Source organism: Magnolia sinica, chromosome 4 (assembly GCF_029962835.1).
Source record: "Magnolia sinica isolate HGM2019 chromosome 4, MsV1, whole genome shotgun sequence".
NCBI classification, from domain to species: domain Eukaryota; kingdom Viridiplantae; phylum Streptophyta; class Magnoliopsida; order Magnoliales; family Magnoliaceae; genus Magnolia; species Magnolia sinica.
Genome location: NC_080576.1, coordinates 64886952 through 64959040, shown reverse-complemented (window position 1 = coordinate 64959040; position 72089 = coordinate 64886952). Strand labels below are relative to the sequence as shown.

General features: G+C 43.5%; 3 protein-coding genes and 2 non-coding genes across 5 annotated transcripts; 4 read left to right on the top strand and 1 right to left on the bottom strand.

Moving 5' to 3' along the window:
- The first annotated feature begins 8270 nt into the window (after positions 1–8270).
- LOC131244680 (small nucleolar RNA R71) lies at positions 8271–8377 on the top strand. Its single transcript, XR_009170459.1, has one exon. It is a non-coding gene; the product is annotated as a small nucleolar RNA R71 (small nucleolar RNA).
- Positions 8378–16931: 8554 nt separating this feature from the next.
- Positions 16932–17038, bottom strand: LOC131244682 (small nucleolar RNA R71). Its single transcript, XR_009170461.1, has one exon. It is a non-coding gene; the product is annotated as a small nucleolar RNA R71 (small nucleolar RNA).
- A 39050-nt stretch (positions 17039–56088) lies between these two features.
- LOC131244160 (uncharacterized) lies at positions 56089–56817 on the top strand. Its single transcript, XM_058243809.1, has one exon. The coding sequence runs from the start codon at positions 56089–56091 to the stop codon at positions 56815–56817; it is 729 nt and encodes a 242-aa protein (XP_058099792.1).
- A 496-nt stretch (positions 56818–57313) lies between these two features.
- On the top strand, positions 57314–58015 carry LOC131244159 (uncharacterized). The gene is made up of 2 exons (XM_058243808.1): positions 57314–57706; positions 57806–58015. Exons 1-2 carry the CDS (start codon positions 57314–57316, stop codon positions 58013–58015), a joined length of 603 nt encoding a protein of 200 aa, XP_058099791.1.
- A 189-nt stretch (positions 58016–58204) lies between these two features.
- On the top strand, positions 58205–59735 carry LOC131244158 (uncharacterized). Its single transcript, XM_058243807.1, has 2 exons — positions 58205–58615; positions 58803–59735. The coding sequence occupies exons 1-2, from the start codon at positions 58205–58207 to the stop codon at positions 59733–59735; spliced, it is 1344 nt and encodes a 447-aa protein (XP_058099790.1).
- The last annotated feature ends 12354 nt before the right edge of the window (positions 59736–72089 follow it).

Below are 72089 nucleotides of genomic sequence, written 5' to 3'. Positions count from 1 at the left end.
GTAAGGACTTCTTAACCAGTGGAGTATTGTATTCCGTTTGATTCTCGATGATGTTTTCGAAAAAAATTTGAGATGTAGGTTATTTTCTAACATAATCATCTAACAACCCTTCACAATTTCTCGCATTCTCTAAAATTAGCTCAGCATATTGACGTTCCCACTCTTACATATACATGGTGAAACCCTAATTTTGAATATAATCCTAAAATAGAATAAAAGAAATATCCTAAAACAATATGGAAAGTAAGCAGAGGAGAAGTTAGAAGGATTTTACCGGTTTAGAGAGTTCTATGTTAGGATCCTATAAAACAAAAAACAATGTTAGTTTTTAAAAATAAATTAGAAAAAACCCTAACCTAAAAACAAAACAAAAAGTAAGTCCTAAAAACAAATTAGTTTCTAAAAAAAAAAAATTAGTTTCTAAAAACAAATTAGGAAAGTTTCCAAATCTAGAAATAGAAAAACAAGAATTAGTTTCTAAAAACAAATTAGGAAAGTTTCTAAATCTAGAAATAGAAAGAAAAGTTAGTTTCTAAAAATAAATTTGGAAAGTTTTTAAATCTAGAAATACAAAGAAAAGTTAGTTTCTAAAAACAAATTAGGAAAGTTTCTAAATCTAGAAATAAAAAGAAAAGTTAGTTTCTAAAAAAATTAAGAAAGTTTCTAAATCTAGAAATAGAAAGAAAAGTTAGTTTCTAAAAACAAAGTAGGAAAGTTTCTAAATTTGGAAATAGAAAGAAAGAGAATTAGAAAAAAGTTACCAAATTAGAAGTTTATATTTTGGGATCCTACAGAAGAAAAAGGAAAGTGAATTAGTTTTTAAAAAAGAACTAAGAACGCAACCTAGTTTCTAAAAAAAAAAAAAAGGAAAGTTTCTAAAATTAGATAGTAAATTAGTTTTTAAAAACCAAAAAGGAAAGTTTATAAACCTAGAAATAGAAAGCTAAGTTAGTTTCTAAAATAATTCTGAAAAAAAATAACCCTAACCTAAAAATAGAAAGTAGAAAAATCCTAATCTTAACCTAATTCCAAAACTAATCAAATCCAGAAAATGCAACCGTCAATCCTCAGCAACGGCGCCAAAAACTTATTCACAACCCCATGTGTAGGATCGTGATGTAGTAACAATCTCGGTAAGACCGAGGTCGAATCCACAGGGGCTGATTTTATGTGTTTTTTAAATTAACTAGAAGTAAAACTAGAAGAAGATGTAAAACTAATTCTAAAGTGATTGACAGAGTAATTATGAATAGAGTAATTAAAACTAAGAATTTAAAGGTGGGAACTAAGGTGCCAAGGATCCACTTGTAGTGATCAGGGAGCCCTCTTGCTTGATTCAAGTAACACAATTAGAATTGGAGTCCTATCCTATCCAATTGGAAAATACATCAATAAAACCAAATCTAAACTTTCATTAACTTAATTCTCAATAAAGGAAAATTATGATAATTGGTAGGGATTCCATCACCAAACCATGCCTAGGAGACAATGGCGAACAACAGGATTTACCAATCCCATAATCTCAAAGCAGGATTCCATCACCCTACCATGCCCAAGGGACAATGGTAAACAATAGGACTTACTAATTTCACAATCTCAAATCAGGAAAAGAAGATATTCAAAGCTATTGCAGATCTACTGTAATTTAAGTCACAATAAACCATTAAAAACTGAAAGTATTCCTTAAATATCAAATTAGAATCCATGGAGTTCAACATAAACATGAATCAAAGAAATAGAAACATCCCATCATGCTACAAGCTTCACCTCGCTAAGAGGTTTAGCCAACCATAGACATGATTGGATCTAAAACCCTAGAAGAAAGCATGAAAACAACTAAGGAAGAAGAAGAAAAACTCTTTGCGATGGCTTCTCCACCCTTTTGCTCTACTCCTTAAACCCTAAAAGATACCTAAGAACATCCTAGGGAGTCTTATTTGTAGTTATGAAACTCCAACTTTCACACTTAGTTGAAAAACTCTAAAAATCGCCTCAAATTTATGTAGTTTGCTAAAATAGACTTTACTCTATGTAGTTTCTGAAAATAGATTTCACTCTACGCAATTTCACAAAATGACCCAGAGTTTCAGAATATGCTTTTTCAGGACGATTTCGGGATTCCTTTTCTTCACTTCAAATCTTTGATTTTCTTCATTCTTTACTTGATTTTCTTAGATCCTTAGCATGTGAATTCTTCAATCTTAGTCTCCTAAGATCCATCCCTTGCCTCGGTGATTCTTAAGCATCAAATTCATACTTTCAGCATCCTTTTCAATCCAAGCTCTCAAATTCACCTTGCAACACAAACATGAGTAAAATAGAACATTAAGCATTATCATGTTCATAAAACCAAGATATAAATGGGGGATAATATGCAATATTTGACCCTCAACAGTTACGCATGTTGTTTACATGCAGGTTATTTTAAGCAGCAGTAACATTAAGGCAAGAGCATGTGCCTAATCTTTTAGACTTTTGTTATATCATGTATTTCCCTTTCAGCATTGTATTCAAACAGATATTATAGTAGAAATATGATTATATTTTTGGTTTTGGTACACTTAAGGTTATGCTCTATTATAAAAAAAACCACCCAGAAAATCTTCCTTGTGGGATCCTAGGATCGGAACCTGGCATATAAGAGATAAGAACCAAGAATGGGGTACTATGGAGGCTGTCACCACCAAATTTAGAGCTTGGGAATTCTGTGAGCCTGTTCACCAAGTTTAGGATATGACATAAGTTAGTATTAGATCATAACTTAGGAATACTGCAAATAACATCACATATATAATTAATGACCTTAGATCATCAATCCTTCACTGTGTGATTGTTGTGAACTTAAAATGATTAAGATCCTAATCTCGGTAAAACTAGAAACTCACCCTAGGTTTCCACTATAAACCTAGTTTAAAATAAGATTCCCTATTGTAATCCTTGAAACTCCCGAATAAACACCAAACGGGTGCACATTCAAGAGTGATCCAGTGCTAAGGGGTTCCTGTCCTTTTCTATAGGACATGGTGCTTAAAAGAGCTTCTTATAGACCATAAATGAGGACTAGCACGTCTCAGTCAAAGCCAGCTCCAACTATGACTGCAGCACAATTTTCAATAGATTATGCATATGATGACCTTCATGGCGGACCATTAAGAGAGGTGATCAACTGATACACCTATCTTTTTCAAGTAGGATCGTGCTTGTTCTCTACTTAGGGATTTCAGATAGAAGGATCCCCTGATTTTTCAGGGCAAACCAGACTCAACAACAATAGAGAGATAGAGATCTGATGTAGGGAAGATCTTAACTACGATGTGATGCATGTATGAGTCTATAAATGAGGCCAAACAGACCCTTAAGTAGGCCAAACTAAAGGAAATAATGGGAATTGAGTGCCTACTATTGAAAACTTCTACAAGTTGATTACAATGTCTGTTGCCACCCAACTTATTCGTGGAGCCTACTGTGGACCCCACCACAGTGCATGTGCTTGTTTAAGCCATCCCAAGTAGGTTCCACCTTGATGTATATATTATATCCTCACCGATCATTCATTTTACTAGATCATGTTATATGTAAAGCCCAAGTGTGTGGTCAATTCTAGTCTCAAGTGGGCCATGCCACGTTGATCCTTACATTTTTAAAGGGGCCCACTGATCGGGTCCCACTGTCTACATATTTTGAGCCATTTAAGGCCGATTAACATATGTATGTTTGATAACATGCTAGTGTACTGTTGACAGCCCCAAGTGCAGGGTTGCGCTATAATAATAACTCATTGAGACCGAGGTCGAATCCACAGGGACTTACATTGTATGTATTTTGAAATAAACTAGAACTAGAACTACAATCGGAATTTAAACTAAAATTTAGAATAAGATAGGTCAATTGTAAATAAAATATCAATAAGAAAAGGGACAATAGAGTGCCAAATATCCACTTGTAGCTATTAAGATGCTACCTCACTTGATTCAATAAATATAACTGGAATCGGAGTTTATCCTATCCAGTTGGAAGATAGAGCAATTAAACCATAATCTGAACTTGCCAATGAATTAGTTCCCACATGAAGCACCAATGTGATGATCACAGGGAATCCAACTATCCACCATTCCACCATGCCCAGGAGATAATGGTGAATCACGAATTTTATAGATACATAATTATAGAACAAGATAAGAAGATATTAAAAGCCTTCTAAGCATCTATTGTAATTGGAGTCATAATAAACCACGAAATAAGTGGAAATATTCCTTAATTCAAACTAAGAATCAATAGAAGTTTAACATAAACATGATTCAAAGTAAGATAAACATCTAAACAAACTACAAGATTCACTTATTAGCTCTAGCTAAGAGATTAGCCAACCAAAGATATGATTGAAACTAAAACACCCAAAGAAAACATAAAAATTAACTAGAGGAAGAAGATTAGAAAAGAAGGAAGGACTTCTTGAACTTCTCCAACACCTTGCACCATTTTTCCAACCCTAATTCCTTCTTAGAAACTCTTAAAAGACCCATATTTATAAGCTTAGCTTGGACCGACTTTAAAACTGCCTTAATCTTATGCAAAAAGTTACACTTCGGTCAGACCGAAGTTGGCTTCAGTCGGAAAAAATTAAGGCTGAAAATCCCACTTTCTTGATGGACTATTCTGCGTGATTTCAGTCAGACAGAAGTTGAACTTTGGTGGGAGCGAAGTCTATTTTTGGAATTATTTCAGGACTTCAGACTTGGAATTTTATAATATGATTTTTCTCGCCAATTTTCAGGATTCCTTTTCTTCATTTCAAATCTTCGATTCTCTTCATTTCTCACTTAATTTCCTTAGATATTTGGCATTTGAATTCTTATTAATGACTTTCAAATCTCCAAATCTTCATTTAGTAATCTTTTGAGCATAAATCTTCTCTTTAAGCATTCTTTTCTTCTTAGCTCTCAAAATCACCTCGCAAGAGAAAAAATGTGAAAATAGATCAATTAAACGTATTTATATTCCTAAACCAATGAATAACAAGGGGAAAATGTGCAATATTTGACACTCAACACACACCCCAACTAGCATTTTGCTAGTCCCGAGGAAAATATGCATGAAGTAAACCTCAATCCTTGAGTTTCAAAACCTCTCTTGGAAAACAACCTTTTATGCAATCAAGTATGAATGAGTAGGACTTCAAAGACGAGAGAGTGAAAATTAAAAATTTAAAGCCAATTCTCATGAGTAAACAATTGGATCAAGTCTTACTTCATCAATTAACTAATAGTAGTAGTTCATATATCAATTTCTTAATGTGCTCAGTGATTTTCAACTTACTTTCCATATAAAACAACTATTGTTTCATAATGTTAGCAATGCACATCATTTCAAAGAAATTAGATTAACACAAGCTCTGATTCCGAACTTATCCCATTTTCCTTCTTTTTTCATTTTTTGATTTTATATCAACGGCTCCTTTTTATATTATTTTAGTCTTTTTATTCTTTTTCAGAGAATTTCTCATTTGAACACATGGCCTTTTTGTTGATCTTACTGTTTTTTAACTGGTTTTTCTCTTCTTTTAAGGTGGATGAAGATCTCTAAACTTGGTTCTCAATGCTTATCAGTGATATACATACTAAGAATAAGAAATTCTAATATTATCCACAGAAAATAAATCAAGTGCGAATGTATGAATTAGATCAAAGTGATCTTCAAACTTTTCTTTTAGTCAATCAATTGGAAGGTCTTATCAATGGTCTACTCGGTTGATAAAACTCCAACAATTCAAGGTTTAACTCTTCATCATATCATCATACTCAAAACATTTTTAATTACGCAAACTATCACTTTCCAAACAAGTTTTTAACTTTGAAAAATTAAAATTTTTTAAAATTTTTGCTCGAAAAATAAGAAAACATGTATTAGTCTACCTAATCCACACCTCCAACCTAAAATCTACATTGTCCTCAATGTAACAGATGTGAACATGTAATGCATATGAGACAATGAAAATAAAGGGAAGTGATAGAAAGATAGTACCTGAAGAAGAAGAAGTTGAAGTTTTTCCAAAGTTCAACATGTAATGAGTTAGCACAAAGACTAAACACAAATTAAAACAACTATCCTAATCCTAGGAAAGCAAGAAATCTAATCCTAATCTAACAATTATCTAAAGGCGACGGTTCTTCCTTTGGTAAATATCTCAATAAATTTCTCAACAAGATCATCTAAAAACCTACTTTAGAGCAAGTTTGTTGTCCTGGACCATTATCGTCCAAAGAAATTTGATCACCTCATTAATGAATTTCTTCTTTATATCCTGAGGTGTCCAACAAATGTATGATTCACCTACAGCAGACAATTTCTCAACATTAGTAGGCTGAGGTGAATGATATACCGTAAACAATTGAATAATGGAAATTTCATTTGTCTTGGTCTTTTTAAAATTTGAAGTCGTAGGCTTCGGTTCAGAATGCATCTCCCCTACCTGTAATGGAGAAAATTTAGTGTTAGTAGAGGAAGTGTTATCAACTTCCCAGCCAATATCATGCACTAGGACACAATCTCACAAGGCATCCACTTTGTCTTGTATCATGGGATAATTTGAATTCGCAAAGTGTGCCAAGCAAACTTCTAAAAATTCAGGAGTTTTGACTGAAAGAGGCTCTTTATCTTTATCTATTTCAATTAAATTCCCCTCATGAATTATGTCATCATCCTCTTATGGTTTGGGCAAATGAAACACGTTCAATTTTACAATCATATTTCCAAAAGAATTTTCATGATTCCATTCTGATAATTGATTATGGCATTATCAGTTGCCAGGAATGGTCATCCTAATATGACAGGGATTTGAGTGTCCTCTTTTATGACTAGGTGTGTATCCAAGATGATGAAATCTATCAGGTAGAAGAATCTATCAACTTGGACCAACACATCTTCTACCACACCCCTCGGTATCCTAGTCGAGTGGTTGGCCAACTGTAACATTGTCTTGGTAGATTTCAACTCACCAGGGCCCAATTGCTCATATATTGAGTATGGTATTGGATTAACGCTTGCCCTAAGGTCTAAAAGTGCTTTATTGACCCCCGGAAGTTTCCAATTACACATGAGATCATAGGACTTTCAGGATCCTTGTATCTTGGGAGAGTGTTTTGATTTATGTTGGCACTCACCTGTTAAGTCAAAAATGCTTTCTTATGTACGTTCATCTTTCGCTTTACAACATAGATCTTTTAGAAATTTTGCATAAGATGGGAACTATTTAGTTGCATCCAACAAGGGGATGTTGATCTTGACTTGTTAAAAAATCTCTATAATATCCTGATTCTCACATCACCTTTTTGATGTGATGAGACATTGGGGAAATGGAGGCCACAAGTTTGTATCCCTGCTATGGCTCTTTGTCATATGGAGCATTGATAGATTTACCACCATTCCTTGAATTTTTGTACTCCATAGGTTTATTAACCTTCCTCAGAATATCTTTGTTTATTTCTTTTCAACTTCTCAAGGGTGGTGATGGCTTTAACATGTTCCACATGTTGATTTGAAGAGTTGAGATCACTTAGCTCAAATTGTCCTTTCGGGTTAGGTTGAGTCTGGGCTGAAAAGGTCCCGGTCTCCCTAACATTTAGTTGTATCTCAAGTCTTGCAACCGAAGTTCTTAGATCATTCATAGCCTGTAGTTGCCCCTGCATGAATGCATCTAATGTATCCTCAAGGGTTCTGCTAGGTGGGGGTCCACTAGATGGCCCCTAGGATAATTAGTTACATTTGCAGTAGGTCCATTTCTCTAATTAAAATTCCGTCAATCATGAATGTACATATTAGAATTAGGTGCACCGAAGAGTCATTGATAGGCATTTGTAGAGTTTGCTTGAACGTGTAACAACTCTTGAAATGCAAGGATTGTAGGACAATATTTGGTTAGGTGTACATCGCTCTCATAAATACCACATACGACTTCAACGATTGTTTTAGGTCGAGTCGATTCCTTCCTAGATTCCAAGTCCTCAATTTTTCGTATGAGGTTCGCCAACCATATATTAATATCATTCTCCTCTTCAAGTACATGTATTCCCTTCTCTCTTAACACTGCCTTGGGATTGCTAGCTTGGTTGGATGTGTCCCATGATTGGGCGTTTTCAACTAGCATGTCAAGGTAATCCCAGGCATCTTCCGGTTCCTTGTTAATGAACTCACTATTGCACATCATTTCCACGAATTGACTCATGTTCAGATTTAGTCAGTCATAGAAGAAGTCAATAGTTCGCCAAATTTCATAACCATGATGTGGGCAAGAGAGAACTAATTCCTTGAACCATTCCCAACACTCAAATAAGTTCTCATTATTTTTCTGGGAGAAGTTCATTATTTCTCATCTAAGAGTGTTGGTTTTATGAGCTGGAAAGAACTTTGTAAGGAACTCCTGGCTCATCTCTACCCATGTGCCAATGGATCTACGCCTTAACAAATGAAACCATAATTTGGCCTTTTTCTTTTAGAGAGAATGGAAAGGAAGACTGAAAAACTCCACAGGATGGTATATTATTACCTCTTCTTAGTCTTCAATTTGATCTGACAATTGTTGAATATCGCTCGTGGTCCTTTCTGAGTCAGAAACTTAAGGTGTAAGGCTTGTATCACTTCATATATGTTTTGATGTATGGAAGGGAGGGCCCATAGTGTCGGGGTCCCTCCATCACTCGGTCTTTCTCACTCTCTCTCTCTCTTTCATATCCTTGGTGTGATGATGTGGCCATGTGGCCCACCCGGATGGACCCCACCTTGATGTGTTTATCTACACCATCTAGCCATTTGGTAGCCCACCCGTAGCACGTCTGTAGGTGGGGCCCACCTTATATATATGTGTTACCCAAACCATCCAGTGTCCCTGGACGCTGGACGTGGCTGGATAGTGAAGTGTGAACTAACAGTGAGGTGTACCGTCCAACAACCAAAAATAGATATCAGCTTGATTCCAAACTTAGGGTGGGCTACTCATGTAGGCCCCACCTTGATGTATAAATTAAATCCATGCAGTTCATCTAATTTCCCAGATCATTTTAGGTGTTGAGCTAAAAAATGAAACTAATCTGAATCCCAGGTGGGCCATACCACAAATGTTAAGGGGCTAGGTTACCCACGTCATTTCTACTTTTTGCATGTGAGGTTTGGAGTGAGTTTTCACTCATGGGACCCATATTGATGTATTTCTTAGATCCACACCATACGTCAATTTTCTGGCACATTTTAGCCGTGAAGCCCAAAAATCTACTCGATCCAACCATAAGGTGGACTACACCATAACCGATGGTGGTAGTGGGAGCACCCCTCACGTCAACCATGCAGACGTGGGGTGGGGGCGTCCCAACCATGGACCCCACCTTGATATATTTGTTTAATCCATGATGTCCACCACCTTCCCCATGTAGTTTTAGGCTATGAGTCGAAAAATGAGACAAATCTTAGTTCTTAGTGGGCCGCACCAAGGGAAACAAAGTCCTGCTGTTGGAATTTTCTAATACCTACTGTTCTCTGTATAAGTGGTGGACCTATTCATTATTAGACTCCTTTGATCCATAAAGAGCTGGTCGATATAATAGACAGAATGGATTATCCACTAGTGGGCCCCACATAGTAGAATAAAATAAAAATAAAGGAAGAAAGAGAAGACGAAAAAAAGTAAGTCCCTGGACTCTACTGTCCGTGATGGTGAGGGTGGAAACCTTAATGGGTTGCCACCACACGTGGACTCCACCATGATGAATTTGTTTAATCCACACCGTCCACCATCTCCTCATAATTTTAGGCCATGTGCCAAATTTTGAGGCAAATATGAGTCTCGAGTGGGCCGTACTAAGGGTATTGATGCCCATCTATTGAAACACTCTAGGGCCCTCTTTGGAGTCCCTTGTCATCCAAACCAGTCCTAGTCAGAGTCTATTTGACCTCATTCGAGGTGGCCAAGACAGTGAACGAATTAGATTATCACTTGGGGTGGCCCACATGGCAGGAAACAGTGGTGTTGAACGTCTACCATTGAAACCCTTTTCTGGGTCTAGAAGTTTTGTATCATTATGAAATTTGTTTTTCCTCTTCATTTAGGTCTGTGTTACCTTATCAATAGATTGGATGGAAAATCAACGTTATTGTGGGCCCCACGTGGGACCCACCTGTTATTTGGAAATGGATTAGTTGGCATACCACACACCAGCAGGCGGCTGGTGTGATTGACGTCAGCAAGTTCTGGTGGACCACACCTTGATGTACGTGGTGTATTTGCACCGGCCAGCAAATTTGGACGGTGGGCCACACCTTAATGTATTTGTTATATCCACATCGTCCATCCCTAGATGTGGGTTCCACCTTGACGGATGTACTCTAATCCAACCATCTGTCCAGCATCCAGGTATGGACGCTAGACTCTGTTTATATAATAATTATATATTCTTATATTATATATATGTATTGTGTATATATATATATATGAACGTGGTGGGCCCCATATGGGACCCGCGTTGATGTATTTATATAATATATTGTATATAATATTATATTATATACATGGTGGGTTCACGTTGATATATATTATACGTGGTGGGCCCCACGTGGGACCCACCTTGATGCAAGTATCTTATACCCAAACTGTCTGTATTTGGACAGTGGTGGGTGCAGCACACTATGATGTAAGTGTAATCCACTCTGTCGGTCTAATAAGGGAACGTGGACCCCACCTTTGATATGTTTATGGCCCATCTGTGAGGCCCACCTTTAATATGTTTATGGCCCATCTGTGAGGCCCACCTTTGATATGTTTATAGCCCATCTGTGAGGCCCACCTTGATGTGTGTGAGGCCCATTGTTGAGGCCCACCTTGATGTGTATGAGGTCCATTATTAAGGCCCACCTTGATGTGCATGAGGCCCATTGTTGAGGCCTACCTTGATGTGTATGAGGCCCGTTGTTAAGGCCCACCTTGAGGTGTATGAGGCCCATTGTTGAGGCCCACCTTGATGTGTATGAGGCCCGTTGTTGAGGCCCACCTTGATGTGCATGAGGCCCATTATTGAGGCCCACCTTAATATATATATATAAGGCCCATGTTATGAGGCCCATTGTGAGGTATACGAGGCCCATGGGTTATGGCCCATTGCAATGTATGTAAGGCCCAATTGGTGCGGCCTATTCGATGTATATATGAGGCTCATGTGATTAGGCCCACTAAAGTTTGGCCCCACGAGGGCCACTCCTTGGGAGCAGTGTTGGTTGAATGTCTACATTAATGGGCAATGATGGTTAAATGTCTTCATTGTGACCTTCCCTTCGGCCCTTTGTTAGGCTGATTACCGATTCTGCTTGTCGAGGTCAATTTTCAGTGTCGGTTATCAATACCGATTATTGATACCAATTATGAGTATGTGATAGCTTAGCATCATGATACATGCCCATACGCATCATCTGCATGTTTGTTATGATGTGTGGTTGACCATTGCATTTGTCATTGGGCAAATTGTTATGAGATTCCCTGATAGGCAGAGTTTATCTCACGTGAGCGCATGGTATGCACAGAACTGATGCGTGACTGGATTGTATGACTCATGCATCTTGCATTGTGACTTATGGTTATTGTACACCCTAGCAACATCAGGGTCGTAGCCTCCACAGGCATATCATGGATGGCGCGATGGGATACCAAAAATCTGTTTGAGCATCGGGCTGCCATAAATGGCCCTGGGTAAAAATCTCTAAAACCCTCTTGGTACTAGAGGACGCCCCAACGTTAAGACCGAGTGCCGAATACTAGGAGGTCGCGTCTCCCACTGTGCCGTGGTCGGTTGGGAGGGGGTGTGGCCTTACCGGCCCGAGGGAGTGGGCATAGCTAGGTTGAGTTTGACCAACTCGAGGAATGGGTCCACTATCGATGAGCCAGATAGGTATTGGCAGACTACTGGCCAGGCGGATAGTGAGGTCTCTTCCACTTACCCAGTTGTGTGCTTGATGGGGCGACAGGTGGCGTGGAGTGTACTAGACCCCGGTGATTTTTTAGAGAATAACTATACTGATATGTGGACTTGTTGAGAAGGAATTATATATTCATTCATTCATTCACTATTCACTCAAGCTGGTGGTGCGTAAATATTTGTTACATGTACCTTCGCATGGCCAGGATTTCGGTTGGGCGCGCGACTAACCTGAGACCAAGAGTTTACCACATTGAGTCTGACTTTCCAAATTTAGGTATGAGACTAGTTTGGATAGAAGTCCCATGTGATGGACCCCGTAGCCTGCGATACTACGTATTATCATCCTGACCTCATACTCCAGCTTGGTCATTTCATTCGCATCGCATATTGCATCCGCATTCATATGGCATTTTTGGTCGTTATGTTTTCTATACTTATATGGCCTAGACGGACTTAGCAGGATTTACATATTGTATTATACCCTCTGCATTTGATATTTGGCCCTCTATGACTCCTCATTTGCATTGCTGATCTGTATTGCGTATTCTGATATTATATGACTCATGGACTTACCAGTATATTTCCGTTTACTTTGATTACTCTAATATTGTATGATTCATGATCTTATCAGTATTTTTGCTTATTCCGATGATGTATGATTTATGGGCTTTATGGTATACTTGGCACTTACCTTATGCACACACTTTCACCACCCTCTAAGCTTTCTATAAGCTTATGCACGTTAAATGCGTGTAGGTGGCATTACGTTGCAGCAGCGTTGAGCTTGGAGTGTGCAGCTATCTTTTGGAGCTTTGATTTCGATATATGTATTTCCCTTTCAGCATTGTATTCAAATGATTATATTAGTGGATATGTGATGATGATGTTGCCTTTATGATTTGGGTATACTTGTGGTTATGCTTCTTATGAGACAAATGTACGTTGAAAAATTCTCCTTGTAGGATCCTAGGATCGGAACCTAATGTATGAACGCTAGGAGCCGAGAATGGGGTACTACGAAGGCTGTCGGCACCGGGTTCGCCGATCGGATTCCTGTGAATCCGATTTCTGGGTTTGGGGTATGACAGAAGTTAGTATCAGAGCATAACTTGGGAATACTCGAAGATAACATCATATATCTACTGATAGCTTCCCTTCACTTGATGATTGTCGCAAACTTAGAATGATTAAATCCCTAAATTCGAATAACTTAGAAACTTCCTGATATAGCTCCTTATCGTGTGTGCATTCGAGAGTGCCCAAGGATGATAGGCCCTTGTTCCTTCCTGTAGGACATGATACCTAAACGAGTGACCCAAACGACTTCTGCTTCCCCGCCTGAGATTCTTGTTCCCTCACCAGAGACTTCTGCACCCTCATGTTAAGGGTCAAAATTGCATATCAGACCCAGTTATTGCCTGGATTTATGAACATGGTAGTGTTTAACGGCCCAATTTAATCGTGTTTGTGATGCAAGGTACATTTGCAAGCTTAGACCGAAAAAGGAGGCAAAAAGCATGGACTTAACGCTCAAGCATCACCAAGGTAGTGGACCGGACTCCAGAGACCGAGATTGAAGAGTTTACATGCCAGGAATCCAAGAAAGTCAAGTTGTTCACGTTAAAGAGGCCTGAAAAGTGTCCTGAATGTAAGATCATAGGGTTCTCACTATCCGTTCGGCTCAAGACTTCATATATGGCCTAAGGACCATAAATTAACTGTAAACGTCAAATTTCAGCCATTGAATCCTTGCATAAATGGCCCAACGGACAGATCAGCCCATAAAATCCTCAATTGAGGCCCACCTGATATCCGGATATGCCACAAAGTTGGTCTCAACCCCTTATATTCAATGGGAAAGCGGATGGATGGAGCAGATGTCTCATAAACATCTCCGTGGGACCCACATGTATAGTGCGTGTGCAAGGTGTACACGTGCACCAGCCGTGCACCATTACAGCCATAGTCGGTCAGCGCATGCTGACCGACTCCTTCTTCCAAATCAAAAAACGCAACAGCGTTTTCGCTGTCCTTCCATTTTTTACAGTTGTAAGGCCCGTTCATCATCCAAATAAATGATCTGGACCGTCCATTCGTCTCGTGGGGTAGCCACAACCCACACCTAGGCGTTGGAATTCTAGATAAAAACACAGATCGGTTTTCAACCATTCAAACACAGGATGGACGGTAAAATGGAAAAGAAAGTGGGCCATGTCAGCAGCACTCCAAAACCAACCATATTAAAACGGTTTTTCGGATGAATCTACTGGATGGTGTGGATTTTCAAAATAAAAGCGAAGTGGGCCCCACCGAACACGTCAGCGGAGGTTGGAGCCAAGATCGCTTGTTCGAAAAATCTGAATCTTCCATGGAGTTGTGTGACCCCGATCGTGATCGGATCAGAGATCTGAACCATCCAATTAAAGCCCCAGCCAGGCTTGACCCTAGCCATGATGGCAGATGCAATAATCGAGACGATCAACGTCCTGATCTTCAGTCCAAACACAGCTTTTTGTGCGTTTCTTGCTGCGAGAAACAGAGCTCATGCAGGAAACCTTTTCTGTGTAAAGGGCTGCGTAAAGAGGAGTGTGGAACTGCTTCTTCAGGGCGTCCTTGCCTATAAAAAAGAAGAGGGAGAGAACGGGAAGGCTATCTCGGGGAGGGATCCAATCTGGGGAGATCCAAGGATGTGTGGGCATCCAGTGCATGGACGTGGAGCAGAGAGAGAGGGAGTTGGACGTGGAGTAGTTGTTTAACAGAGTTTTTTTCTTCTCCTTGTCTTTATTTTATGTTTTTAGAGGTGAGTTAAATCATGGTCATGATTAGCTAAACCTCTTAGCTAGGGCTAAGAGGTGAAGCTTGTAGCGTGATGGGGGACTTTTAGCTGGTGCTTTTTATTTACACTGAATTGAATTTAATATTAGTTTGATTTTAAGGGAATGTTTTTAGTTTTTAATGGTCTGTTGTGACTAAAATTACAATAGGTCTATGATAGCTTTGAGCCTGTTCCTTTCCTTTTTATGTTTATGACGTCGGGAAGCCCTATTGTTCACCATCGTCTCCTGGGCATGGTCGGATGACGGTACCCTTCCTAACCTTCATACATTGTTGATTGGTTAGTAATTAGTTTAATTCTATTGTTTACTGTCTCATGGGCATGGTCTGGTGATGAAATCCATTCTAATTCATATATCTTTCATCTCTTAAAAACTATATCAAAGGAAGTTCAGTCTTAAATTTCATGAAGATGGAACTCTAAGTCCAGTTGAGTTCTTGACACAAGCATAAGATCTCCCTGATTTCTACAAGTGGATCCTCTAAATCCCTAGTTTCCTTTCCCTGAATTCTTTAAGTTTTAGATAATTATTTCATCATTATTCCTCAATTTACACTCGATTTAGATTTCATCTCATTCTAGTTCTAGTTCTATTTAGTTTCAGATTATGTACAGGTATCAGTCCCTTGGGATTCGACCTCAGTCTCACCGAGTTTATTACTACATCACAACCATATACTTGGGGAGTGAACAAGTTTTTGGTGCCGTTGCCGAGGATTAACGTTACGTTTTTTTGAACTTAACTAGTTTTAGAATTAGTTTAAGATTAGGATTTTACTAACTTTAGTTTTAGATTTTTATTTCTATTTGATTTCTAGAACTAACTTGTTTTCCTGTTTTGTAGAATCCTGACATAAACTTCTAAATTGGTAATCCCTTTCTAATTCCTCTACTTTTTCTATTTTGAGAATTAGGGTTTGAGTTTTAGAAATTTTCTAATTCTAGTATTTTTCTATTTTTAGGAAATAGTTTATTTTTAGAAACTTTCCTCTTTTGTTTTTAGAAACTAGGTTAGTTATTTCCCTTTTTAGAAATTCTTTCTAATTTTAGAAACTAACTCATCTTTCCTTTATTTTATTTTAAAAACTTTCTAATTTTAGGTTTGGATTTTCTATTTTAGAAACTTTCTAATTCTGGTCTTCTTTTTAGAAACTAACTTTGTTTCCTAATTTATTTTTAGAAATTTTCTACTTGTAGACTTTTTGTTTAAAAACTAACTTTCCTATTTTGTAGGCCTTTAAGATAGAAATTTCTAATTCGGTAAGCTCCTTCTCTACTTTCTATTTTCCAGATCTCTTTTAGTAACTTACTTTCTAGTTTAGGACTTTCCTAATTTATTTTAGAAATTTCCACTTTCCTTTAAGAATTTTTTCTTTTAGAAACTAGTTTACTTCTATCTTTCTTTTTAAGGATTTTCTAATTTTAGACCTTCTCTTTAGAAACTGACTTATTTTCTTTTCTTTTGCAGGTTTTTAACTTAGGGACTCCAATTTGGTAACTTCTTTCCAACCCTCTCTTTCTTTCTAGATTTTCTTTTCCTTTCTTAGGATTGGGTTTCGAATTAGATTGAGGGCTGCGAGTGTTTCATGCCTAAGTGGGCCCGTGACAACACTCAACGTCTCTTGACTGAAGGAGGATTGGTTGAGGGGTTAACTATCCATCGCAGGACTAAACACCACTCGAAATCCCCTGAGTTAATTGAAGTGATGGCTGAAAACTAACCTCTTCTACCCCAACCTAGGGTGAAGGACATTCAGGATGAGAATGAGGTACATCAAGCACCCCCACCTTGTACTTTACGAGATTATTTACAACCAGCGGGGGTGAGTACCCTCATGCATGAATTTTCTTGAAAATACAGGACATATGGACATCAAGCTAGGGGTTATCCAACTCCTTCCTAAGTTCCATGAGCTTGAATTTGAAGAACCATATCTACATTTGAAAGAGTTTGATGAGATCATAACCACTTTATATTTTCAAAATGTGTCTGAGGACACAGTCAGGCTGAGACCCTTTCGTTTTTCCTTAAAGGAGAAGGCTAAGACGTGGTTGCATTCACTGCGTCCTAGATCCATTGGCACATGGAATATATGCAAAGGGAATTTTTAAAGAAATTTTTTCCACACCATAAAACGATTACCCTTAGAAAAGCAATCATGAACTTCACCCAAAAGGAGGATGAAACATTTTACGAATGTTGGGAAAGGTTCAAGGATTTGGTCAGTTCATGCCCACAACACGGCTTTGAAACGTGGCGCATTACAAATTTTTTTTATGATGGACTGACATCTTCCATACGCTACATGGTCGAGACAATGTGTAATGGAGAATTCATTAATAAAAATGTCGACGAGGTATGGGATTACCTCGATAGTCTTGCTGAAAAAACACAATCATGGGATTATTACCCAAAATCAAACACTACGTCTAGGCCGACTAGATCTAAGTAGAAAGGTGGATTGTATCTCTTGAAAGAAGAGGATGATCTCAAGTATAAAGTGACTACGCTCATAAGGAAAGTTGAGGCCATGGAAGGAAAGAAGGATAAGGTTAATGAAAGTGTTTGCAGCATCTGTGATTGCAACATTCATACAACTAAAAATTGTCCTACAATACCTGCCTTTCGAGAAGTGTTGAATGAACAATCCAATGCCGTAAATAATTATCAAAGACCTTTCAATGGACCAACCTCTAATACGTACAATCCTGGTTGGAAAAATCATCCAAACTTTAGTTGGAGAAATGGACAAACTACTACCCCTCAAAGTTTCTTCAATCAAAATCCAAATCAGGGGAAACCTCAAGAAGAACCGGTTCAAAATTTCATGCAAGAGCTGACCCAGGAAATGTGAGATTTTATGCAAAAGATGGATTCACGTATGGCGGTTATAGAAAAGGAGATGCTTCTTCCACAACCGCTCCCCAATCCTAAACCACAATACGAGATAAGTAATCCCAGCTCTTCAAATTAAATGGAGCACGCTAAATCGATCACCACTCTTAGGAGTGGGAAGATCATTGATAAAACCCTTCCGGTTAGGCCCGAAAAGCCTCAAGAACTAAAAGAGGACAACAATGATGGATCTAGTGAGGCCCCACAAAAATTAGAACCGGAACTTCTAGAAAAGCCAGTGGCTCCATTTCCCCAACAGTTGGTCTCACCAAAACCTCTCTCTAACTCTTAGGATATCCTGGAGGTGTTGAAATAAGTGAAAGTCAACATTCCTCTACTTGATGTCGTAAAACAGATACCTTCATATGTCAAATTCCTGAAAGACTTATACACGACCAAACGACGGCAGAGTATTCAAAAGAAGATCTTCTTGATCGAGAAAGTGAGTGTCATCCTAAAGCAAGACGTGCCACAGAAATTCAAAGATCCTGGTAGCCCAACCATATCATGTGTAATCGGGGACCACCGAATTGATCATGCACTTCTTGACTTAGGAGCGAGCGTCAATCTGATTCCCTACTCGGTATATAAATAGTTAGGTTTGAGTGAATTAAAACCCACCCTAACCACACTACAACTTGATGATCACTCTGTTCGTGTACCAAGAGGGATAATTGAGGATGTATTAGTCCAAGTTGATAGATTTTACTACCCTGTAGATTTTATCATCCTGGACACCGAACCCATCAATAACATGAACACTCAGATTCCTGTCATTCTTTATCGCCCATTCCTTGCCACTTCAAACGCAATTATCAATTGTAGGAATGGTGTCATGACTATGTCTTTTGGGAATATGACATTGGAGTCAAACATCTTTTTCAATAACAGCAAAAACTTAGAGGATGATGACGATTTCCACGACATTAACATGATTGACTCTTTAGTGGAAGATACGACACCTCTAACCTTATCCTCTGACCCTCTAGAGACATGTCTGGCCCACTCCCATGATTTTGATGATGACATGATTAGGGAGACGTGTGCCTTGCTTGATACTGCACCGGTACTTGAAGTTAACCGGTGGAGGCCACAATTTAAAGAGTTGCCCTAAACTGATGTAGTGCCTCTACCGTCTAACCTCAAGCCGCCAAAGCTTGACCTAAAACTTTTGCCTTCTGATTTGAAATATGTCTATTTAGGTCAAGATAAGACATACCCGGTGGTGATCTCTGCCCACCTGGAGAAAGAGCAGGAGAGTATGCTCATAGGTACTCTCCTTGAGCATAAGGGAGCTCTTGGATGGACGATAGCAGACCAGAATCGACCCATCGATTTGTACTCACCACATATATCTTGAGGATAATGTGAAAACCGCTTGACAATCACAACGTAGACTAAATCCAAACATGAAGGAAGTGGTTAAGGTCGAGGTTCTTAAACTATTGGATGTGGGTATCATATACCCCATGAGTCTAACTCAGGTGGTTCCTAAGAAGTCCAGGATCACCATCGTAGCCAATGCCAATAATGAACTCGTGCCGACCAGAGTTACTACTGGGTGGAGAATGTGCATTGACTACAGGAAGCTAAATACCATCACAAGGAAGGACCACTTTCCTTTGCCCTTCATCCATCAAATCTTGGAAAGGCTAGCTGGTCATTCCTACTATTACTTCCTTGACGGGTATTCGGGATACAATCAGATTGAAATCGCCCTTGAGGACCAGGAAAAGACTACATTTACATGTCCCTATGGCACCTTTACCTACAGAAAGATTCCATTCGGGTTATGTAATGCCCCTGCCACCTTTCAGAGATGTATGATGAGTATCTTTTCTAATATGGTGGAGAAATATCTAGAGGTCTTCATGGATGGTTTCTCTGTTTTCGGTTCATCTTTCAGCAAATGCTTAGAGAGGCTTAAATGTGTGCTGAGAAGATGTGAAGAAAAGAATTTGGTGCTTAATTGGGAGAAGTGTCATTTCATGGTTCAGAGGGGAATTGTCCTTGGGCATATCATCTCGTCCAAGGGAATCGAGGTAGATAAGGCAAAAATCGATCTTATCTCTAACTTACCTCCACCTAAGAACATCAAAGATGTGCGATCCTTCTTAGGACATGCAGGGTTTTACATATGATTCATAAAAGACTTTAGTATCCTCTCTCGTCCTTTATGTAATTTACTTCAAAAGGATGCACCATACGAGTGGACTGAGCCATGTCAGGAAGCTTTCAGTAAGCTTAAGGGCATGTCGACTAGTGCACCCATCGTACAACCACCCGAATAGAGCCTTCCTTTTGAGCTTATGTGTAACGCTTTTAATTATGCTCTTGGAGCAGTTCTAGATCAGAGAAAAGATAAGAGACCCTACGTCATTCATTACGCGAGTAGGACTTTAAATCCTGCCCAAGTGAACTACTCGACTATGGAAAAGGAACTTTTAGCCGTAGTGTTCACCTTGGACAAATTTAGGTCCTACTTGATCGGATCCAAGATCATTATCTACACAGATCATACGGCACTTAAGTATCTTCTTTATAAGAATGATTCTAAGCCCCGCCTGATACGATGGATCCTTCTACTCCAAGAGTTTGATTTGGAGATTAAAGATAAAAAGAGAGTAGAGAACGTAGTGGCCGACCACCTTTCTCGCCTTAATACTTCTGATTCCCTTGAGGCGACCCATATCAATGACATGTTCCTTGATGAACAACTGTTTAGAATCTCTCATTCACCTTGGTTCGCTGATATTGCTAACTATCTTGCCACAGGTTCCATACCGACACAGTGGACTGCACAAGATAAGAAGAAATTCTTTGCCGAGGTGCGTAACTTTTTCTGGGACGATCCATATTTGTTTAAATATTGCCCAGACCAGATCCTAAGGAGATGTGTGTCAAACGATGAGCATCAGAGTGTCATCTCCTTCTGTCACTCACAAGCCTGTGGTGGTCACTTTTCTGTTAAAAAGACCACAGTCAAGATTTTGCAGTGTGGTTTTTACTGGCCCACTATGTTCAGGGACACTCATGAGTTTTGCAAAGCTTGTGAGTGTTGTCAGAAATTGGGAGTGTTGTCCCGTCGAAATATGATGCCTTTGAATCATATTCTTATCATAGAAGCATTTGATTGTTGGGGCATTGATTTCATGGGACCATTCCCCCAATCTTTTGGAAATCTATATATTTTGCTCGCTGTAGACTATGTCACTAAATGGGTTAAAGCGATTCCGTGTCAGAATAATGACCATCACACGGTCATTAAATTCCTAAAAGAGAACATCCTTTCCTGATTCGGAACGCCTCGAGCTATCATTAGTGATAGGGGCTCACACTTTTGTAATAGGCCATTCGAGAGTTTAATGAAGAAATATGATATCTCTCATAAGGTGAGCACCCCATATCACCCACAGACAAGTGGGCAAGTTGAGATCTCCAATAGGGAGATTAAACACATTTTGGAGAAAACGGTTAACCCTGACCGTAAGGATTGGTCAATCCGATTGACTGATGCCTTATGGGCTTACCATACTGCATTTAAAACCCCTATTGGAATGTCTCCCTTTAGACTTGTTTATGGGAAGGCTTGTCACTTACCTGTGGAGTTAGAACATAGAGCCTACTGGGCAATAAAAAAATTGAATTTCAATCTGGACAACGCTGGCTCACTACGCAAACTTCAGTTAAATGAACTCGTAGAAATTCGGAACGATGCATACGAGAGCTCGAGAATTTATAAGGACAGAATGAAGGTGTTTCATGACCAATGTATTTTACAGAAATCATTCACACCTGGTCAGAAAGTCCTTTTATATAATTCTCAATTACATCTCTTTCCAAGTAAACTTCGATCTCATTGGACTGGCCCTTACATTGTGGTCACTGCGAATCCTCATGGGACCGTTGAGATAAGAGATCATGACAATGGCAAGGAGTTTAAAGTAAATGGACATCGCTTAAAGCCATTTGTCGAGAAATTTGATTCAGAGGACATGTCCATACCTCTGACTGATCCTATTTACCAAGATTGATCTCCTAGTCTGATGGAGGTATAGGTAGGTTTCCTGTTTTCATATGACTAGGGTAGTTTCCTTTATGTTGTTTTAGGATAGACGGTAAACTTAGTGCTCCTGGGAGCCAACCCAGCTTTTTATTCCGTTTCATTTTCCTAGTTAATTAGTTCAATGTTTGTGGGTAACATTGTTGCAAACCCTCACGAGACTACAACTCGTCCACTAGGGGCAACCTAGGGGTTTAAAGGCTTGTTGCATACGCTAAATGCAATCGAGAGCACCTGCGAAAGTGGTGTGGGTAGGATTTTATTTTCATTATTTTTATTTTACTTCTGTTGGTTTCTCTCTTGTGTTGACCTGCTCTTACGTAGATATCTTTAGAAAGCCTCTTGATTCTTTCGTCCAGGTACTATCTTTCCATCACTCCTCTTATATTTTCGTTGTCCCATGTGCATTGCATGCTTATTTCTTTTACATTGAGGACAATGTAGATTTTTAGTTGGTGTGGGAGATTAGGCTACCTAATCAGTGTTTTCTTGGTCTTGAACAGAAATTATGAAAGGGTTTAAATTTTTCTGGAATTTCATATGAATTCGAAGTGATTTTGACAATCATCTTGGATTTAGACTTACAAGATATATGATGTTGGTGATTTATATCTCTTCGATTTGGTTGTTTGATAGATTTTATAGTTGAGAGCGACTTATCAATCCATGATTAGAAGTTTTAAATATTAATTGAATCATAATCTTACATGTCACATCTCGCTTACATATTAAAGTTTCAGTTCAATATTGAAGGACTAACGTGGTAATCACTAAGCATGAAAGGAACCAGCCTAGACAATTTGCCTATCATGATCAATAGAAAAAGAACAAAGAAGAAGTGAAAAAAAAAAACCCAGGGTTGGGCGAATCGTCTTCGCCATAGGTTTGCTCCCTATAGGTGAAGGTTCGATTCCCCACAGTTGTCATTTGAAAAATATTGGGTGACTGATCTTCACCATAGGTTTGCTCCCTATAGGTGAGGATTTGATTCCTTTCATTAGCATGACTTTTGACAAAAAATCAAGGGTTGGGATGTTGATCTATGAGGCAGGTTTTGGTTTAGGTTGTGGTTAACCTGAATGCTCTTGTGGAGTGCCAAGGATATCACGAAATAGAGAAGTGAACCTTAATGATAAAGCAGAGATTACATTATACACTCATGGGTCTTAATGTTTTAAATTTTTTTTTTGTTAATTGCTTGATTAATACTTTGATCATGATTATGAAGTCTACTATGCGCTTGAGTATCGGTGAATGTAATACCCAACATTCATGAATCTTAAACTTCTGGTATCTGGATTGTTTTTGAAAATCACTCGAGTTCTTAGAAATCGTCCTAGAAATCTCAATTTATTTTTCACATACTTTGCTCGGGACTAGCAAAATGCTGGTTGGGGGTTATGTTAAGGGTCAAATATTGCATACCAGACCCAGTTATTGCCTGAATTTATGAACATGGTAGTGTTTAACGACCCGATTTAATCGTGTTTGTGATGCAAGGTACATTTGCAAGCTTGGACCGAAAAAGCAAAAAGCATGGACTTAACGCTCAAGCATCACCAAGGTAGTGGACCGGACTCCAGAGACCAAGATTGAAGAGTTTACATGCCAGGAATCTAAGAAAGTCAATTTGTTCACGTTAAAGAGGCCTGAAAAGTGTCCTGAATGTAAGATCATAGGGTTCTCACTATCCATTCGGCTCAAGACTTCATATATGGCCTAAGGACCATAAATTAACTGTAAACGTCAAATTTCAGCCATTGAATCCTTGCATAAATGGCCCAACGGACAGATCAGCCCATAAAATCTGGAATTGAGGCCCACCTGATATCCGGATATGCCACAAAGTTGGTCTCAACCCCTTATATTCAATGGGAAAGTGGATGGATGGAGCAGATGTCTCATAAACATCTCCGTGGGACCCACATGTACAGTGCCTGTGCAAGGTGTACACGTGCACCAGCCGTGCACCATTACAGCCATAGTCGGTCAGCGCATGCTGACTGACTCCTTCCAAATCAGAAAACGCAACAGTGTTTTCGCTGTCCATCCATTTTTTGTAGTTGTGAGGCCCGTTCATCATCCAAATAAATGATCTGGACCGTCCATTTGTCTCGTGGGGTAGCCATAACCCACACCTAAGTGTCGGAATTCTAGATAAAAACACAGATCGGTTTTCAACCGTTTAAACACAGGTTGGACGGCAAAATGGAAAAGAAAGCGGGCCACGTTAGCAGCACTCCAAAACTAACCATATTAAAACGGTTTTTCGAGATGAATCTACTGGACGGTGTGGATTTTCAAAACAAAAGCGAAGTGGGCCCCACCGAACACGTCAGCGGAGGTTGGAGCCAAGATCTCGCGTCTGGAAAATCCAAATCTTCCGTGGAGTTGTGTGACCTCGATCGTGATCGGATCAGAGATCTGAACCGTCCAATTAAAGCCCCAACCAGGCTTGACCCTAGCCATGATAGCAGATGCGATAATCGGGACGATCAACGTCCTGATCTTCAGTCCTAATGCAGATTTTTGTGCGTTTCTTGCTGCGAGAAACAGAGCTCGGGCAGGAAACCTTTTCTATGTAAAGGGCTACGTAAAGAGGAGTGCGGAACTGCTTCTTCAGGGCGTCCTTGCCTATAAAAAAGAAGAGGGAGAGAACGGGAAGGCTATCTCGGGGAGGGATCCAATCTGGGGAGATCCAAGGACGTGTGGGCATCCAGTGCATGGACGTGGAGCAGAGAGAGAGGGAGCTGGACGTGGAGCAGTTGTTTAACAGAGTTTTTTTCTTCTCCTTGTCTTGATTTTATGTTTTTAGAGGTGAGTTAAATCATGGTCATGAATAGCTAAACCTCTTAGCTAGGGCTAAGAGGTGAAGCTTGTAGTGTGATGGGGGACTTTTAGCTAGTGCTTTTTATTTAAACTGAATTGAATTTGATATTAGTTTGATTTTAAGGGAATGTTTTTAGTTTTTAATGGTCTGTTGTGACTAAAATTATAATAGGTCTGCGATAGCTTTGAGCATGTTCCTTTCCTTTTTATGTTTATGACATTAGGAAGCCCTATTGTTCACTATCGTCTCCTGGGCATGGTCAGATGACGGTACCCTTCCTAACCTTCATACATTGTTGATTGGTTAGTAATTAGTTTAATTATGTTGTTTACTCTGTCTCATGGGCATGGTCTGGTGATGAAATCCATTCTAATTCATATATCTTTCATCTCTTAAAAACTATATCAAAGGAAGTTCAGTCTTGATTTTCATGAAGATGGAACTCTAAGTCCAGTTGAGTTCTTGACACAGGCATAAGATCTCTCTGATCTCTACAAGTGGATCCTCTGAATCCCTAGTTTCCTTTCCCTGAATTCTTTAAGTTTTAGATAATTATTTCATCATTATTCCTCCATTTACACTCGATTTAGATTTCATCTCATTCTAGTTCTAGTTCTATTTAGTTTCAGATTACGTACAGGTATCAGTCGCTTGGGATTCGACCTCGGTCTCACCGAGTTTATTACTATATCACAACCCTATACTTGGGGAGTGAACACCTCATCCGAGTCTAGTACAGCACCGACCGTGTCCATAAGTGTGGACCAATTACAGCAGATGTTGCAAGCTATGATCGCCATTCTTCAGAGAGGAGACCGGAAGAGAAAGGCCCCCTCCGGTAGCTCCCAGCTGTAGCGACGTCGACAGCCATAGAGGCATAGGAATCGTCCGTCCTTCCGAGCATTTGCACCACTTATACGTCAGTCCTTCAGTGTATGCTTCAGATGTGGAGTGACGGGGCACCACATCTGGGAGTGGCCCCACCCTCGGCAGCCCCTGCCACCCCGACCATTCTCAGGTGCTTGTTTTGGATGCAGCGGGATAGGGCATCGTAGGAGCGAGTGTCCCCATCCTCAGCAGTAGCAGCAGCGACGACAGTATCTGCCACCGGGACCCCATCAACGGCAGCAGCAGCAGCAGGATCCTCAGACATCAGGAGGAGTCGTCGATGATTCATGTGACTTGGCCCCTACACCATTTTCCTAGATTGTTCATGAATGAGGCATCTTGGGAGTTAGAGCTTGAGATTTGTGGGTGTTATCCCCATCTTTTAGATGTTTGATTATGTTGGTATGTTGTATTCTGATTATATATATAGTGGTGTAGTTCCCTCCCTTGGTAAGCACTATATTAGTTATGTTGTCGTTTAAATTTCGAGAACAAAATTTTTATTAGGTGGGGAGAGCTGTAAGGCCCGTATCCTAGTCCGTACTATTCCGTCAACTGCCGTGATCCTTCCCGACGAATTCTAGCACCCCGCGACCTATGATCGACGTTTGCACGCGACCTTAAGTCATATCTCATAGATCTGAGCAGACTCAATCCGAGACTTGTACCATTGCGACCGCACCGTCACCACGGTTCTGACGCTGCGTATTACGCGCTGAGGTGATACCCGGGCTAGGAGATGTGGGCCCGCGATTAGTTTGAGAAAACACCGTGCATTTGTAATCCCAAGAGAATCTCTACAACATGTCAAATCAATCCCATCAATCACCTCTCATGTCAAGTACAAAACCCCATCCTCAAGCAACCCCAAAGTCAAAGCAACCCATTCCTCACATGTCAAAGTACACATCACCCATCACTCACCTTTTCACCCATCACACCCATCCCTCTCACTTACAACCTCTCTCTTTCATCTCTCTCTCTCCCATTCTCCCAAGCAAGAGAGGTGCACGTCCAAGCTCTCCTAAGTGAGAAAAGTGAGTTGTGTGTGGCCCACTTCCTCTCCCAAAATCCTTCATCCTAACCCTTCATCTCTCATCATTTTCCATCAAAGAGGGACATAAGGAGATCGGCGTTCCATCGGACTAAGAAGATCAAACGGTGGGTGCTTCATATACCTAGATTTAATGTTTTGATGATGGGCCAAGTAAGGCCTACCGATTGATGGTATGGATCTCACTTTGGACCTTAGGTGTGGCCGATGGCCCACCTTGATCCTCATGATCATTTCATGATGGGGCCATTGTCCATTGACCTCATCATGATGTTCATTTTCCTCATATGAATAGGGTCATCTAGACCCTGCATTTTAATGGAGAAAGGATCTCCACCGTTGATTTTGATCGGTGGGCCCACATGTAATGGGACCCACTTGATATATGTTTTGATGTATGGAAGGGAGGGCCCATAGTGTCGGGGTCCCTCCATCACTCGGTCTTTCTCACTCTCTCTCTCTTTCATATCCTTGGTGTGATGATGTGGCCGTGTGGCCTACCCGGATGGACCCCACCTTGATGTGTGTCTTATCTACACCATCCAGCCATTTGGTAGCCCACCTGTAACACGTCTGCAGGTGGGGCCCACCTTATATATATGTGTTACCCAAACCATTCACCATCCCTAGACGCTGGACGTGGCTAGATAGTGAAGTGTGAACTGACGGTGAGGTGTACCGTCCAGCAACCAAAAACAGATATCAGCTTGATTCCAAACTTAGGGTGGGCTGCTCATGTAGGCCCCACCTTGATGTATAAATTAAATCCATGCCGTTCATCTAATTTCCCAGATCATTTTAGGTGTTGAGCTGAAAAAAGAAACTAATCCGAATCCCAGGTGGGCCAAACCACAAATGTTAAGGGCCTGGGTTACCCATGTCATTTCCTACTTTTTACATGTGAGGTTTGGAGTGAGTTTTCACTCATGGGACCCATATTGATGTATTTCTTAGATCCACACCATATGTCCATTTTCTGGCACATTTTAGCCGTGAAGCCCAAAAATCTACTCGATCCAACCATAAGGTGGACTACACCATAACCGATGGTGGTAGTGGGAGCACCCCTCACGTCAACCATGCGGACGTGGGGTGGGGGCGTCCCAACCATGGACCCCACCTTGATGTATTTGTTTAATCCATGACGTCCACCACCTTCCCCATGTAGTTTTAGGCTATGAGTCGAAAAATGAGACTAATCTTAGATCTTAGTGGGCCGCACCGAGGGAAACAAAGTCCCACTGTTGGAATTTTCTAATACCTACTGTTGTATGTATAAATGGTGAACCTATTCATTATTAGACTCCTTTGGTCCATAAAGAGCTGGTCGATATAATAGACAGCATGGATTATCCACTAGTGGGCCCCACATAGTAGAATAAAATGAAAAAAAAGGAAGAAAGAGAAGAAGAAAAAAAAGTAAGTCCCTGGACTCTATTGTCCAGTGACGGTGAGGGTGGAAACCTTACTGGGTTGCCACCACACGTGGACCCCACCATGATGAATTTGTTTAATCCACACCATCCACCATCTCCTCCTTATAATTTTAGGCCATGTGCCAAATTTTGAGGCAAATATGAGTCCCGAGTGGGCCGTACTAAGGGTATTGATGCCCATCTGTTGAAACACTCTAGGGCCCTCTTTGGAGTCCCTTGTCATCCAAACCAGTCCTAGTCAGAGTCTATTTGACCTCATTCGAGGTGGCTAAGACAATGAACGAATTAGATTATCACTTGGGGTGGCCCACATGGCAGGAAACAGTGGTGTTGAACGTCTACCATTGAAACCCTTTTCTGGGTTTAGAAGTTTTGTATCATTATGAAATTTGTTTTTCCTCTTTGTTCGGGTCTGTGTTTCCTTATCAACAGATTGGATGGAAAATCAACGTTATGGTGGGCCCCACGTGGGACCCACCTGTTATTTAGAAGTTGATTGGTTGGCATACCACACACCAGCAGGCAGCTGGTGTGATTGACGTCAGCAAGTTCTGGTGGACCACACCTTGATGTACGTGGTGTATTTGCACCGGCCAGTAAATTTGGATGGTGGGCCACACCTTAATGTATTTATTATATCCACATCGTCCATCCCTAGATGTGGGTTCCACCTTGATGGATGTACTCTAATCCAACCATCTGTCCAACGTCCAGGTATGGACACTGGACTCTGTTTATATAATAATTATATATTATTATATTATATATATGTATTGTATATATATATATATATGAACGTGGTGGGCCCCATATGGGACCCACGTTGAAGTATTTATATAATATATTGTATATAATATTATATTATATACGTGGTGGGTTCACGTTGATATATATATATTATACCTGATGGGCCCCACATGGGACCCACCTTGATGCAAGTATCTTATACCAAAACTGTCCGTATTTGGACGGTGGTGGGTGCAAGACACTGTGATGTAAGTGTAATCCACTCTGTCGGTCCAATAAGGGAACCTAGACCCCACCTTTGACATGTTTATGGCTCATCTGCGAGGCCCACCTTTGATATGTTTATGGCCCATCTGTGAGGCCCAGCTTGATGTGTGTGAGGCCCATTGTTGAGGCCCACCTTGATGTGTATGAGGCCCATTGTTAAGGCCCACCTTGATGTGCATGAGGCTCATTGCTGAGGCCTACCTTGATGTGTATGAGGCCCGTTGTTGAGGCCCACCTTGATGTGTATGAGGCCCATTGTTGAGGCCCACCTTAAGGTGTATGAGGCCCATTGTTGAGGCCTACCTTGATGTGTATGAGGCCCGTTGTTGAGGCCCACCTTGATGTGTATGAGGCCCGTTGTTGAGGCCCACCTTAATATGTATATAAGGCCCATTATGAGGTATACGAGGCCCATGGGTTATGGCCTATTGCAATGTATGTAAGGCCCAATTGGTGCGGCCTATTCGATGTATATATGAGGCCCATGTGATTAGGCCCATTATAAGTTTGGCCCCACAAGGGCCACTCCTTGGGAGCAGTGTTGGTTGAATGTCCACATTAATGGGCAATGATGGTTAAATGTCTTCATTGTGACCTTCCCTTCGGCCCTTTGTTAGGTTGATTACCGATTCTGCTTGTCGAGGCCGATTTTCAATGTCGGTTATCAATACCGATTATTGATACAGATTATGAGTATGTGATAGCATAGCATCATGATACATGCCCATACGCATCATCTGCATGTTTGTTATGATGTGTGGTTGACCATTGCATATGTCATTGGGCAGATTGTTATGAGACTCCCTGATAGGCGGAGGTTATCTCACGTGAGCGCACGGTATGCATAGGACTGATGCGTGACTGGATTGTATGACTCATGCATCTTGCATTATGACTTATGGTTCCTGTACACCCTAGCGACATCAGGGTCGTAGCCTCCACAGGCATATTGTGGATGGCGAGATGGGACACTGGAAATCTGTTTGATCATCGGGCCGTCATAGATGGCCCTGGGTGAAAATTTCTAAAACCCTCTTGGTACCAGAGGACGCCCCAACGTTGAGACCGAGTGGATATATATGAGCGCCCGAGTGCCAAATACCAGGAAGCCGCGTCTCCCACTGTGTCGTGGTCGGTTGGGAGGGGGTGTGGCCTTACCCACCCGAGGGAGTAGGCATAGCTAGGCTGAGTTTAACTAGCTCGAGAAATGGGTCCGCTATCGACGAGTCAGGTAGGTATTGGCAGACTACTGGCCAGGCGAATAATGAGGTCTCTTTCACTTACCCAGTTGTACGCTTGATGGGGCGGCAGGTGGCGTGGAGTGTACTAGAACCCGGTGATGATCCCAGAGAGGAACTCTACTGATATGTGGACTTATTGTAAGACCCGTGTCCTAATCCGTACTATTCTGTTGGCTTCCGCGGCCCTTCCGGTCAAATTCCGGCAACCTTCGCACCGTATTCGGTGTTTGCGAACGATCCTAAGCCAGGTCCCGCACACCGACGTCAACTCGATCCGAAACTTATGTCTTGGCGATCGCGTCGTCGCCGCGGTTCCAACGCCGTGACTTGCGCACCGAACCGATACCCAGGTAAGAAGATGCCGATCAGCGTTTATTCCGAAGAAACACCGCGCGTTGCGGATTTCGAGGGAATCTCTACACAATTAGTCCCACTAATTAACCATAAATGCAACCATACCTCAAAGTACTTCACCCATTCCCTCTTTTTCCAAAAGTCCACCATCTTTCCACCTCACCATTCCTCTTTTTCTCATTTTCAACCACAACCATCTCTCTTCTCCACCAATTTCAAACTAAACCATACCCCTCATCACTCCTTTCTTACAACCATCACTCCACCCATCCCTCCATCCATTATTTCTATCTCTCCCTCTCATTCTCTAGCAATTTTTTCAAATTCCATGAGAAATTTCACACATCCAACACACTCTCTCAACTTCAAGTGTGGCCCACCCTCTCATCTCCAATCTCAACCATTCATCTTTCATCAACCTCCATTAAAAGTGAAGGTAAGGAGCTAAGGAGTCCAAGGGAGCAAGGAAAAGGAAGATAAGGTGGGTGATTGTCATTATTTTAAATTTTAGGGCCCACTTGTTGGTGGGACCCATTTGGATGTATGTGATTTAATCAAGAGGGCCCATAGTGGCGAGGTTCCTCTATCTCACCGTATGTCTCTCTCTATCTCTCTCTTTCTCTCTTTCTTTATAATGGTGTGGATCCCACCAATATGTGTTACATCTACTCCGTCCATCTACATCAGACGGTGTGGCCCACTCTATTACAGGCGATGATCCACACCATCCACTGTTTGGATGGGTCCAATGCATCTTTATATACATATATATGTATATATATGTATATATTTATATGTGTATATTTTATATAATATATAATATATATATAATATAATATGTATTTTATATATATAATATAAGATATATTATAAGTATATGCACATATAGTGGTGGGCCATGTCTACGTGGGACCCACCACAATGATAAGAGTTGTAAATCGTCCAGCGTCCCTGGACGCTGGACGTTGTAAACATTACCTTATTTAAAAAAAAGAAGAAGAAGAAGGGGAGTGGTGGGCCACTCATGCAGGCCCCACCTTGATGTATATGTAAGATCCAAGCCGTCCATGTTGTTCCTCAACTCATTTTAGGCGTTGAGCCGAAAAATGAAGTTGATCCCATTTTCTGGCGGGCCATACCATGGGAACTAGTGGTATTACCCTTAAAATCCACCGTGACCCTTCTATTTGCCAAAAATAGGGCGAATATTGGACTCCTTGGGTCGATCTTGGACCAAGGAATCCAATGGTTGGTGTGGATCTTACTAAAGCGGGCCCCACCTGGGAAAAACCGCAGAAAAACCCCGTTTTAAATATAAAAAAAAAAAAGAACCAGCAGCAGCACCTGCGCTGGGCTGCCTGACGGACGGACGTGCTGGGGCTCACGGCCCCAGCTGTGGGCCCCACCTTGCCTCCTTTCGACCATCAACACCGTGCATTCGATGGGTACCCTCGGTCCACACGTCCACCCCGAAAATCAGCCTTATACTAAACTCAGGTGGGCCATACCATTTAAAATCATGTGAAGACATGCCAAAACATATAACATCACTTGGTGGGGCCTACCTGATTCTTGGATGTTACTGAAATTTGGTCTGGACCGTTAGTCTAGTGAGACACACAAAATGGGTGGGCTGGATCTGTGGACCACATCACGGTGGGCCTTAAGTTTGGATGGCCTCATCAACGTCAAAAGGCAAATAAACGTTATTGTGGTCCCTGGTCTACGAGACCTTGTAAGCTGGGTGGAGGCCAGATAAATGTTCCAGTGGGCCCTCCTCCACCACGTGACCCTTGTGAACAGGTTAGATGAAAAATAAACATTACGGTGGGCCCCTTCACCATGTGGCCCAATATGTTGTATAAAAAAAATAAATAAATAAATAAATATTACAGTGGGCCCATTTTGTGTGGCAAATAAACATTTCAGTGGGCCCATTTTGTATAAAAAAAAAAACAAAAATAAATAAATATCGGTGGGCCCATTTTGTATGAAAAATAAATATCAGTTGGCCCTATCTAGGCCCACGTGACCTTATGAATAGATTGGGTGATAAACAAATATTGTAGTGGGCCCTACCCTGGTCCACATGACCATATGAACAGTTGGTTGGAAACTAAACATTATGTTGGGCCCTAGGTGGTTTGGAAAATAAACACTACTGTGGGCCCCGGTCTGAATGACCTTATCAATGGGTTGGATGGGGAATAAACATTATGGTAGGCCCCGCATGGGACCCACTTATGTATGTATTATACACCATACCCTCCATTAGAGTGGGCTCCATCATGATGTATGTGTTTCATCCAACTGTCCAACTGTGTTGGAGATAATTAAGGCCCATTGTGGAGGCCCATCTTCATGCATTAGTGGTCCTTGTTGAGGCCCACCTTGATTTGTATTGGGCCCATATTATGAGGCCCATTGAGGCCCACCTTGATATAGATATGGGGCTCATGTTATGTAGCTCATTTGATGTATTTGGGTCCTTGGGTCAAGGCCCAATTAGATGTACAAAAGGCCCATTACAATATGTGATTCATGGAAGGCCATTCCTTGGGAGCAATGTTGGTTTGATGTCCACATTGAATGGATAATGTTGGTTAAATGTCCGTATTATAACTCTCCCTAAGGCCCACTGATAGGCCCAAAAAAATTATGGTAAGAAGGCCGCCTAGGGCCATCTCCATTATATCTAGAGCCCATCTCTTTATACATGTTTAGTATAGATCCATGATTCATGATCATTCGCACCATAGGTATGCCTGATGTGAGGGTGACCGATCATAGCATATATCTTTGGATAGACTGTTTATGGGCTCCCTGATAGGCGGAGTTGCCTCATATAAGTGCATGGTATATACAGGACTGTTGCATGACTGATAGTGTGACTCATGCACTTGCATTTGTGTGATTGTAGTTACTGTATGCCCTAGCGACATCAGGGCCATAGCCTCCATAGACACATCGTGGATGGCTGGGTTGGATACCGAAAATATTTGGTTCTAGCATATGGGCGCCATAGACGTCCCTGGGTGAAAATCCCTAAACCCGATGGTACCAGAGGATGACTCCAATGTCGAGACCGAGTGGATATATGAGCGCACGAGGGCCGAATACCAGGAGGCCGCGTCTCCCACTGTGTCGTGGTCGGTTGGAAAGGGGTGTGGCCTTACTCGCCCGAGGGTAGGGGGCAATACTAGGCTGAGTTTGACCAGCTCGCGAATGGGTCCGCTATCGACGTGCCGGATAGGTATTGGCAGACTATTGGTCAGGCGGATAGTGAGGTTTCTTACGCTCACTTGGACTGTGCGGCTAGGAGAGCGACAGTGCCATTTGGAGTGTATTGAACCCCGGTGATTATCCAGAATGAGAACTGTACTGATACATGATGAGGATTGGCATGCTTGAGTTGCATCTCGCATCGCATGGCTGTGTTATGGCCGATAGCATTCATATCTTGCACCGCATAGCCTTGATACGGCTGATTGCATTCATGTGCTCATCACCATGATTCCGCATTACTCTGACCTTGCATTTTGAGCACGTTTATATTGCGCACACACTTACACCACCCTCTAAGCTTTCCACAAGCTTATGCACGATTGATGCGTGCAGGTGACGCCAGGACGCAGTTGCAGCCCTAGTCTCGCTGTAGTTGGAGCGTGCAGCAGAGCTTCTGGAGTTTTGTTTCTTTTGTTGCATTGTATTTCCCCTTTTTGCCGCATTGTACTCAAAAGTTTTTGATCATAATGGATTTTGTGGTGGTGTTCTTGTGGTTATTGTTTGTGGGTTATGCTTTTGTTATGCTCATTATGAATCAGACTGATGATTTAAAATCCTCCTTGTAGTATCCCAGGATCGGAACCTGGTGAATGGGTGCCGGGATCCGAAAATGGGGTTCTGCGGAGGCTGTCGGCGCCGGATTCGGCGATCGGGAATTTTGTGAGCCCGGTTTCCGAGTTCGGGGCGTGACAGAAGTTGGTATCAGAGCATAACTCGGGAATAACCAAGAACAACATTACATGTCTGCTATGAATGATTAAGTCTTAAGTTCGGATAGTCTAGCGATCTTTTATTACCGACCCTTAACGAGCGTGCCTTCGAGAGTTTTCAAAGTTGATAGGAGCCTTCGCTCTTTCCTGTAGGACATGGCGCGCAGGAGAGTGACCCGATCGACTCCCGCACCACCACCTGAGACTCCGGCTCCACCAACTGCGGCTCCCGCACTACCACCTACGACCCCTGCTCCACCACCAGAGATTCCTACTGCCCAGCCTGAGGATGTCGCTCCTTTACCAGAGATTCATACCGCACATCCTGAGGATACTGCTCCTCCACCAGAGACCGGTGCGGACCCGACCGTATCCGTGAGTGCCTCCCAGTTGCAGCAGATGCTGCAGGCTGTGACGGCCGCACTTCAGGGGCAGAGCAGACACCCGGTTGTTTCACCGGCCCAGGCAGAGCAGGAGCGCGCGAGTGCCCTACTTCGAAAGTTCCGACAGTTTGATCCTCCACGATTCCAGGGCGAGCCAGATCCGACAGCAGCTGAGAGGTGGCGCTCCGATGTGGAGAAGATTTTTGATACCATGTCATGTACGACCGAGCAGCGAGTCCGGTTGGCAGTGTTTCTTTTCCAGGGCGAGGCCGAGCACTGGTGGACCTCGGTTAGCCGCGTCGCAGGACCCGACTACGTCTGGACATAGACCGATTCGAGGAGCAGTACTTCCCTGACCACATTCGACGTCAGAGAGCACTAGAGTTCGAGACTCTGGTGCAGGGAGACATGATCGTGGTTCAGTACGCGGCTCGTTTCGTGGCGCTATCGAGGTTTGCGCCATATATGGTTGATGATGAGGGGCGGAAGGCCCGCCGTTTCGAGAGCGGCTTACGTTACGGTCTTCGAGGCCGTGTGATTGGGCACGAGCTTCCGACCTTTCAGGCTGTAGTGCGGAGGGCTCAGATCTACGAGACAGAGTGGGCTGGCGCGCAGGCTGACAGAGATCAGAGGAGGGGTCAGAAGAGGCACACCCCCTCCAGTAGCTCCCAGCAGCAGCGACGACCACAGAGGTATAGGAGCCACCCACCTGCTAGAGCACCAGCGCCCCCAATAACACCTCCAGCCCACCAGCCATTTGTAGGGACTTGTTTTGGATGCGGTGGGACAGGGCACCCCTGTCGAGTGCCCTCGCCCTCATCTTCGATCGAGAGGGACACGGCGGCCTCATCTACACTGCCGAGAGCACCACAGCCTCCCAAAGACGGACCTCGGCAAGCCTCAGCCGCGCATGACCCCAGCAGCGACCACAGCCACCTCAGCCGCCGAGACCCCAGCAGCAGCAGAGGCAGCAGTATAGGCCGCCGCAGAGGCAGCAGCAGCACCAGGGACCTCAGAGGGGACAGGCACCAACCAGCCAGCTCAGGCTAGATTTTACGCGGCTCAGCAGGACCCGCAGTCATCCGGAGGAGTCGTCGAGGGTATACTTCCTGTCTCTTCATGCATCGCCCGAGTATTATTTGATTCTGGCGCTTCTCACTCATTCATGTCCGAGGATTTCTGCCGATCGACTGGATTGCCGACAGAGTCTACTAGTGAGGGATTGACAATATCGACGCCCTTGGGGAGGACCACAGTATTGGGCCGTTTCTGTCCATCTTGCCCGGTTCTTGCCGGTGATATCTTTTTGCCCGCTGACTTGTTTGTGCTGCCGATGACAGATTTTGACGTTATCTTGGGCATGGATTGGCTTGCCGAGTACCACGCTATCTTGGACTGTTCTGCGAGGACAGTCACATTCTGCATACCAGGCTTGCCGCAGTTCCAGTTCATCGCCGAGCCTAGAGGAGAGCCGTTGTCTTGCTTGATGTCTTGCGCAGTCGAGGAGCCTATTGCCTTGTGTATTGATCAGTGGCCGGTTGTTTGCGACTTCCCCGACGTGTTCCAGGAGATTCCAGGATTGCCTCCTCGCCGTCATATCGAGTTCCAGATCGATCTTGTGCCCGGTACCGCGCCTATCTCGAAGGCCCCGTACCGTATGGCACCGATGGAGTTGCGTGAGCTGCAGCGTCAGTTGGACGAGTTGCGTGAGTTGGGATTTATTCGTCCAAGCAGTTCGCCTTGGGGAGCGCCGGTACTCTTCGTCAGGAAGAAGGATGGCTCGTTGAGGCTCTGCGTAGATTACCGCGAGCTCAACCGGGTCACGATTAAGAACAAGTACCCGCTCCCAAGGATAGACGATTTATTTGATCAGCTGCAGGGTGCACAGTTCTTTTCGAAGATTGACCTGCGTTCTGGTTATCATCAGATTCGTGTCCGAGAGGAGGACATCCCGAAGACAGCCTTCAGGACGCGCTATGGTCATTTTGAGTTTCAGGTCATGTCCTTTGGATTGACCAATGCACCCGCGGTCTTCATGCAGTTGACGAATGAGGTCTTTCGTCCATATCTCGATCAGTTTATTGTGGTCTTCATCGACGACATTCTGATATATTCGAGGACCCGTGAGGACTATATGCAGCATCTGGAGATCGCCTTGCAGACCCTCCGTGCCCACCAGCTATATGCGAAGCTGGAGAAGTGTGAGTTCTGGCAGGAGGAGGTGAGATTCCTCGGTCACGTGGTGACGAGGGAGGGTGTCGCAGTGGACCCCTCGAAGGTTGAGGCAGTGCGTCAGTGGGGTCAGCCCACGACTGCGTCCGAGATCCGCAGTTTCCTTGGTTTAGCGGGATATTATCGACGTTTCATTGAGGGCTTCTCCCGTATTGCAGCCCCGTTGACCAGGTTGACTCGGAAGGGCGCAGAGTTTATTTGGAGTGACGCCTGTGAGCGAGCATTTATGGAGCTGAAGGACCGTCTGACGTCCGCTCCTGTCCTCACTCTTCCCTCTGGGAGTGATGGATTCGTGGTATTTACCGATGCTTCGCGTATTGGATTGGGTGCTGTCCTAATGCAGCACGGTAGACCTGTAGCATTTGCGTCTCGTCAGCTCAAGGTTCATGAGCTGAACTACCCCACGCATGACTTAGAGCTGGCAGCAGTCGTCTTCGCACTGAAGGTGTGGAGACACTATCTCTATGGGGTTAGGTTCGAGCTCTTCTCTGACCACAAGAGCTTGAAGTATCTATTCTCTCAGTCCGAGCTGAACATGAGACAGAGACGCTGGATGGAGCTTCTGAAGGATTATGATTTTGACCTCCAGTACCACCCAGGCAAGGCGAATGTGGTGGCGGATGCCCTTAGCCGTCAGCCACGAGGTCTGGTGGCACATATGATGATTCAGGAGTGGAAGATGCTCGAGGATATAGCAGAGTACGACTTTGATTTTGGTCTGCAGTCTTCTATCGTTCAGTTATCGAGCCTGTCGATTCAACCCTCTCTTGTCGCAAGGGTGATCGAGGCTCAGCAGACAGATAAGTCGTTACAGGATTATCGAGCAGAGGCGGCATCTGAGAGTTAGACAGATTGGTGCTGATGGTGGACTTCGCTTTAGAGGCCGATTGTGTGTCCCGGATATTCCTGAGTTGCGTAGAGATCTTATGACCGAGGCGCATCGATCGCGGTTTTCTATCCATCCTGGCTCGACGAAAATGTACCGTGATATGAGGCGACAGTATTATTGGGCAGGAATGAAGCGCCAGATTGCCAGTTTTGTGGCCGAGTGTGACACATGCCAGCTTGTCAAGGCCGATCATCAGAGACCCCCTGGTCTATTGCAGCCGTTGAGCGTCCCGACGTGGAAGTGGGAGCACGTATCTACAGATTTTATTATGGGTTTGCCGAGGACTCAGCGCGGTCATGACGCCATTTGGGTTGTCGTGGACCGTCTGACGAAGTCGGCACATTTTCTTGCGATTCGTGCGACTTGGCCTTTGGACCGGCTTGCGAGGTTGTTCATTGAGGAGATTGTGAGACTGCACGGCATACCAGTCTCGATCGTTTCTGACCGAGACCCGAGGTTCACGTCTCAGTTCTGGAGGAGCTTTCAGAGGGCTATGTGCACTGATTTGCAGCTCAGTACCGCGTATCATCCGCAAACCGATGGCCAGACCGAAAGGGTCAACCAGATCCTTGAGGATATGCTTCGGGCTTGCGTGATTGACTTTGGTGGTAGCTGGGATGAGCATCTGCGATTGGCTGAGTTCGCATACAACAACAACTATCAGGTGACCATTGGCATGGCTCCTTTTGAGGCATTATATGGGAGACCATGCAGATCTCCGAGTTGTTGGACCGAGGTTGGAGAGCGGCGTCTCCTAGGTCCCGAGCTTGTGCAGGAGACATCAGAGGTTATTGATATCATCAGGTAGAGGATGCGCACAGCTCAGAGCCGGCAGAAGAGTTTTGCTGATCGCCAGCGTCGTCCCTTGGAGTTTGATGTAGGGGACCATGTGTATCTCAAGGTCTCGCCCATGAAGGGCGTAGTTAGATTTGGAGCGAAGGGCAAGCTTGCCCCAAGATTCATAGGACCTTTTGAGATCACTGAGCGCATTGGCGCTGTGGCCTATCGGCTTGCCTTACCATCTCAGTTGTCTGGCGTCCACAACGTTTTTCACGTCTCTATGTTGAGGAAATGTGGGTCAGACATAGTTCCTGTTATTGACTGGCAGCCGTTGGAGGTTCGTGAGGACGCTTCTTACATCTAGCAGCCAGTTTGTATCCTTGATCGGAAGGAGCAGGTCCTCCGAACCAAGGTCATTCCCTTGGTGAAGGTTCAGTGGGGCCACCATTCTGTGGATGAGGCATCTTGGGAGCGCGAGGCTGAGATTCGAGAGCGCTATCCTCATCTCTTTGATGATTGATTGTATGTTGTATGTTGTATGCTGTCTCTGATATTTATATGGCGATGCCTTACTTCCTCTTCTATTATGATTTGTGTTTTCTTGTGATGATTGTTTAAATTTCGAGGACGAAATTTTTATTTGGAGGGGAGAGCTGTAAGACCCGTGTCCTAATCCGTACTGTTCTGTTGGCTTCCGCGGCCCTTCCGGTCAAATTCTGGCAACCTTCGCACCGTATTCAGTGTTTACGAACGATCCTAAGCCAGGTCCCGCACACCGACGTCAACTCGATCCGAAACTTATGTCTTGGCGATCGCGTCGTCGCCGCGGTTCTAACGCCGTGACTTGCGCACCGAACCGATACCCAGGTAAGAAGATGCCGATCAGCGTTTATTCCGAAGAAACACCGCGCGTTGCGAATTTCGAGGGAATCTCTACACAATTAGTCCCACTAATTAACCATAAATGCAACCATACCTCAAAGTACTTCACCCATTCCCTCTTTTTCCAAAAGTCCACCATCTTTCCACCTCACCATTCCTCTTTTTCTCATTTTCAACCACAACCATCTCTCTTCTCCACCAATTTCAAACTAAACCATACCCCTCATCACTCCTTTCTTACAACCATCACTCCACCCATCCCTCCATCCATTATTTCTATCTCTCCCTCTCATTCTCTAGCAATTTTTTCAAATTCCATGAGAAATTTCACACATCCAACACACTCTCTCAACTTCAAGTGTGGCCCACCCTCTCATCTCCAATCTCAACCATTCATCTTTCATCAACCTCCATTAAAAGTGAAGGTAAGGAGCTAAGGAGTCCAAGGGAGCAAGGAGAAGGAAGATAAGGTGGGTGATTGTCATTATTTTAAATTTTAGGGCCCACTTGTTGGTGGGACCCATTTGGATGTATGTGATTTAATCAAGAGGGCCCATAGTGGCGGGGTTCCTCTATCTCACCGTATGTCTCTCTCTATCTCTCTCTTTCTCTCTTTCTTTATAATGGTGTGGATCCCACCAATATGTGTTACATCTACTCCGTCCATCTACATCAGACGGTGTGGCCCACTCTATTACAGGCGATGATCCACACCATCCACTGTTTGGATGGGTCCAATGCATCTTTATATACATATATATGTATATATATATATATATGTATATATTTATATGTGTATATTTTATATAATATATAATATATATAATATAATATGTATTTTATATATATAATATAAGATATATTATAAGTATATGCACATATAGTGGTGGGCCATGTCTACGTGGGACTCACCACAATGATAAGAGTTGTAAATCGTCCAGCGTCCCTGGACGCTGGACGTTGTAAACATTACCTTATTAAAAAAAAAAAAGAAGAAGAAGGGGAGTGGTGGGCCACTCATGCAGGCCCCACCTTGATGTATATGTAAGATCCAAGCCGTCCATGTTGTTCCTCAACTCATTTTAGGCGTTGAGCCGAAAAATGAAGTTGATCCCATTTTCTGGCGGGCCATACCATGGGAACTAGTGGTATTACCCTTAAAATCTACCATGACCCTTCTATTTGCCAAAAATAGGGCGAATATTGGACTTCTTGGGTCGATCTTGGACCAAGGAATCCAATGGTTGGTGTGGATCTTACTAAAGCGGGCCCCACCTGGGAAAAACCGCAGAAAAACCCCGTTTTAAAAAAAAAAAAAAAAAAAAGAACCAGCAGCAGCAGCCGCTGCCACTGGCAGAACGCGCAGGCAGCGCCTGCGCTGGGCTGCCTGACGGACGGACGTTTTGGGGCTCACGGCCCCAGCTGTGGGCCCCACCTTGCCTCCTTTCGACCATCAACACCGTGCATTCGATGGGTACCCTCGGTCCACACGTCCACCCCGAAAATCAGCCTTATACTAAACTCAGGTGGGCCATACCATTTAAAATCATGTGAAGACATGCCAAAACATATAACATCACTTGGTGGGGCCTACCTGATTCTTGGATGTTACTGAAATTTGGTCTGGACCGATAGTCCAGTGAGACACACAAAATGGGTGGGCTGGATCTGTGGACCACATCATGGTGGGCCTTAAGTTTGGATGGCCTCATCAACGTCAAAAGGCAAATAAACGTTACTGTGGTCCCTGGTCTACGAGACCTTGTAAGCTGGGTGGAGGCCAGATAAATGTTCCAGTGGGCCCTCCTCCACCACGTGACCCTTGTGAACAGGTTAGATGAAAAATAAACATTACGGTGGGCCCCTTCACCATGTGGCCCAATATGTTGTATAAAAAAATAAATAAATAAATAAATAAATATTACAGTGGGCCCATTTTGTGTGGTAAATAAACATTTCAGTGGGCCCCTGGTCCACACGAATAAAAATAAAAATAAATAAATATCGGTGGGCCCATTTTGTATGAAAAATAAATATCAGTGGGCCCTATCTAGGCCCACGTGACCTTATGAATAGATTGGGTGATAAACAAATATTGTAGTGGGCCCTACCCTGGTCCACATGACCATATGAACAGTTGGTTGGAAACTAAACATTATGTTGGGCCCTAGGTGGTTTGGAAAATAAACACTACTGTGGGCCCCGGTCTGAATGACCTTATCAATGGGTTGGATGGGGAATAAACATTATGGTAGGCCCCGCATGGGACCCACTTATGTATGTATTATACACCATACCCTCCATTAGAGTGGGCTCCATCATGATGTATGTGTTTCATCCAACTGTCCAACTGTGTTGGAGATAATTAAGGCCCATTGTGGAGGCCCATCTTCATGCATTAGTGGTCCTTGTTGAGGCCCACCTTGATTTGTATTGGGCCCATATTATGAGGCCCATTGAGGCCCACCTTGATATAGATATGGGGCTCATGTTATGTAGCTCATTTGATGTATTTGGGTCCTTGGGTCAAGGCCCAATTAGATGTACAAAAGGCCCATTACAATATGTGATTCATGGAAGGCCATTCCTTGGGAGCAATGTTGGTTTGATTTCCACATTGAATGGATAATGTTGGTTAAATGTCCGTATTATAACTCTCCCTAAGGCCCACTGATAGGCCCAAAAATTATGGTAAGAAGGCCGCCTAGGGCCATCTCCATTATATCTAGAGCCCATCTCTTTATACATGTTTAGTATAGATCCATGATTCATGATCATTCGCACCATAGGTATGCCTGATGTGAGGGTGATCGATCATAGCATATATCTTTGGATAGACTGTTTATGGGCTCCCTGATAGGCGGAGTTGCCTCATATAAGTGCATGGTATATACAGGACTGTTGCATGACTGATAGTGTGACTCATGCACTTGCATTTGTGTGATTGTAGTTACTGTATGCCCTAGCGACATCAGGGCCATAACCTCCATAGACACATCGTGGATGGCTGGGTTGGATACCGGAAATATTTGGTTCTAGCATACGGGCGCCATAGATGTCCCTGGGTGAAAATCCCTAAACTCGATGGTACCAGAGGATGACTTCAATGTCGAGACCGAGTGGATATATGAGCGCACGAGGGCCGAATACCGGGAGACCGCGTCTCCCACTGTGTCGTGGTCGGTTGGAAAGGGGTGTGGCCTTACTCGCCCGAGGGTAGGGGGCAATACTAGGCTGAGTTTGACCAGCTCGCGAATGGGTTCGCTATCGACGTGCCGGATAGGTATTGGCAGACTATTGGCCAGGCGGATAGTGAGGTTTCTTACGCTCACTTGGACTGTGCGGCTAGGAGAGCGACAGTGCCATTTGGAGTGTATTGAACCCCGGTGATTATCCAGAATGAGAACTGTACTGATACATGATGAGGATTGGCATGCTTGAGTTGCATCTCGCATCGCATGGCTGTGTTATGGCCGATAGCATTCATATCTTGCACCGCATAGCCTTGATACGGCTGATTGCATTCATGTGCTCATCACCATGATTCTGCATTACTCTGACCTTGCATTTTGAGCACGTTTATATTGCGCACACACTTACACCACCCTCTAAGCTTTCCATAAGCTTATGCACGATTGATGCGTGCAGGTGACGCCAGGACGCAGTCGCAGCCCTAGTCTCGCTGTAGTTGGAGCGTGCAGCAGAGCTTCTGGAGTTTTGTTTCTTTTGTTGCATTGTATTTCCCCTTTTTGCCGCATTGTACTCAAAAGTTTTTTATCATAGTGGATTTTGTGGTGGTGTTCTTGTGGTTATTGTTTGTGGGTTATGCTTTTGTTATGCTCATTATGAATCAGACTGATGATTTAAAATCCTCCTTGTAGTATCCCAGGATCGGAACCTGGTGAATGGGTGCCTGGATCCGAAAATGGGGTTCTACAAAGGCTGTCGACGCCGGATTCGGCGATCGGAAATTTTGTGAGCCCGGTTTCCGAGTTCGGGGCGTGACACTTATTGAGCTGGAATTGCATATTCATTCCTTTATTCATTCACGATCTACTCGGACTGGTGGTGCGCAACTATTTGTTACGTGTACCTTCGCATGGCCAGGATTTCAGTTGGGCGCACAACTAACCTGAGACTAGGAGTTTATCACATTGAGTCTGACTATCCAAATTTAGGTATGGGACTGGTTTGGATAGAAATCCCTTGTGATGGACCCCGTAGCCTGCGATACTACGTATTATCATCCTGACCTCACACTCCAGCTTGGTCATTTCATTCGCATCGCATATTGCATCCGCATTCATATGGCATTTTGGGTCGTTATGTTTTCTATACTTATATGGCCTAGACGGACTTAGCAGGATTTATATATTGCATTGTGCCCTCTGCATATGATATTTGGCCCTCTATGACTCCTCATTTGCATTACTGATCTGTATTGCGTATTCTGATATTATATGACTCATGGACTTACCAATATATTTCCGCTTACTCTGATTACTCTGTTATCGTATGATTCATAATCTTATCAGTATTTTTGCTTATTCCGATGATGTATGATTTATGGACTTTATGGTATACTTGGCACTTACCTTGTGCATACACTTTCACCACCCTCTAAGCTTTCTATAAGCTTATGCACGATAGATGCGTGCAGCTGGCATTAGGTTGTAGCAGCGTTGAGCTTTGAGTGTGTAGCTGTCTTCTGGAGCTTTGATTTCGATATATATATTTCCCTTTCAGCATTGTATTCAAATAACTATATTAGTGGATATGTGATGATGATGTTACCTTTATGATTTGGGTATACTTGTGGTTATGCTTCGTATGAGACAAATGTACATTCGAAAATCCTCCTTGTAGGATCTTAAGATCGGAACCTAGCGTATGAATGCTAGGAACTGAGAATGGGGTACTACGGAGGCTGTCGGCACCGGGTTCGGTGATCAGATTCCTGTGAATCCGATTTTCGGGTTTAGGGCGTGACATAAGGTGTTCCAACATGGGACTGAGCGGTGTCGGCAAGGATGTTTAGAATAAACACCTCGATTTGAGGAGTTGATGTAGTGATTGACTTCTCAACGGTCAAGAGCTCCCTAATTATTGTGGAAAAGAATGAAATTCAGTAAATGGAATTACACAATCATTATAAAAAAAATGAAAGAGCATAAATTGAAATAACATCCACCTAGATCTGATCAAATAGCAACGGTAATGAATCGGTCGTCTGCTAGTGAAATTGTCATAGAATCGACGACTAAAGCCAAAGCTCAATTGGAGTAAGGAAAAGATGAAGGATTATGACGATATAGCTTGAGATATCAGTGAAAAGGAAGATTATGATCATTTAATATTTTCTTTTCACGCTATTCATAACCCCAAGTGCAAGGTCATGATATAGTAATAACTCGATGAGACCGAGGTCGAATCCACAGGGAATGGGGAACACAGTTTAGAGCTAATCTAAATCTAACTTGATTGGCCTGGGTTTTTAATTCAGCGATTTAGAAAAAAAGGTTTTGAAATAATAAAGATAAAAGACTAAGGATTTAGGAATCCACCTATAGCAATCTCAATATTCAATTTACTTAATTCAATGATAACTCAATTGGAATCAAAGTCTTATCCTATCCAATTAGATGATGGAGCAGTTAAAACATAATCTGAACTTTCCATTAATTTGGTTCCCAAATATCCATCTAATGATAGTAGGAAATTCAATCATCCTACCACGCCCAAGAGACGATGGGGAACATTGACTTCTGCACATCATACAATTTCAAAGTCAATAAGATCATATCAAAAGCCTTCACAACATCTACTGTAATTTCAGTCACAATAAATCATAGAAAACTGGAAATATATCTTAATTTAAACCAAAATTTAATGGAAGTTCAACATCAACTTAAATCAAAGCAAACTAAATATCAAAATAAAATATAGGTTTCATCCCTTAGCCTTAGATAAGAGATTAGCCTAAGAAGACTAACATCTTAGAAGAAAAATAAAAGAAAAACTAGAAAGATCTACTAAAACCATAAAAAATCGAAGTGAAAGAACGTTGTTGGCACTCCACCTAGGCCTTCTCTCCCTTTCCAAACCCTAGAAGATAATTTGGAACATCCTAGGGACTCCTTTTTATAGTTGTAGAACTCTAACTTTCACACCGAGTTAGAAAAATCAGCAAACCGCCTCAAATTTATACACTCCGCGTAAACTCTATATAACGCCTTCAATGCTATCGAAGTGTCTTCGATGCTATCTAAGTGTCTTCGATTTCATAAAAAAAATCATCCAGAACTGTCCAACGAGTTTAGCTTGAGAAATCCTGAAATTCTTACTTGCATCGAACTAGCTTCGATTGCACTTTCGATGCTGTCTAAGTGTCCTCAATTGCATCGAAGTCTATTTTGGAACTTTTTTAGAACTATATTTTTCTGGCTCCGGAATTTCAGAATATCTTTTTTCAGGGTAATTTTCAAGATTCCTTTTCTTCACTTTAAATCTTCGATTCTCTTCATTCCTCACTTGGTTTCCTTCGATCTTTGGCATGTGAATTCTTCATTAATGACTTCCAAATATCTGATTCTTCATTATCTTCTTTTGAGCTATAAATCCATCCTTTTCAGTGCATATTTATCATAAGCTTCTGAATTATCTCGCATGACAAAAACGTATATAATTAAATCAAATTATCAATTAAATGCCATGAAAACTAATGTAATTGGAGGGTTAAATATGCAATATTTGAATCTCAACACACGCTACAATTTATTAAATACTCTATTAAAATGAGCATCTTTATGTCTCTTATACGCCTCTTCCATCTCTCAAGAATATTTAGCAGGAGAGACACCCAGTCATAATTTAGTTCTGTAATACTTCTCAAAATCTACAATAGCTTTGGACGAAGAGGAAATACATGAAGCAGTTTGACCAAATGTTTGTAAGCAGAAGTAGGGTGAGGCGTTATAAGAATTATAAGCTCTGAGATCTTTGAAATGGTCGAAGAAATTGAGAGCGCTAGGATTGAAGTAGTAGATGGAACCATTATGAGTGGATTTAACACTTTGGTCTTTTGACGCTTCAGCTCAGGTTGAATTAGCTTGACCATTTGTATTAAATAAAAGGAGCGATTGTCTTTATCAGTGTTGGAGATAGGATGACCGATGTGATTGAGGTTGCCTTCCTTTATCGTGTCTTTCTCCGAATCAGAGGCATGGCTAACTGAGGAGTGGTTGACCTTTGGTGCTTTCTTTATTTTTCTTTTTCTTAGCCATAGGCTTCTCCACCTTTGATGGAGAAGAAAGCCGACTAATTATTAATTCATGAGACCCGCTTATCATAATCTCATAGTGGAATGATTATAACTATTGGGGATTATTGGTGAAGAGAGAGTGAAAGAAGAGTGGAGGGACTCAAATCCTTATATGGAGAGTCTGAAAGATGGCAACCGAGTCTGCGACTGACTAATGAGTTGAAGGTTGGTTACAAGTCTGGTGCATAAAAAGGGAAAAGGATACCTTAAGCCAAACCAAACTAGCGCGCAAGAAGATTGGGGTAGTATTGTTCAATGCTAGCTTTGACATTAACACCTGTGTCTATGGTGCCACTATATAGTAAGACTATGCATATCAGATAGCTTTTCTGAGCCACATCCCAGAGGTTTGCCATTTCGATGTCGATTGATTCATATTCTTCAGTAAACCATATCGACCGAACTCTTTATCTTTTAAGGGACAGAAGGTATGATTGGACTTGTTGAGAGTGAGAGAAAGGAAGAAATTCATACGTTCAGTGAAAAAATAATTAATCTTGGAGCAAAATATCCGTTGCAGCGGATTTAACGAATTTTGATCCAAAATATTCATAAAACCACATCTGGACAAGCCAAATAGGCTCGTTAGATTGTTAGAATCCTTTAGTAATTGCTTCATACATGGAACGGTAAAGGTGGCCGAGTACGAAAGGAACGAGGGCAAGCTGGGGTCCTTGAGCGAGTGCCTTGGCCGGGTGAATATATTTCTTAGTGATTTGCAGAGCGCTCACACATTAAAAAAATGGCAAATCCACCTTAGCAGGAACGTCGTATGTTCCTGTGCATCTACTTCATCCTAAGACTTGTGTTGAAGAGACTTGAAGGTAGAATATGCCTAGCTGATCTTATTTGGGAGAGCGAAGGGATGTGGATTTTTCAAAGTAAAGCTTGAGTAGACGGGCTCACCAAAGGGAAGAAGGTGGGTGAATGCACATACATCCATGACCGATGGACCCATGGGGCCACATCTAAAATGAAATATATTGGTCATTCGACTCCAAAAGGTCGATGTTGTTGTAAGAATGAAGGGATTAGCTGGAAATTCATGTAGTGGCAGTTTGATGCACTCATAAATTCCTGCTTGCTTCCACGTATCACCTTGTTGTGTTTCAACACAAGCAAACCACTTAGTCCAACCATTCATCGATTTCGACTATGCTCGCGGAGACTTAAATACATTGGAGGTATCTAGAAGACCGTCTGATTGGACAAGCAGAACTTCATCATGGCAATTCGAAAAGATACCAATACCCAATCTAACATAACAACCAATCAAATCAAGTAGCGATAATTCTTATCCATAATCTTTAGTTGTAATCCAAGTCTACTCTCATAATTTGTTCTTTATCCAATATCAAGCAGTTCTTTCAAGAAACGCATTCTTGTAGTTGTTCTTGGTAATTGATTGTGATTTTTTCCTTTTGTCTGATTTGCACTAGTGTTTTGAAAGTCCTTTTTTTATGGAAGGCACAAAGTAACCCATCTTTGGAGGAAGAACCTTATCCTCTGATCATCGCCTGATCATTATTAAATTTTGCAAGTGGCTGAGTAACTAACCAATCTTCTCATAATTTGGTCATATACGTTCATAGTAGACGTATCTGCTTATTTTTGCACTTGGGGGTCAAAGTTAATCGGTTTGGATTAAGCTACTATATCAATTCTGGCATGCCTGCACAATTGAAAACAAACCTAGCGACCAACAATGGTTTGTGGAAAAAGTACTTAATGATTTTCTTTTCTAACTGTCTAATAAATGTTCACCAATCCAATGTTCAAATAATCTAATAAGCTTAAATTTTAGTTCATAATACATCCACACATAGTAACATAATATGGACGGTTAATTGAGAAATTCCATCCAACGTGTCCAATTTTTAAGTAATTTCTAAGTGCATGTGTATCACGCATTAGTACCTGACAGAGCATCAAAGTTTTTTTTTCACCTTGTCCAAACAATCCCTTTCGTTAGTTGCTTTAAAGTCCACGCCATCAACTAAAAAAGTTGAGAGAAAAAAAAAAAGAATCTCTAAGGATAAAGATGAGAAGAAAGGGTGCAGTTTGGCTAGTGACGAGCTGGCTGCTGGTACGTCCTATGTGGGCCCACCATAATGTACACCGTTCATCCATTTTTACACATCATTTTAGGACTTGATCCAATAATTGAGGCAGGTCTAAATCTCAGGTGGACCACACCACATGAAAACAATAGTTATTAAATGTCCACCATTAAAAACCTCTTAATGTCCACTGTAATGTTTATTTGACATAAACCTATTGATTAGGTCATACGACCCGTATGATGGGAAAAAACAAACATCAGATTGATCCAACACTTTTGTGACCGCTAAAAAGCTTTTAATAGCAGCCGATTCAATCAACATTGTTTCTTGTGACGTGGTCCGCTTGGCATTTGAATTTATTCTCATGCTATAAAATCATTTGAAAACAATGGATGAATGGCATGGGTGAAACACATGCATCATAGTGGGCCACACATCACTTCCAAGTATCCGGTGGCTACTTACAGCGTCACCGGCCAAACCGCGTCCAAAATAAAGAAAGAGGTGGAGCCCACTTGCCGACCTACATCGGACGCGGATTGCGTCCTACCCTGCCCGTATCTAGCCCCGAATGGGCAGTTATGTGGGCGGGCCCACCGTGATGTGCCTGTACATCCAAGCCGTCCATTCCTTTTCTCAGATTATTTTAAGGCCTGAGAACAAAAATGAAGCAGATCCAACGCTCAAATACACCACTCTACGGACTCGGTTTGGCTGGTGACTCCAACACTAGCTGGTGTCAATGGTTTATGTGTTTTATCCATGCCATTTATTCATTTTTACGGTTCATTTTAAATCACGAGCCAAAAAATTGAGGCAGATATGAAGTTCAAATGGACCACACTACGTTAAAAAGTGGGGATTGAATACCTACCGTCCATAACTTTTTAGGAGTTTAAAAAAGTTTTGGATCAAGATGGTATTTGTGTTTTCCTTCTTTTATGGTCATATAATTTGATGAACAAGTTGAATGGAAAATAAACATTGCAGTGGGCTTCTAAGAAGTTTTGGACATTAAGAGTTCAATCGCCCCTATTTCGTGTGATGTGGTCCACTTAGGTTTTGGATCTGTTTCATTTTAGGGAGTGGATAAAACACATGTATCATAGTGGGGTCCACATAGCTTCAACACGAGCTATATGGTCATTGTTAGGTCACTAAGGCTAATTGCTCCCATGGGGGGTGGTATCCTCATCACCTAATCCGCATCCCCCACTTTATCTCTTTCCGCAGCAGTAGTGTGTACAACTCTTGTCCGTAACAATTGCGAGTAAACAACCAAGCTCCACCATGCTCTATATATAAATTCACTCTGTTACCTAAGGTGATAGTAGTTGTTACGGGGAAATCTGATCCAACAAGTCAAGCTCATTATAGAGGTGGATGATCAGAGGGAAGACTTCGGGAAGCTATGAATGGTCAATGTGGCCAAGTCCGCTACTGGCGAATCATGAATCCGAGTTATGATCCTTATTCAATAATTCAAGTTGGCAAAACAACCGAGTTATGCCCACATCCGGGTCCAAGGCAAATTATTCGACTGACTCTAAATACTAGTACTCGGCCTCGGGTCTGAACAGGATGAAGCCGAGCCCGGGTGAGGACACTCCGAGTGCCGAGCCGGGAGACTAACCTAAATACAGACATGACTGAAGATCGTGCCCAGGGATATACACCCTTAAGACACAATACGCTACGTGACCCAAAGATTGCAGATAATATCTCCACGGTTACAATATTCGCATGATTGAGTAAATCGTGCCGAGATTAATGGACGCGATCCTCTCTACCCTTGGGTATAAATACCAAGGGACCCCATTGCAACAGGTACATAATATTTTGCACCCTCTCTCTACATTACGAGACTTAGACCCAGATTCTCTAGCCTGACTTAGGCATCGGAGGGTCCCTTGTTTAAGCCAGGGTCCGTACGAGGCTCGCGGCATTGAGTGGAGGATGGTCCAGATTTTGACCTAAACAGTTTTTGGCGTCGTCTGTGGAAACTCAAACAAAAAGCTAGAAAGTTTTATCAGAAATGGCGAGAGGAAAGAAAAAGGTGACAACGGTGGAGCCCGAATCTAGCGGACAACATCAGTCTTCTTTGCTGCTACATACCAAATTGGCTCCAATAGGGCCATCCCAACGGACTTGGACCTGAGGAGGAAAGTATAAGGCGTTACAAAACGAAGTCCAGATGCTGAAGGACGAAATCAGTTGAATGAAGGTACAACAAAACTAGCAGCCACCTCTTAACATGGTGGAAGCCACCCCGGCACCCAAGGAACGACCACAGCAAGTCAATTCTCGAGTCAGGGGGTCTCAGGCACAGTCCGCACGAGCTCCCAACCATACACACAATGCAGTGTCCTAGAATCGGTCCGCCCAAGCCCCGGAACCTGCTCTAGATGCAGAGCCATCCTATGTAAGACCCGTATCCTAGATCGCACCATTCTGTACGCTTCCGCGGTCCTCCCGTTCGAATTTTGACAACCCGCGATCTGTAATCGGCATTTGCGTTCAACCCCGAGTCGTATCCCGTATTCCATAGTCGGCTCAACCCGAGACTTGTATCCTTGCGACCATGCCGTCACCGCGGTTTCGACGCCGTATCTCGCACACTGATATGATACCTAGGCCAGGAGATGTGGGCTTGCGTTCATTTCGAGGAAAACGCCGCGCATTTGAAAAATCCAAGGAACCTTTCAAATCAATCTCATCAATCAAGTACACATCATACCTCAAGTCAAGTACAAGCAACCCATACCCTACCCTTACCTCTCTCTTACACAAGTACCCTAAAGTTAACTCTCTCTCCCTCTCTCCATCCATCACCCATCTCTTACATCACATCTCTCTCATCTCTCTCTTCACTCCCAAGCAACCTCACCATGAGAGAGAACGTCCAAGCTCTCCATGAGAAAGAGCTAAGTGTGGCCCACCTTCCCACCACCCAATCCCACCCTCCAAAGATCATCTCCACCATTGAAATTCATCCCTTAGAGCTCTAGAACGCATCAGTGGAAAGAGGAGTCCAAGATCTAACAGTAGGTGTTCATAACATTAGATCTTAATTCTTGATATAAGGCCCACTTGTGATGGGACCTATTTTAATATGTGTTATGATCTAGAGGGGCCCATAGTGGTAGGGTCCCTCAACTACACCATCTCTCTCTCTCTCTCTCTCTCTCTCTCTCTCTCTCTCTCTCTCTCTCCTCATTCTCTCTTTATTAATGAGATGATATTTGTGTGTGGCCCACCTGACGTGATCAACAATTTGGACTGTCCAGATTTTCTGGACGCCCAGCGAATGGGGCCCGCCTTGCTACCCATTTTTAGGCCAGCCAGGATGGAAGGAAGCAACAAATATCAGCTTGGTCCATGTGGACCCACCATAACCTATGCATTTTATCTACTCCGTCCACTTGTTTGGACCCCACCTAACAGACATGCCTCATCCAAATCGTCCAGATGGTGAGGCCTGGATGAGGGGAAAAGCAAATATCATCTTGGTCTGGCACGTGTGGCCCACCCACGTGGGACCCACACATGATGCATGTGTTTTGCATTCAAGCCGTCCATGCAGGCCTAGATGCTGGACGTTGGAATGGAGCCCCTTTTCATATGTGTGTGTGTGTGTGTGTTATAATATAATATAATAATTTAATATTATGTTATGGTGGGCCCCACGTGGAACCCACCTAATGTGGGACGCAGATTGGCTGAAATACCTCAGCTACGTACTGACGTCAGGAGTTCTGTGGGCCCCGATCATGAGGGATGTGTTATATCCCAACCGTTTATCTGGGACCACCTTGATTGTGATTTATTTGCACCGTCCATTGATTAGGATGGTGCTGTGTGGGCCAGTGTTGATGTATGTGCATATCCACACCTTCCATCCATTTTCCTTGGATGTGGGGCCACCTCACACATGTGGCTCGTGTGAGGGTGGGGCCCACCTATATGTATGTATCTTATCCAGCACCGTCCAAACATGTGAAGATGCCCACCTTGATGTAATCCACACCATCCATGCATGATCGGTGCTGGTGCTATGGGACGTACCTTGATGTATTTGTTTCAACCATGCCGTCCGTTTTTAGGGCGTGGGAACCCACCTCACATGTGTGGCACGTGTGAGGGTGGGCCCCACCAGATTTATGGATCTAATCCACACCGTCAGCAAGTGTAGGACACACCATGTTACATGTGTTGTATCCATACCGTCCAACCTTTCGTAGAGATCATTTTATGGCATCACAAAGAGAATGAGGTGGATCTAAATTTCAAGTGGGGCCCACCATTATGTATTTTATCCATGCTGTCCAGCAATCATGGGTCCCAACGTGATGTATGTGCTGTGAATCCGCACCGATTATGGGACTCGCATGATGTATGTATTTTATAACCACGTGGTCTGCTCGATGGGACCCATCTGTTGTGCAGGGCCCACCTACAATGTGGCCCATTATGACATATCTAAGGCCCATTGATGCGGCCCACTTGATGTTTATGAGGCCCATTGGTGCGGCCCGTTGATGTGGCCCACTTGATGTATATGAGGCCCGATGTGATGTATTTATAGCCCATGTGTTGAGGCCCAATATGATTCATTTGAGGCCCATTGTTGTGGCTCATTGCAGTGTATATGAGGCCCTGAGATGTGGCCCATTATGATGCATATGTGGCCCTTTTGACGAGGCCCGACATGATGTATATGTGGCCCATGAGTGAGGCCCATTGTGGTGTATTTAGGCCTCTGTATGGGGTCATGGGCCCCACTATACGTTTGGCTCTATGTGGGCTACTCCTTAGGAGCAATGATGGTTAAATATCCACATTGATAGGCGATGATGGTTAAATGTCCATATTGTGACCTTCCCTTAGGCCCTTTGTTAGGCCAATTATCGATTCTGATTGTCGAGGCCATTTCCGATTGTCAAGGCCGATTCCGATTGCCGAAGCCGATTGTCGATGTTGATTGTCGGTGTCAGTTGTCGATGTCGATTATGAGTATATGACAGCATAGCATCATGATACATGCCCATACGCATCACCTGCATATTTTTTATGAGATCTAATTGACCATTGCATATGCCATAGGGCACGTTGTTTATAGGACTCCTTGAGAGACGGAGTTGCCCCACATTAGCGCGCAGTATGCGCAGGATTGATGCATGATTGAACTGTGTGATTCATGCATCTTGCATTTTGTGATATGACCACCATACACCTCAGCGACATCAGGGTCATGGCCTCCATAGGCATGTCGTGGATGGCCAGATGGGACACCGAAAATATTTAGTTCTAACATACGGTCACCATAAATGTCCCTAGGTGAAAATCTCTAAACCTCCATGGCCAGGAGACGCCCCAACGTTGAGACCAAGTGGATATATATGAGCGCATGAGGGCCGTATACCAGTAGGCCGTGTCTCTCATTGTGTCATGGTCAGTTGGGAGGGGGTGTGACCTTACCCACCTGAGTGAGAGGGCAATATCTAGGTTTAGTTTGACCAGCTCAAGGAATGAGTCCGTTATCGATGAGCCGGGCCTGATATTAGCAGGCGAATAATGAGGTCTCTTCCACTTACCCAGTTATGCACTCGAATAGGGGCGATAAGCTAGCATGAGTGTAATAAACCCTGGTAATGATCTTGGAGATGTACGGTACTAATATGTAGACTTATTGAGTAGGAGTTGCATACTCAGCATTATACTCATTCATTCATTCATTCACTATCCACTCCGGCTGGTAGTTCACAACTAATTGATGTGTACCTTCGCAATAGCTAGAATTTCAGTTGGGGCGCGCGACCAACCTAAGGTCAGGAGTTTACCACATTGAGCCTATTTATCCAAATTTAAGTATGAGACTGATTTGGATAGAAGTCCCTTGTGATGGACCCCATAGCCTGTGATACTACGTATTATCATCCCGACTTCATACTCCAGCTTGGTCATTTCATTCTCACCACATACTGCATCTGCGGCATATGGCATTTTGGGTTGCTACGTTTCTGCATTTATATGGCCTAGATGAGGTTGACTGCATTCATGGATTCGTCAAGATTTGTATATTGTATTACATCCTCAGTATATGATATTTGGCTCATTATGTCTCCGCATTACATAGCTGATCTACATTGTTTCCTCAGTATATGATATTGGCTTATTATGTTTTTACATCGCATAGCCTAGATAAGGCTGATGGTATTCATGAACTTACCAGCATGTTTCCGCATTACTCTGATATTGTACGATTTATGGATTGCCAGTATTTCCACTTACTCTGATATCTATATGCTTGGCACGTGCATCACACACACTTACACTGCCCTTTAAGCTTTCTATAAGCTTATGTACGATAAATGCGTGCAGGTGGCGTTAGGTCGCAGCAGCGTTGAGCTTGGAACGCCATCTTCCGGAGTTTTGATTTTTGATATATATATATATATATATTTCCCTTTCAGCATTGTAATCAACTGTTTATATTAGTGGATATGTGATGATGTTGTTGCCTTTGTGATTTGGATAAACTTGTGGTTATGCTTCTTATAAGATAAATATATGTTGGAAAATCCTCCTTGTAAGATCTCAGGATCAGAATATGGCGTATGTGCGCTGGGAGCTGAGAATGGGGTACTATGAAGGCTGTCAGCATCAGGTTCAGCGATCGAGAATTTTGTGAGCCCGGTTTTTGAGTTTGGGGCATGACATCCTATGTGTCTGCAACTTTGGCTCTGGCCCCCATTGACCTCCGCCATCGACTAGAGAGGAGAAGACAGGACAGAGTGCTCGAGGTGACTGAGGCCTCTCAAGAGACAGTAGTTGAGAATCAGAATCCTTGGGAAGCTCACCTTAAGGAACTCCGCGACTAGTTTAAGACATTTCAGAAGAATCAGCAGTCTGCATCCGTCCCAACTGTTGTCCAGGCGATGATGGATAAGACCGAGCCTCCCTTCACCTTAAAAATCATGGATGAGGTGATGCCACAGAGGTTCAGGATGCCTCTAGTCATCCAATACTATGGGTTTGGAGACCCGTCAGAACATGTGGAGTCCTACCGTTCGTGGATGCAGATCCAGTCGGCCACAGACACAATGATGTGCAGAGCCTTCTCGATAACCCTCTCCATGTCTGCTCGGAGTTGGTTTCGACAGCTTAAGCCAAAGTCAATCGGCTCCTTCGCAGAGCTCAGCAGATTGTTCCTTACCCAGTTCATCTATGGTAAGAAGAGTCGAAAGCCGACTACCCATCTATTTACCCTCAAACAGGGGAGCAAGGAGTCATTAAAGGACTTCATCGCTCGCTTCAATGAGGATACGCTGTTAGTAGATGACTATGACAACAAGATGACACTCTCCGCCACGTTCAACAGACTCAGAAAGGGAAAGTTCGTCTTCTCGATTGGGAAGAATCCGCCGACTACTTCGGCTGGGCTCATCAGCCGAGCTCAGAAGTATACCAATGCCAAGGAGTTCTCCAACTCTCGCAAGAATTTCCAAGTAGCCAAGCAATCATCCAAGGAAAAGAGATCGAGGAATGAAGAGCTTCAGTCATCCAGCAAGAAGCTAGACGATCGTGCCTCTTGCGATCGCCGACTAAGCAGGAGGCCTGAAAGCAAGTTCTGCTCCTACACTCCCCTCAACATATCCCCGGAGCAGATCCTGCTTGACATTAGGGCTCAAAAACTCCTGTATTAGCCAGTTTGCATGAAGGCTGATGCAGAATAGCGAGACAAGCGCAAGTACTACCGTTTTTATCGTGATCATGGTCACAATATGAGCGACTGTGTGGATCTCAAGGATAAGATCGAGACCCTCATTCATAAGGGTCACCTGCGACGATACGCTAAGTAAGAAAAGTCAGCTCGGGGAGAAGAGTAGCTGAGCAAGACTGCTGAAGATCCCACTGAGATACGCACCATTTATGGGGGTTCATCTGGTGGAGGCGACTCGAATAAGGCTCGCAAAGCTTATTCCCAGAGCTTAGACCTAGAGTATTACATTTCGACCAAGGAAAGAACTCCGAGTGAGCCCCTGCAGCTTAACATTCACAGAGGATGACGTGCTTGGAATTCAACATCCGCACAATGATGCCCTGGTGGTGGCAATAACTATTGTTAACCACAAGGTTTAGCACATCCTGATTGACACCGGAAGTTCGACTGACATTATCTACTCCGAGGCGTTCGAAAGAATGGGTGACAGGTCACACCTCCGACTTGTGAAGACCCCGCTACATGGTTTTGCCGGAGATAAAGTAATCTCTGAGGGAGCCATCTCCCTCCCCATGACAACAGGGGAAGGGCAGCATCAGGTCACGCTTCTGGTAGATCTCATCGTAAATGTACCATCGGTACATAATGTGATACTGGGTCGACCTTCCCTTAACGCGATGAGGGTAATCGTGTCCACCTACCATTTCATGATGAAGTTCCCCATAGAGGGAGTTGGATACCTCCGAGGTGATCAGTGCGAGGCTCAGAGGTGTTATTCTATGGCAGTAAGGAAGGGTTCAGTGAAGCAGGCCCTCACTGTGAACATCCTCGACCCCAGAGCTCCTACAAAAGATGACTTCACGGAGGACTTGGTGACCATCCTGCTCGAGGAAACTGACCCAAGCAGAACTATTCAGCTTGGATCATCGCTAAATTCTGAATAGAGGTCTCAGATGTTGACTTTCTTACAGCAGCATAAGGACATCTTCTCATGGTTGCACGAAGACATGTCGGGCATCTCCCCCGATGTTATGGTCCACAGGCTGAACGTGGACTTGGACCACAGGCCAGTAAAGCAGAAGAGGAGAGTGTTTAATGCCGAGAGGTACTTGGCTATAGCAAATGAAGTGTCAAAGCTCCTCAACGTCAGATTCATCGAGGAAGTGCATTATCCAGACTAGATCGCAAACGTGGTCCTTGTGAAGAAAGCTAACGGAAAGTGACGGGTCTGTGTAGACTACTCGGACCTGAACAAGGCCTGCCCCAAGGACAGCTTCCCCCTACCTTAGATTGATCAATTGGTGAACAACACAGCTAGACACGAGCAGCTCTCCTTCCTTGACGCCTACTCCGAGTACAATCAGATCGCGATGCACCCTTCAGACAGGCAAAAGATGACCTTTGTCATAGATAAAGGTCTCTACTATTACCGGGTCATGCCCTTTGGCCTGAAGAATGCTGGAGCGACATATCAGAGGCTGGTGAACCAAATGTTTGCCAAGCAGATCGGTCAGACCATGGAAGTCTATGTCAATGACATGCTAGTGAAGAGCATCAGAGCGTCTAACCACATCGCGGACCTTGGAGAGACCTTCTTGATCCTCCAGGAGTACCGCATGAAGCTAAATCCCTCCAAGTGTGCCTTCGGAGTCGGCTTAGGCAAGTTCCTTGGGTTTCAAGTTAGCCAGAGGAGCATTGAGGCGAATCCCAAGAAGATCAAGGCACTGCTTGACATGAGCTTGCCCCAGACAACAAAGGAAATCCAATGCCTCACCGAATGGGTAGCAGCACTCGGTCAATTCATATCTCAAGCCACGGATAAGTGCCTCCCCTTTTTCCAACAATTGAAGGGTTATAAGAAGGCCGAGTGGACCTCAAAGTGCATTACAGCAGCTAAAACAATACTTGGGCTCACCTCCCCTACTTTCCAAGCCGGAAGAGGGTGAGCCCCTTTTCCTATATTTGGAGGTATCCATCTCGGCCGTCAGCTTTGCACTTATTAAGGATGTTGGGGGCAGGAAGTACCCTGTCTACTATGTAAGCAAGGCAATGGTACCCGCTGAGATTAGGTACCCAAGTATGGAGAAGTTGGCGCTCAGCTTAGTCTTATCGGCACGAAGGCTGCGTCCATATTTCCAAGCACATACTATTGTGGTCCTGACCAACTCCCCCCTCAGGCAAGTCCTTCCAAAGCCCGAGGTGTCAGGACAATTAACCAAGTGGCCGATAGAACTCGGGGAGTTTGACATCCGGTATTGGCTGAGAACTGCAATTAAGGGTCAGACTATGGCTGATTTCATAGCAGAGTTCACCACTCTGAATACAGAGATGGCAGACGCAGACTCGAAGGCAATCCCCACGACCTCCCCAGATCCCCCACTTATCCAAGACGTAGCGTCAGACAGTGAGCGTAGATGGATCCTTTATGTGGACGGGTCGTCCAACTCTAAGCGCGCAAGGGCGAGGATTGTCCTGGTTGCGCCCGATTCAACCTCCATCCAGTACGCTATCAGGATCGGATTCAAAGCCTCCAACAATGAAGCAGAGTACGATGCCTTGTTGGCTGGACTCAAACTAGCAGCTAGTCTGAGGGTTCATTCTCTTGAGGTGCGATGTGATTCTCAACTTGTTATAAATCATATCTCCACCGAGTACTGGACCAAGGAAACCAAGATGGTGGCTTATCTGGCCGAGGCCAGGAAGTTGATAGAGAAGTTCTGGAGCTGCATCATCAATCAGATTTCAAGGACAGAAAATTCTTGGGCGGACGCCCTCGCAAGGTTAGCCTCAACTATAGAAGGAAAGATTCTTAGGATTGTCCTTATGAAATTTCTGGATAGTCTGAGCATCGACGAGGATGATCAGGAGATGATGAATCTGGTGGAAACTACTCCGAGTTAGATGGACCAAATCTACAGCTACCTCACATCTGGTGAAGTCCCCCAGGACAGACTAGAGGCCCGACGCCTGAAGATCAGAGCTGCACGATACATAGTTTTAAGAGTCCTATACAAGAAGGGGCATTCACACCCCTACCTTAGGTGCCTCAGACTCGATGAAGCAAACTATGTGATCCGAGAAATTCATGAGGGAATTTGCAGAAACCACTCTGGTGATCCCGTCTTAGCTCTGAAGATACTCCGTTAGGGGTACTTTTAGTCGACCATTCAGGAAGACTCCAAAAACTATGTCCAGAGATGTGACAAGTGTCAGAGGTTTGTTGTCATGCCAAGGCAGCCTGCGGAAGATATGACCCCTATGAGCGGACCATGGCTGTTTGCTCAATGGGGAATCAACATCATTGGACCTCTACCCACTGGAAAAGGACAAGTTAAGTTCACTATCGTAGCAGTCGACTATTTCACTAAGTGGGCTAAGGCCGAACCAGTGGCAAAGATTACAAAATAAAAGGTGATCGACTTCATCTGGAAGAATATCATCTGTCGATTCGGAATCCCGCACACCATCGTCTCTGACAACGGGAAGCAGTTTGATAATAATAGATTTTGAGGCATATGCAGGGGGCTCAGCATCTCAAATGCATACACTTCGCCTCAACACCCGCAGTCCAATGGACAAGTCGAAGTTGTAAACAAGGCCATCAAGCACCCTCTCAAGACTAAGTTAGAAAAAGCGAAAGGCAACTGGGTAGATAAGCTCCCATTCATCCTTTGGGCTCCAGGACTACAGCACAATCGTCTACTGGAGAGACTCCATTTTCACTATCTTATGGCTTAAAGGCGATCGTCCCAGTCGAGATCGGCCTCCTGATAGCTCGGGTCAGAAACTACCAAGAGGATCAGAATGCCGAGCAGATTGCAGCAAACCTTGACCTGCTCAAGGAAGCCAGAGACGTTGTCAGACTCTGAGTCACCTCTTGGCATTAATAGGTGGCGTAGTTCTATAATTCCAGGGTCAAAACGAGGTGGTTCCAGTCAGGAGACTTGGTCCTCCGCCGCGTCCTCCAGAATACAGTAGAGCCGGGGGCTGGGACACTCTGACCAAACTGGGAAGGGCCTTATCGCGTGGTCAAGTCAACCAAGTCGGGCTCCTACCACTTAGAAGATCTCGAAGGGCGTCAGCTCCCCCATCCCTAGAATGCTGAGCACCTGAAGATCTACTATCTATGAGAATCTACTGGCCATTAAAGGCTTTCAATAAATGTATAGCTCAGAGCTACTATCCTTTTAAGGCTCTTAATAAAAGTCTCTTTCTACATGGTCCACTTGTGTGGTCTATCTACAAACAAAAAGAATTGCCTCTTATAAGCGAGGCAAGCTCAATGGACTGATCCCTTAAAGAAGGGGTTGGCTCTTTAATCCATGAAAATCTACAAAGGGGTCCTCTCATATGCAGAGACAAAAACCCATAGGTGAACCGATCCCTTAAAGAAGGGGTCAGCTCATCATATATTAAAAGATCTACAAAAACAACTAAGGGTCGCACGCCATTCGTGCGGGGTTGACCAACAAATTATCACGCAACAACCAACACATGTAACTACGCCCTTGACTAAAGGATAAAAGGTTAAAAAATAATTATCCACAAAATTATTATCCATAGTAACAAACCGCTGCATAGTCATTCATGAACTTGACGCAACTTTGGGAGAGGGTGTCGGCTATCCTCGATTCTGGCACATGCTTGGCTGCCCAAGGGTTCAGCAAAGCCATGTGATAACCAAGAGGCAGAGTCTCTAGAGGAGTGGGTTTGGAAGCTCCTCCAACCCCATTGGCTATAGAATCTAGGGCGGCCGCCTCGAGCGTGACAATGTATCCGACTAGGCTGTCGGTTCGGCCGGCTAAGAGCTCAGCCTCAGCAACATCGCGGCAGGATACGGATCATGCGGGGATGTCAGCATCCAGAGTCTCCCCGACCACCTCTTTCCCTATCCTGGGGGGACCCGCAAGGACCGAAGGTGAAACCTCAGGGGCTTGCTCCTCTGGAGTCGGCATTGAGATGGTGATAGGCTCAACTCCGACGAGGACCTCGGGGGCTCATACTTTGGGAGTAAGGATAGGGGCAGTGGCAAGATCGACATCGGTTGGGGTTGTGGCAGGCATGGCATCGGCTGAGAAGGTCATGACTGCAGCCGAAAAGAATCCAGCTTCGGAAGCTGGGATGGTCATGGCTGCAGCCAGAACAGGCTCAGCCTCGGAAGTCTTCCTCTTCTTCGACGTCACCTTCGTCCTAGGCTTGGATGAGAGGACTATGTCCATCGTAGGGCATGGCACAATTGGCCTCCTCCTCTTTGAGCCACTTGTCTCCATTCCTGCCTAAAAATGAAAGAAATCAGCCAAAGTAAAATCTACTGAATGTTAGCAAACAATCTCTGAGGACCCTTATCCTGCTTACCCAGAGCGAAGAGTGTGGACTGGAGTCTACATAAACCAGACGACACCAGGTTCTCCCCGTTAATGAGTTCAAACCAGACGCGTTGGTCCCTAACGAGCAATCTGGCTCGAGCAACCTGCTGCTGTTGGAGAGGAGAGAGGTCTGGGGCCCCTTTCAGCTGAACTACAAGCAGAGGCAGAGCTCGAGTTAAAACACAGAAGGACAAATCAAGCATAAAATGCGATGAAAAGAAGTTCCTGACCTGGGTTGGCAAACTTGGTGGGGACCCAAACCCGTAATCCATCTAACTCAGAGGCAGGGGCCTCCCATTCCCCCGAGGCCCAGAACCACTTCCATTTTCAATCCTTGTTGGAAGTAGGAAGTTGGGTTACCAGACCCGGGATGCATGGAGACCTAGCCAAGAAGTAGTACCATGCCGGCTCCAACCTGTCGTACTTAGCATGTACAAAAATAAGAACTCGTTCAGCGTCAGCCTCTGGCTCTTCACTCGATGCTAGAGAATAAAGGTGGAGACGAGGATCCTCCAGGAGTTCGGGACCAGTTGGCCCGGCGCCACTCCCAGCTGTGCAATTAGTTTACGCACGAATGGATGGATGGGGAATTGAAGCCTGCACTAAAGGGCATTGGTGCAGATGGCAATCTCCCCCTCGGCAGGAAAGCTCGCTTGGTCTGTGGGGCAGGGGCTCAAATGTGCACCGAATCAGGAATCTGATAATCTTTGCGGAGTTAGGCCATCTAGGACTCTACCAGGATCAAACCCCGGGGACCAACGGCTTCGGCCTGCCTTCGACCGCCCCGTGGGATCTTTGAGAGCCCTCTTCGACCTCTTATTACTGCCTTTGGCCCTACAACCCATGGTTCCCTGGGCCGAGATGCCAAGTGGTATGGCCTCAAAAGGGCCTTTGGAGTCTCCGGGCCCTGAGGCGGTGGTCTCTGGTCCGGAGTTAGAACCAGCTCCTTGGACCTCTTCTACTTCATTATAATTACTCGACATTATGTAAGAAAAAAGTCTTAAGTGATGGAAGACTCACAACGCTGCAAGCAATTTTCTTTGGCAGAAAATTTTACAACTCCGACGGCTTCCTCTGAGTAGAATCCCTTCTCCAATTGTTGGAAACCCTTCATCTGGTGACGAAAATCCTTTTTCTGGTAGAGGGCGATTTGAAAGGAAAAAAAAGTAAGGGAAATGGAAAGCGAGAGAGCGAGAGATGCAAAAGAAGTGTATGAATGAGAATGGGAGGAGTTTATATAACCCCCCCCCCCCCCCCATTACTCCGCGTCATCATTGCAGGCAACTGTCTCTGAAGCTAAGGCACCTCAGTGCTAACACCAAGGGATACGTGGAGAAAGATGATACGTTTGAGTCCATGTTCTAAGGGTAGAGTCATCTCAGCATTAAATGCTATTTATGGTGCTGGCGGCCTCTCGCCTCCCCATGGGCACGTGGCACCGTCTCCTTCGCTCCGTCGATTATTAATCGTAACCATCGCCACACGTCCTTCGTCCAAAGATTGAAGTCCAAAGGGTTGTAGCTGTGAAAAGGCCAAGCTATATGTCCTAGAGGGGGGGTGAATAGGACAATGCCAAATAAAAACTAATAACAGCGGAATAATAAAGAAAATGATAGCCAAATTAAATAATAATGCAGGAAAGAAAAACAACCTCAAGATTCAGATCTTGAGAGGTTGATACAAACGTTATTCTAAGGACAACCTTACACCAAAAACAGAGTTTATGGTAGGACAACCTTATTTCTAGAAAGGTCTTTGTATCAAGTCTCAATCGAAGAGGAATACAAAAACAAATATGAACTGAATTGAAATAACTTGTAATTAAAGATGTATTGTTCTAGGGACAGCCATACACCATAAAAATGGCAGGGCAACCTTGCTGGAACAACTTTCAAATGAAATTGAAAATCAAGCTTATAAAGGAATAGCAGAAAGTAAATTCTAAGCTATTACAACATTCTCACAAAGCTTGAAATAATTACAACATTCACCACCATACATACATCCCACAAAAATTAATTAAAAGATTAAAAGAATAAATCAATCAACCACAACTCAAGGGATTATAGTGGTTCGCCTGTGTGTTCACCAACTGTTATACAACAGCCACACAAAAAGCTACTCCACTCCTAATATCCTCACACAGGGGATATTAGCGTTCACTAAAGATAGGTTTTCCCAGGTTCACCCAAAACCCTTACAATTGTGTCTTTGTATGTGGGCTTACACAATTAAAAAACCCCACTTCGAGTTTTCCTGGCTCTCCTCGGATAACCAAAATAACAAGATTTTTCCGCAAATCTTGAAAGAAACCAAAATAATAGAAAGGAATTTACAATATGTAAAATACGAATATCTTCTTCGTTGTAGCAACCCAGAACTAAGTCGAGTAGATGATTGAATGTCCAAGTTCAATGTCCAGTACTCGATTACAATGGTTATAGATCTAATTGATTTTAAATTAAACCAAACAGGGCTTGCCTTAATTGATTTTGATTCCAAAGAAAGGGAATAACAATTCCTCTTTATCAAATCAGATTGGAATATAAGAAACAAAATCAATTAAAATAAAGCTAAGGAAAGAAGATATTAAATAAGCACACTTAGCTTAGATGGAGCACAAAATTATCTCTCGAAGTTCGACGAAGATTGGCTTGAATACTATAATTAAATCGATGATTTCTTCCGAGATTCGTGCACTATTTATAGGTGAGAAGATCGGGTCTTCGATCGTCTAGAGTGCTCTACGACTAGTCGAAGCTCTAACAGATATTTGAAAAATCCGGGGATTTACTTTGACCGTTCTACGATCGGTCGTAGCCCTCCTACGATCGTCGTAGTTCACCTACGATCGGTCGTAGGTTTCCTTCGACCGGTCGTAGGTCCTGAATATCGCTCGACTTCGAGTCGTAGATTCTACGATCGGTCGAAGATGCGTAAACACTTGTTCCTACGATCGGTCGAATGCATTCCGTGACTAGTCGAAGGCTAGATTTTATCCGGAATTTGTAACAAACTTACGATCGATCCAGGAAATTCTTAGACTGGTCGAAGCAAGTCTAGGACTAGTCGAAGCAGACCTAAGACTGGTCGAAGAACAGACCAATCACATGTAAAATAACATTCGACTTATGTATCTGAAATGACCTACTTCTAAGGTCATCCTATGGTCAAACAAACCTCAATCATGAAGTATGGACATTGAAACAAGAGACCATGAAGAATGAGCCTTGAAGTCTTGATGTAGACTAAACCTTGAAGTAGCTCAATCATGAAAGTGGCTTGGGTTTCAGCTTGAGTCTTGAGTTCAGCTTGAGTCTTGCCTTGTACTTTCTTTTTCTTTTCAGCTTGAGTCTTGTGAGCAGTTCTTGCATTCAAGAGTCTTGTCTTGTGATCAGTTCTTTCATTCAAGATCCTGAGTCTTGTACTTGAGAGCTTTGCTTGATGTGAGCTTAGCTTGTTCATGTATGTTGATCCTTGAGAGAGCTTCACTTAAGCAGGTTATATATAACATAACAGTGATTTTGGCACCACAAATTTGACAACAAACAGGGATATAAACTATAGCACTTACAAGCTGCCACACAATCACGCATAACCCGAAGTACAGACATTCCAGTAATTACACTCTGATTATCCCAGTCGACATCATGAGCAAAGATACGAAGGCGTCATCTCGTTTCCCAGGAATTTGAAATGCATTTACTTTCTAAGTCTAAGCTTCGACCAAGAGAGTAGGGGGCTTCTATTATAGGAAAATCTAATCCGACAAGTCAAGCAGATTACAGATCTCGATAATCAGAGGGAAGACCTCAGGAAGCTATGAAGGTTCAGTGTGGCCAAGTCCGCTACCGGCGAATCATGACTCTAAGTTATGATCCTTGTTCAATAATTCACATTGGTGAAACAACCAAGCTATGCTCCCATCTGAGTCTGAGGCAAATTATTCGACTGACTCTGACTACTAGTACTCGGCCTTGAGTCTAAACAGGATGAGGCTGAGCTTGGGTGAGGACACTCCAAGTGCCGAGTCGGGAGACTAACGTCCAAGATACGGACGTGACTGAAGATCTCACCCAAGATACGTTGTAACGTCCCGAAAAAATCCGTGCAAAGACCTAAGTATAACCTCAGGCTGAACAACCCAAGGACCACACCGGTAGTATAATTTAGACGAGATTTACATAAATGCTAAGCAGACGATGGGTTAAGCTTAGGCCACCATTTTTACAAATGGGAAGGCCTAGAATCAGGAGTGCCACTGGCTCAATGCCACCTGAAGACCTAGGAAAAATCCCAATGGCCTATCGCTCTCAGGAGTACACTGAAACTCTGTAACGAACCTAGACCGCACGTCAAGGGTTTGATGACCTTGAAAATGTAGGACAATGTCTGTCCTGCTGGGCTTGACAACCATTGCGGGAATCAAGCCCAAATAGTGTCCAGAAATTTTAAACTTAAGCTGTGAGTTAAGAGCATAAGAAATGCAAATATCCTTAGAAAATGAATTGAAACTTAAGTGAATTGGGTCGTCTGCTATTACACAAAATTAAGGATTTCGGACTGTCAGTTTGTGTCCAAACTTCACACATGGAGAAAGAAAATTTCCCTGCACATTCGTATAACCGTGGCCCCGATTTAACATGTATGACTGTTAAACTGACACAGGTTCTCCACAGTCAATCGGCTTATCCGATCGCACCGAAATCATGTCCTAGCATGGATCCATTGTCAGGGAGTGTACCCTGTGATGCAGATGAGAGGTGGGCCTCCCTGAGGGCCCTGTTTGTTAGAAACGGCCACCCACAGGGTATAAACATAGTATAAGGTGGCCCTGGGGCCATTTGCACCCCATCTGGGGCTATAAATAGCTCCTAAATCACCCTCTCTCTCTCTCTCACATACGAATTTCGCAAACTCTAAGGGGAGAGAGAAGAGAAAAGAGAGAGTAGAGGAAGGAAAACTTGGGGAAATTTGCTGCAACTGTAGGAGATCTTCCCCCGCGCATCCACAGGCCTAATCACCACCGTGTTTCATGACCGAGATGCTTCCGGCTACAATGTAGGGTAGGAAATACCAACCCTAATAGTGATATAGATCTCCCATATTGTTTTTCTTCCACCTGCCTAACCCAGTTAATCGTTTAGGCGCCCGATGTTTCATTTTTGGAAACATAGTCTTAGGACCGTGTTCGAATCGACCATGTTACTGAAAGGTGTGGACTATAAATGCTTAGGTTATGGTTTATCAATGCTTTCAGTATAGCTAATGATTTATGTTTGCCGCAATTACTACCGTATTATCTTAAACACGTCGATTTCTATATGAGATACACCTATGGCTTGTGATAAGTAAATGATGTAACCCATGTATTTGATGAAATGTCTAAATGAGAAATAGAAAATGACTAGTGCTTGCCATGATTGTTAATTTAAGATTTATCGTTGTCATATGCATATAGACTTCTCTGTGAAATGAATTGATAAAACGTATGTTGTAACTAACATAGTCTATGTGTTTGATAAATTGTCTAAATGAAAAATCATTGATGATTTGTTCACATTATGAGTATTAAGGTAGGATTCTTTATTGTCTTATGCATACGTATATTTTTCTCTATGTAACTAATTGATAAAGTGCGAGTTGTAGTTAACCTGGACTATGTGTTTGATGAAATGCCCAAATGAGAAATTCACTAGGATGTCTTGTCAAATACTTATATGAATTACACGTGGATGTTAGTAGCATGTGGATAGGAATGGGGCTACAATCATAGTCTAGGCAATCGGTAAACGCCCATGTTTGGGGTGGCCGAACTAGTCTGCCATCTCGGGTAAACTTGAAAGATCCGAGTCATACGTCGACTACCGATAGTGGCTAGGCTACGAGGGGCGGTTATGCGGTACATGTCGATTAGGTCGGCATACGCCTATACCAATCGAGTTTGCCTAACGAACCAGTTAACCTATTCTGTGTTCACCATGTATAGACACGACTGTTTGAATCTAAGGTACCCCTCAACAATGTAAAGACCCATCTTTAACCATGGTACCATGATCCTTAAGACTCGTGAGCTAGGCATGGTGGTATGGGATACCGTGATCACGCTGTCGGCCTAAGCTTGGGTGACAAGCCTCCCCGTAGTGACCGTGAACACCACTTCTTGCAACTTGCCAATCGTATGTGTTTATCTAGGAGTGACAAACCTAGATGGATCTAGAACACAGGAAGAGGACTGTTGCGGTTGTCTGATCCTTAATGTTCGATTTGGGGTCAATATTTAAAAAGAGAGGTACCCTAACTTCTCAAACTTACTGAATGAATGAGCATAATTAATCACTTGGCTAACATGACCATGCATCGCACCGCATTAGTTAGAACGTGGCCAAAAGGTGTTGGAGTTGTACAATTGAGGAAGTGTTATCATATGCGAAACAAGAGGTCGAAGTCGCGTATTGAGGGAGTGTCGATGGGTGGGGGCATGCATCATTACTTACACTCCATTCCTGCATTAAAAAGAATAGTTATGAAGTGACTACTATGATTTCCTTATCATTACTGCTTTGATTGACTTGATAACATGTGTCACTTTTGCCTTATAGAACCACTGAGTTGATCACTCACTCCCACTCTGGGATGATGTTTTAAAACACCAACTAGTCACTGATTTAAATGCAGGTACGGATGACATCTATGCATTGGAGTAGGACTTCTTGGATGAGGAGGAGGAATTCTCCTACTTCCAACTCTTGGACAGGCCGATGTAGGCCACGTACCGTTACGCAGGGAACACTGGACATCTGGGCTTAGTTGAACACATTTACAATACCATATTTTGTACATTTTGAAATTATATATGTATATATTGAACCCGGTCACGTACTCATACTCTGGAAGAAATTTTGTGAAACATCTGCATACTTACATAGACATGTTTTAGAATTCCGCACTTGCTTAACTTCATTAAATATAGAGTATGATACGCCGTTTCATAAAATTTCATGCATGCTTAATCAATCAACATGGAAGAAATTAGAAAACTATCTTCCATAGGACATAAGTGATGTTCGGAATCTCAGGAGTCAAGCCTTACTCGACCCTCGAAATTCAGGACGTTACAAGTTGGAATTAGAGCATGAATTGGATTAAACTGGACCTGGAGTAATAGGTTATCACAACGCACTCTGACGCACTCTAACTTGGGAAGGGGGCAATGAAATTTAGAGATGATATTAAAATCCCAAGGTTTCGCCAATAAACGAGACCAAGCACTGTAGTTTCATCATCAACTTATAACTGAGGGACTTAGATCATGAGTAGTGACCTAAGTCACCTCTAGGTCATCAATTGACAGATTTGGGTCATCAGTTGACGAATTTCGAATCTAAGACGGATCCAGAAGACACGATTAAACATTCATTGGACTGCGATGAGTGGGCTCGACCGGCTTAAGGCTCAAACCAACGAGTTTAATGTGGCGTAGGGGGTCCCACAGAGCGAGGACATCGGCCCGAGGGGGGTGGCCACCGCCGAACGGCGGGGGCACCGCCGGAAAGACCAGAGGGGGGCAGTGGCCCCACGCAATCGGTGGCGCACTGCCGGAAATGCCAGTGGGGAGCGGCGACCCCACAGGGTCGGCGGCGCACCGCCGGACTGTTTAGCGAAGCGCGGTGACACCGTGAGATCAGCGGCACTCCGCCGCCGGCCCGATCATGTGGGCCCCTCTCACATGTGGGGTTCCACTTAAATGGCCCTACCACTCCCCCTTTGTTCATTTTTAACCCTTTCTAAACCCTTCTAGCCCTCCAAACTCCCCAAAAACCTTCCCTTATTCTCAAATCTCCATCTCTAGACTTCTAAATCCATCTTTTTCTTTACATCCTACACCCCTTCACCAAAATCTCTCCTAATCTTCCTTTGCATTTCTCTTCTCTTGCTCATTTTAGCACAAATCTATCCCCTAGGGCTCCAAAACACCCATCTCCTTGAAAACCCTCCTTTCCATACTCCCTTCCATGTACATGGCCCTTTTTGAGATAGTGGCCACCATTTTCTCCATTTTGACGCACCTTTCCCTTATGGGGAAGAAATAAACGGCCCCGGACGAGGCCGGACCAAGTCGTCTGAGTCATTCTCAGAAGAAGACAACTACCGGGGCAAGTTCGAGCACCGAGCGGAGGTCAAAGCGGACCTTGACCCTGAAATCTTGATAGAGAGGCCTCTACTGGCGAGCATTGAACTTGGTAAGTTCCGCCAACATAGAATTGTCTTTGAAGCTTATGCGGATGAGAAGTTATTTGGGATGTACCCAATGATCGACCACCTTTTGGAGAATGGGTGGGGCCCCATATTTGAAGGAAAATCGCATGCTAGTGAGGGCTTTGTACGGGTCTTCTACGCGCACATAAGGGACCTGACCCTTGATCCTCTCTAATTAACTATTCCCCTGGGGAGAACAGAAACTAGAGTTGACGTGAACATCATAGCCCGCATTATGGGAATAGAGTGTGGTGTTGTGCATGCCAGTGAGACTAACCTCACTGAGGGACGGGAGGGAGATTGCCGCACAAACTTCTTTTGCGGCCGACTCATTGAGTGGAGGCGGGAGAACAACCTCAAAATGACACGCATGATCGATGATTATCGCCTGCTCCACCACATATGCACGTACAACGTGTATCCTAGATGGAGCAACCACACGGAATGCACTAGATTTATGGTGGATTTCCTGTACCGAGTTGGACAAGGAGAGAAGGTGTGCCTGCCCACTCTTGTCTTAACCCAGATTGTGAAGGTGGCGCAATATGCTCGGGGGGATTCATCCCTCCCATTCAGCCGACTAATTTGCACGATTGCCCATAACTTTGGATTTAGACTCCACATGGAAAATCTCGCCCCTATCCATCTCATCAACGAGACCACCCTCAACAATATGAAAATTGGTCCCAGACAGTGTCAGGCCCGACTTGAGGAATTCGGGGATAAGATTGAGGAGGAGATTGAAGGAGAAGAAGAAAGTGAGGAGGAGGAACAGGTAGAAGAACGCCAGGATCGGGCTGCTCATGAAGCTCGCCTGGCCAAGATTGAGGAGAATCAAGAATATCTGAAGAAGAAATTCAAGAAGATGTCTTGCAATATGAAAGCCCTCCTATGCTGCATGCAGGATAAGGGAGCACCTCCACCTTCACCAGAATCAGAGGATTAGGAGTGTAGTTAGTAGTTACTTTTTGTAGTAGCCTTAGATAGGCTTAGTTTACTGGTTGGAGTTGTAAATGATGAAATCCTTTTGTTTTAGTCAGCCATCGTACATTCTCTGTCATAGTACATGTAATGTTATACCATATGTATCTGTGACAAATTTTATTTAATGAAATGCATGGAGCTCCTTTTATTTTAGTAATGCATGGAATGTTTAGAAAAGTTGATGATGTATGTACGATATCACTCTAATATCATGAATATTGTACCCTATGTTGTATATGGGGAATGCCTCCCAAAACCAATCGGAACATGGCACATCTTCCACCTAGCGAGTTGGTTGATGGAGCCCCTCTCCCGAATGATAGCCAGCAGGGCCCTAGTTTGGGTCCAGGGAGCGAGACAATGCCAGACTCACAACCGGCCACCGGCCCTACAAATGGGCCACGACCAAGTGTGCTACCGGTTCTAGGTCAGAACCACTCTTCTTCGTTGGCACCACCCATACCTCAGGCAGCCCCTCCCCCAGATAGATTAGAGTAGATGTTGCTCTTGATGCAACAGCAGCAACAGGTCCTAACAACTATAGTGGGGGTTATCGCACAGAATATGAATGTGACCTCACCGATGCAACACATGTAGGCCATCGGGGCAATGGCTACATGCGGGCTTTTTGAGCATTTTCAATGCC

Excerpts from the sequence above, each read along its gene's own strand:
- LOC131244159 (XM_058243808.1), top strand. The coding sequence starts at position 57,314 with ATGGGTGACAGGTCACACCTCCGACTTGTGAAGACCCCGCTACATGGT. Across the intron at positions 57,707-57,805 it reads ATGACTTCACGGAGGACTTG|CAGCATAAGGACATCTTCTC; the intron begins GTGACCATCCTG and ends ACTTTCTTACAG.
- LOC131244158 (XM_058243807.1), top strand. The coding sequence starts at position 58,205 with ATGCACCCTTCAGACAGGCAAAAGATGACCTTTGTCATAGATAAAGGT. Across the intron at positions 58,616-58,802 it reads TCCAATGCCTCACCGAATGG|GTATCCATCTCGGCCGTCAG; the intron begins GTAGCAGCACTC and ends CTATATTTGGAG.
- LOC131244160 (XM_058243809.1), top strand. The coding sequence starts at position 56,089 with ATGGATGAGGTGATGCCACAGAGGTTCAGGATGCCTCTAGTCATCCAA.